Source organism: Elgaria multicarinata, chromosome 23, assembly GCF_023053635.1.
Source record: "Elgaria multicarinata webbii isolate HBS135686 ecotype San Diego chromosome 23, rElgMul1.1.pri, whole genome shotgun sequence".
In the NCBI taxonomy this organism is placed as follows: domain Eukaryota; kingdom Metazoa; phylum Chordata; class Lepidosauria; order Squamata; family Anguidae; genus Elgaria; species Elgaria multicarinata.
This window is the reverse complement of record NC_086193.1, coordinates 13,302,591-13,371,992: the sequence shown is the minus strand read 5'-3', so window position 1 is coordinate 13,371,992 and position 69,402 is coordinate 13,302,591. Positions and strand designations below refer to the sequence as shown.

Sequence of the window (69,402 nt, the reverse complement as noted above, 5' to 3'; positions counted from 1 at the left end):
AGAGCGGGGAGCGGGACTTGATTTTTTTCCTCTTCCCTCCCCATGCCTGTTTCCTTGCATGTCGTGTTTTTTCAAATTGTAAGCCATCAGGCACCAGGCAGAGACGTGTCTTGTTTTACAGATTATACATATGTGTGAGCCTTTTGGGGCTGAGGATGCAAGATATAAAAACAACAAATCAATCAATCAATAATTAAACATGCACACACAGAGAGAGAAGTTGAGTGTGCAATACCGCTGAAATTCAGGGTCCGCCAGAAGATGCGCGGCCCATTCTTCTTGCATGTTTTCCCCAGATGCATGTATTGACCTCTTGGAGAAGTACGCGAGGCTCACGCTCCCTCCTAAGGGTGTTCTGGCACCTTTCCCCCCATTCCCTCCTTCCGTTGACTCGGCTTTCGCCTGCTCTTTGGCGTTCTTTTCCATCCTTCCGAAGGGAGCCTTCGGCACGCGGTCTCCTGCGTCACCAGGGCGCACCCATCTCTTGGACACCTGGATGTCCAGGTTGCCCCCGGGGGGGTCTTGTTTTGACCGAGGAACCCACGTGGCTTCTGGAAAGGCAGGTCCTTCTATGCCCTGTGGCGGAGTGACAACCACGTCTCAAGTTTGCCTGGATGTCTGCTTATTATGCGCCTTGGATCCCCCCGGCACCCTGAGGCCTGGGCGGCTGGAATCTCCCCTCGGCCTCTTTTCTGAAAAACAACGTGTTTTCCTCACCTGCTTTCCTACGTAACTGGGCCGCGGTTAGTGGCCCCGGGCTAGCGAGAGACACTTGTTTATTGGCAGTTTCCTCTCAAGATGGAAATTTTTTACGAGGCTGGGCCATTGCTCAATTGTTGCTGTTTTTCCCCTGAAAAGGAGCCCGGCTGAAAAACAGCATGTCTTGGGCAAAACAATTGGCGAAAGTGGCAAAAACAGCCAAAGCGGAAGGCCCCCGGACTTTTACTATCTTGTTTTTGACTGTCAGTCTATTATTTCGGACAAATGTGTGTTTTCCCCTCGACGCTGGAGGGAAAACACTCATGGTCATGCCACCTTGTTTGGACTGATATTCCGGAGAAAACCGGCCAGACACTTCGAGGGTGAGGTGAGTCATTTTGATCACCCGGATCCGCAAGCCAGCCTAGCTGGCTTCAAATCGAACCCAGGAGGGATCTCCTTTGAAGAACAGGGCAAGGTGACTCCAAACCCTTGGTTCGTGAGACCGCCAAGCCCTTGCGCGTTAGGGCTACAGACTTGCCCAAAGTTGAGCACTTTTAAAACCAGCCACAGGTGTCAAATGCGCGCGCTGAGCTTTGCCCCGTGGAAAGGAATGGGAGGCACGGGTTGATGTGTTGAAATGATCGCCTGACTCTGTTCCCAAATAAAAGTGATGCCAGCTCACAAGCAACCAGACAGATTGGCAGTTAGGAAGTCGACGAAACCAGAAATGAAATGACCGCAGGCAGGGAGGGAAAACAGTGGTAGCGGATAACTGAAGCCTAGGTATATATAAAATAGGAGAATTCAGCCCGTACCTCTTAGCCAAGGCGGCGACAGGGAATGTGCACAGAGAGAGAGGTGGTGACTGTCCTCGCACGCACGGACTCCTACATGTCCCTGATGAACTCAGACCCTTGGGATCGCTTTGCAGAGGTGTGGCATGCACGGCCAGGGGGAGGGGGGAACAGAACCATTTTGGAGTCAGTGGAATTTTGAGAGTGTCGTGGGCGCTCTCACAAAATGGCTGCCCCAGGGAGCTTGTCCATTCGTAAAACAGCTGCCCTGGTGAGTAAGAGCAGTCCCAACGTGGGTGGGACGGAATCACTCGTGGAGAGAATTGGGATATTTCAGCTTCTAGCTGCTGTGGGCCCATGGCACCTTTCCTAGAACCTGGGGCCCTCCACAGCTGATGGCCTACAACTCCTATCATCCCCATTGGCCATGCTGGCTGGGGACAATGGGGTTGAAGGTAGCCCAGCACATCTGGACGCTGCCTCGTTGGGGAAGCAGAGACACACCGTCCACCCCAACTAAAAGGTGTATTTTCTTAATTTATTTCTTCAATTTGTACCCTGCCTTTCTCCTAAAAATGCCATTCAAGGCATCTTACAACAACTGATAAAGACATTAAAACACAATTAAAAACAGTTAAAAACGCAACAACCGGATGTGTGCTGGCAGCCTGGCTGCACCCTGTCCTTCCTGGGCTCAATCAAGTGGAAGAGAAACGTGCGGTTTTAGCGTTTTTGCTTTCATTGGTTTGTTTTTTAAGATTATCTGGTGGGTTTTAGATCACTCACTGATACATCATCACCATTTTGAGCTTGGCGAGCAATGAAACAGGCGTGCTTTTTGGTGCGCGCGCATCTTTGTACGTGCACATTTTTTGGCGCATAACCCCTTCCTTGCTTTCGCCTTCTTTTCAAATTTCGAAAAGTTTCTCCAATACGTTTCCCCTGAGAAAGTTTTAAGATGTTTGACCGGCTCATTTTCACACGGCGAAGGATTTGTGAGGGGTGTGTGTCTTCTTCTTTGCTGAAACCGCCCCCTCTGAAACGGCGCTGAAGTTATTCCTCCGAAGGAACAGCCTTCAACATGAGCCGAATTTCGGCCATGGAAATCCCAGGGGGATGGAAACGCTTCGGAGCAAAAACCTCCCCTAGTGAACAGCAAGGAGGTATGGGTTGTGTTCTCTCTCTCTCTCTCTCTCTCTCTCTCCTGTGAAGATTTATGAATTCTAAACAGGACTCATTTCTGAAACTCTGATCCAGGAAGCCTAGCGATAAATAAAAAAGCAGATTTATTTGTGGTCAAAACAAAATGCACGCAGGCTTCCTCCTCTTCGCAAGAGAGTCTCATGCCCAAGTGGTTCCCAGAATGTGACTCCTAAGCAATCTCTCCCACATCAGGGGCTGAACGGCATCACAACACCCTTTGTCAGGAGTTGTGTTGTTGCTAGAAAGGTCAAAAACACCCAGACGCAACCTCGGGCCAAGCTGTGGTTGTTTATGAGAAATCTTACACCTTCGCCGGGCAATGAAAGAGCTCTCAAAATTCTAGATGTTTGCTCCCCCAGAGGAAAAATACTTCTCTCTCTCCTTCTTGCTCCGTCTTCCAGTTTCTGGAGAAAAACAATTTGAAAAGGTCCACGCGCCAGCTGACTCGGGAAAACACATGATGTGTTGACAGAGTCAACAAGCGCAAATCTCCCACGGTCAAGGCCCAGGCCGATGGCAGGGACCTCGGACGATACCCGAGAGCCCCAGGGTGGACTCCGTAAGGCGGGCCGCTGCCTCCGAAGCACTCTCTCCCCCAGAAAGGCATCCGCCTGTGCCCACCGCCCATTCTGCAAGGCTGCAGCCCTGATGTCGTTAGACCGCATCGACGGAAACACTTCTGGTCCGTTTGTAAACATGGCATTAATTTTCCAAAGAGAAAAGAGATGTCAAATTTAAATGCAGGGAGTGAGACGCAGCGGGGAAGTCTCTGCTTTGCACACACAGTCGGTCCCCGGCTTTATCCGTCACCCCGGGCAACGTGGCCGCTGGTCCTGCTCATTGGGAAGGATGGAATTTGCAGTCCAACACATCTGCAGGGGATGATGGGTCTTGCAGTCCATCACACGGCAGTTTTCTCTCCGCCGCTCCACCTCCTGCCTTGGCCTTGCGCTTGCGCCAAGCGTGCGCCCTTCTGGCATGACCTTGGGCGCGAGGCTGCCTGCGGCCTGGTTCTGCGCTGCACCTGTGTGCGGAAGGGCTCCCCGGCCAAGTTCACCTCCCTCCCCTTGTTTTCCTCGTTTCCTCTAAAAGCCACCGGAGCGGAGGGCAGGGAAGGCCAGGCCCAAACAACAAGGCCTGCTTCCTCCTCCGCGAAATCAGGGGCATGTTTGCTTTAGCGCAGCACTGGGAAACGGGCGGCCGCTGTGCACCGTGCCAGGGAGAGGCCTGAAGAGCAGCGGCCTGCCTGGCCCCGAGGGAGAGGCCTGAAGAGCAGCGGCCTGCCTGGCCCCGAGGGAGAGGCCTGAAGAGCAGCGGCCTGCCTGGCCCCGAGGGAGAGGCCTGAAGAGCAGCGGCCTGCCTGGCCCCGAGGGAGAGGCCTGAAGAGCAGCGGCCTGCCTGGCCCCGAGACGAGGGGACGCCGAGAGACCCCAAACACCGCTTCAGCGGGCTGTGGGCTTTTGCACCGCCAACAGGAGGGCCATGTCTTCCCCCAGCCAGCCTCCCCAGAACCGGGGGCCAACGTGCACGCACGGCTCACCACCTCCTCCTCCTCCTCCACCTGCTTGGCTTGTTTGGCCATCATCCCCCCCCCCCAGCCGTACAGGGGCAGAGCGAGAGGTGCTGGAGACGGTGCCACCACCCGCTATAAAGGGCTGTGGGCCAGAGTCCAAAGGCCCACTGAGACAGGGGAGGGATTCCCAGTGCAGCCGTTGGCATCTGTGGCTGGGTTTTAGGGTGTTTCATTTTAGTGCCTACTATCAGCTTCCTGACGGTTAGAGCAGTACAACAATGGAACCAGTGACCTAGGGAGGTTATGGGCTCTCCCACACCAGAGGCCTTCAAGAAGCAGCTGGACAACCATCTGTCAGGGATGCTTGAAGGTGGATTCCTGCGTTGAGCGGGGGGTTGGACTGGATGGCCTTGTAGGCCCCTTCCAACTCTGCTATTCTATGATTCTATGATTCTGTATGCCAGCTGCGCCCCTTCCGAGAGGTGGAAGACCTAAAGACGGTCGTGCACGCGCTGGTAACCTCAAGGCTTGACTTCTGCAATGTGCTCCACATAGGGCTACCTTTGTGCCTAGTCTGGAAACGTCAACTAGTTCAAAATATGGCAGCCAGGCTGGTCACTGGTACACCTAGGGGGGACCACATCACACCAGTCTTAAAATCTCTTCACTGGCTGCCAATGAGTTTCCGGGCAAAGTGTAAAGTGTTGGTTATCACCTTTAAAGCCCTACATGGTTTGGGCCCAGGCTACCTGCGGGATCGCCTTCTCCCGAACAATCCGCCCCCCACACTCAGCTCCTCTGGGAAGAATCTCCTTCAGCTAGCAAAAACTAGATTAACAACTGTTACCCAGAGGACCTTCTCTTCTGCCGCTCCCAGGCTGTGGAACGGCTTGCCGGAGGAGACTTGTCAACTTGAATGTCTCCTAGCATTCAAGAAAACTATAAAGACTGATCTCTTCCGACAAGCCTATCCAGTGGAATTTTAAGGTGTTTTTAGAATGTTTTTAGGATGTCTTTTAGGACATTTTTAACAATGTATGTTTTAATTGAGTATTATGTATTTTATCGTTTATTGTTGTTCCCTGCCTCGATCAAAGTGGAGAGGCGGTTAAGAAATATTATTATTATTATTATTATTATTATTATTATTATTACTACTACTACTACTACTAAAAATTGATCACCTTTTATGTGGTCAAATTAGCTATAAGGAAGGTCAGGGCAGTGATCGAAACTTAGACCAGCCTTCCCTCAACATCCAGTTCTGCTGTACTGCAAGCCCCATCATCCCCAGCCAACCTAGATGGTTGGACTACAACTCCCATCATTCCTAGCTAACCTAGACATCCCGGACTGCAAGTCCTGTCCTTCTCAACCAGCGTGACGAGTGACAACGTTGGCTGTGCTGATGGGAATTGTATCGCAAACACCTGGATAGCACCAGATTTGTAGGGTCTGGTTTAAAACAAAAGAACTAGCTGCATCAGACCAAACGAGAAGGATCCTGGAATTGTTGTAGATCACAAGCTGAATAGGAGCCAACAGTGCGATGTGGCTGCAAGAAAGGCAAATGCTGCATTAATAGAAGTACATTACTTGCATTGGTCTGCATTAATAGAAGTACAGCTTCCCAACCATGCGAGGTACTGGTTCCTCTCTATTCGGCCCTGGTTAGGCCTCATCTAGAGTATTGCGTCCAGTTCTGGGCTCCACACTTCAAGAAGGACGCAGACAAGCTGGAGCGTGTTCAGAGGAGGGCAACCAGGATGATCAGGGGTCTGGAAACAAAGCCCTATGAGGAGAGACTGAAAGAACTGGGCATGTTTAGCCTGGAGAAGAGAAGACTGAGGGTAGACATGATAGCACTCTTCAAGGACTTGAAAGGTTGTCACACAGAGGAGGGCCAGGATCTTTTCTCGATCCTCCCAGACACGGAATAACGGGTTCAAGTGACAGGAAGCCAGATTCCAGCTGGACATCAGGAAAAACGTCCTGACTGTTAGAGCAGTACGACAATGGAACCACTTACCTTGGGAGGTTGTGGGCTCTCCCACACTAGAGGCCTTCAAGAGGCAGGTGGACAACCATCCATCAGGGATGCTTTAGGGTGGATTCCTGCATTGAGCAGGGGGCTGGACTCAATGGCCTTGTAGGCCCCTTCCAACTCTGCTATTCTATGATTCTATGACACAGCCGCCATTGCAAAGCCATCTGGGGGCAAACGCCGGAAACTCCGCTCCGAAAAAGTTGGGCACTTATCCTGACTTTTTGGCAGCAGAGCCAATGGCACCCCCTGATTGGTCGCCATGGGCAGCCCCGCACCTCTGGAAAAGTAAAAACAACAACAACCCTGGGGGAGGGGGGTATAACAAGTTTAAACCATCAACAGCAAACCCCAGAACCCATTAAAAACCTTTATTGGATGCCACCAGAGGCCTGGGAATAGAAGATCTTAACCTGGTGTCGGAAAGATGACGATGTGGGCCTCGCTGGGCAGATTGTTCCATAATTGGGGGGCCACCACTAAAAAGGCCCCCTCCCTTGTTGCCATCCTCCTCACCCACCCTGGAGGAGGAGAGGAGGCACTCGGTGGAGGGATACAGCGTGTGGCTGAATGGATGGCAACACCTGCTTTTCGAAACATTTGCCTGATGAAGAGATCTACAGATCTCGGAAGCTTGCACAATTGTTGTGACTGTTGAGTTGGCCCAATAAAGATATAACACTACGATGGGTTTTGGAATAAACCTTAGAGAAGAGAATCCGGGCCTGGCAGAGTCTGTCTCATGGAGCGCCAAGCTCAGAACGGTTCCGTTTCTTCGCACATGGCTCATTTATTTTTTTAAAACAACAGCAGACTCCTGTCTTCTGCCGAGGAACTGGCCGCAGTGACCTCGGCGTTCCCAGCCAAGTGGGAGCCCTTTCGCCAGCAGACTCCTTCCCCTGTCTCCCTCCAGCCAGGCTTTTCCAGCGCGAGTCAAAATCAAGGGACCCGGGGAAAACACAAGCAAGTTAAAAGCAATGAAGATAACCCAATAAAGACGGCACGGCACACCTCTGGCGCTTTCTTAATCTGTTTTTGATGGCACACCAAAGCAGTTCTTGCAAAAAGGCCTAATTTTGTTGCTCTTGACGGCGGCACAGATGGAAATAGATCAGGATTTTGGAAAACAAGGCAAGGTTTCCCGAAAATTGGACAGCAGCTTCAGCTGTAAAGTTAACACGATGTATCAGATTAACTGGAGGGGTAATTTGAAAGTACAAGCTCATGGAAAAGAGGCTTCCTTTTGCAATATGGGGGCAGAAACTCTTTCAGATCCTGATTCAGAGAAGATTTCGGAGGCCGGAGGCCAGCGGTGGGCGGAGCCAAAGGCAAACGGAGGTGGAGCCAGAATACCAAAGAATACCACCAAATACTCGGTCCTATTTCCAGCCAGAAAGATGGGAAATTGAAAGCGGGGTGTTATTGGTAGCAATGGAAGATGAAATTTATCTCATCACAGAGAGTCTCCTGTTTCTACTAGAGCGCCTGACAAACAATGGAAGACAAATTGCTGCATTGTGTAGGGTGTTCTGTTCCCGTAAGAGACGGGGCAGCCTGTCAATGAGAGCTCTGTCCTCTGTAAAGTCAGGCACAACGGATAGCTATGTAAAAGGAGGAAAGATGGCTTCCGGCCCAGGAAACTTCCTGACCAAAGAGAACCATAGAATTGTGGAGTTGGAAGGGACCACAAAGATAATCTAGTCCAGCCCTCTGCAATGCGCAGGGAAAACAGTTAATCCATGCATGGAAGACAAACCTCCAGAGATGGAGAACTGTAACTTATATCCATTATTTCGGGTCCTAATTTCTCTGGCCATGGAAAATAATTCTGGACCATCTTCCTTGGGGCATCCTTTAATGTACCTGAGCACTGCTAACACATCTCCCCTCAGTCTTCTTTTCTCCAGACTGAACCTCCTAACTTCCTTCAGCCTGTCCTCCAGGCCTTGTATCATCTTTGTTGCCCTCCTCTGAACCTGTTGACGTCCTTCTGGAAACGAGGTGCCCAGAATTGTGGCCTCACTAGTGCTGAGTAGAGAGGAATTAAAAATGTATCTTCAGGGACGCCAGAGAGATGGGGGGTCAGATGGATGTCCCAGGGCAAGGAGAAGACCTTTTCACAGGTACCCACCAGGCATTCCTTAAGTCAAGGCAGCAGGATGTACAGAAAGGGCCTGCGTGCTGGGAAACGGGCCTGCCTTTACTCAGGATGTTCCCAGGGTCCGACCCACACCTCGGACAGTATGTACAAGTGGACAGCCTGAGCCTCCCACCCTCCTGAGCAAGAACCACCATTTCCATCGGCACATGCACACAATGTACTCAGTTGCAGGTGATTGACGTGAGGAGCCAAAGGCACTTTATGCGGGGATCATGACACCCACCCCCACCCACACACCCTTTCTCTCTCTCTCTCTGGCCACATCTGGATTTCTCAGGGAGCAGCGTGAGCCACCTCCGCAGCTGCCCGGCGATCCACAGCTGTCCACGTTGGAAGCAGAAATGTCGGATGATTGGGAAAAGCTCCCAAGCGCGTTCTGGCTTCCCTGGCAGCCGATTTCATCTGAAGGCCTCCCCACCGCCGCTGCGCCCTGCCTGGGCTTTCTGGGCAGCCCTGTCCCGGCGGCTATAATTAATTTCGTTCTTGGAATGAAAGCAGACACATAAAAATAAGAGGAGAGGCCGGCCTCATGACGGGGCATGTGATGGCCTCACACCCAGCTCCCCTGCCACCAAACCTTCCGTGTGGAGCAGCCGGCAATGTGGGGCTGGGGGGAGAACATGACCCGGGCCCTGCGGAACCCCAACTGACCGGCAGCAGCCAGGAACAAATGACCACACACTCTTTGGCGGGAATTGGCCGGGTTTTCATGTGTGCGTGATTTGGGGAAAGGATCTGACATAGTAACAATGATCCAGTCTGATTCCTGCTGATGCAGAAATGGACAAAACTCTGCCTTTACTAGCGCCAATTTCTCCCACACCCATCTTATTCAATTGGATAGGAAAGAAACTGCTGCCGAAAAGGAAGTCAAAGGAGAAAGTTCAGAGAAATTCTCATGGGCTGGGTCTGGGGTTCTTGTGCATCCCTTATTTATGAGATGGGCGAGGTCTGTGAGACTCTGCTGTCTTTCCTAGTTCAATTGTCTCTCTGGCAGCCGGCAGCCTCCTTGGCTTCCCACACTTCAATGAATTGCTTAGGTACTGTCTTCCAGATGTTCTGTCTCTGGCAGCCTCCTTGGCTTCCCACACTTCAATGAATTGCTTAGGTTCTGACTTCCATAGGTTCTGTCTCTGGCAGCCTCCTTGGCTGCCCACACTTCAATTCATTTTCTATGGTGGCTGCCTCCCCTTGTCTGCCTCCACAATGCCCTGGAATGATGCTAGGTGGGGGATGTAAAATGGGGGCCAGGCTGCCAGTTTAAGAGTTGCAGTTGCCACTTGCAGTAGCAGAGCAACACACACACACACACACACACACACACACACACACACACACCCCACCCCAAAACCCTTAGGCAAGGAGAAAGACGCTGTGCCACACCCCCTGCCAATGGGGAGTTTCTCCCCCTGGAGAAATCCTTTGAACATGTTCCCCACAAACCACCCGGCAATGTCAGTTTCAATTGAGGGAGGTCTACATTTTGTGCGCTCGGATCCGTTTTTCCTCCGTTAGCCTCAGCTGACCCCTGTCTTTTAACCGAGTGAGCAAAATACGCTGAAAGGGCAGGCTCCTGAAAACAGCCCTGGCCCATATCAACAGGAGGGAACGCGTGTTGATCGGCAAACATGACCTTATTTCTGCAAATAGGCCCAGAGGAGGGGCGAAGAAGTTGAATAAGCAGATCGAGGTGAGCTCAGGAGATACGTGTGTGTGTGTGTGTGTGTGTGTGTGTGTGTGTGTGTGTGTGTAAATGTCTCGCCGCGCAGGTTGGACTCCGAAAGTGTTGGTGTTAAAAACAGGCCGGGAGCTGTTATGGGTAAAGTTTGGCGTCGTGTGCCCTGATAACAGGCGAGAAAAACCAAAACAGAGGGATGGTTTATACGTTGGCTGATCCGCTGGTTAGTCACGGGGCCGTTTCAGATTTGCTGGCCGGATAAAGAAAGGTACGGAAGAGAAAAGTCCTTCACAGTCAAAAGGAACGCTCCCGATGCTGTGGCACAGCCGTCTTTAGCCTCTAAACATGCGCAGAGTGTTTCCCCCCCTCGTTGCTCAATCACAACCGTTCTTCATCCCTGCAACAGGAGGGTGGTGCAAACCCTACCAACATTTTGGAAATTAAGAGCGGCGTGTGGACGGTCTCCTCAAAATGACCCCGGGGCTGGATTAAGACCTGCTGAGGCCCTAAGTCCTGTAAAGATTCAGAGGCCCCCATACCATAAAAATAAAGAGGGGAAAAGGTGTATTACATTATAAAAAGGGGAATGAAAGGGCCCAGCGTTTGGGGAGTGCTTGTAATTAAACGGTGTTAGACACCCTTCTCTGAAGATGAGTACAAAAGCACTAATGAGGTAAGTTGACTTGAACTTCTTTTAAACTGGCTCTAGTCTGTGCTTATTGCCTCCAATGCTAAATGCTGCATTGCCACGCTTTCTCTATATAAGGCAACTCTGCTGCGAGTAAGCCGATTACAATGCATCTTCTTTACCTCCAACTTTTAGAGGCCCATCATAATATGAGGCCTGAAGCCATAGCTTAGTTGACTTATTCCTAAATTTGACACTGGATGACCTCCATGACCCACATCTCCAGTTTTTGTGCAGAGCGACATCTTGGCATGAAGCCCTAGGACTAGTAGCAAAATCTCTTCCCGTTGAGGGCACAAACGTAAGAAAGCACAGGTGGCCACATCCGGTGAGGAAAGGCAAGCAATCGCCCACACCGAACGCTAGGGTGACCATAAGGAAAGGAGGACCAGGCTCCTGTATCTTTAACAGTTGTATAGAAAAGGGAATTTCAGCAGGTGTCATTTGGATGCATGCAGCACCCGGTGAAATTCCCTCTTCCTCCTAACAGTTAAAGCTGCAGGAGCTATACTAGAGTGACCAGATACAAAAGAAGGCAGGGCTCCTGCAGCTGTTGGGATGGAGAGGGGATTTCACCAGGTGCTGCGTGCCTTCAAAGGACACCTGCTGAAATTCCCTTTTCAATACAATTGTTCAAGATACAGGAGCCCGGTCCTCCTTTCCACAGGGCCACCCTACCAAAGGCAAAACCCAGAAGGCCGACGGATCCTGCGCAGACATTTGCACTGCCGTCAGCTCATCTCCCGGGACTCCAAATCCATTCCGGCTGGTATTTTTTGCCCTCTGAGTCTTAAAGAAGGCGCAAACAGGACTGGAATGAACGTCGCAAGACGAGGAATCGCCACACCGGAGGACGGAAGAGGAGGCCGATTTGCGCAAACTGTCCACGGGCCAATTTATATGCACGGAGGCAAATTTAGAAATAGGTTTTGGGATTTAAACAGAAGTCTGGCACCTCTGGGCAGAGTGTGGGAGACTCTTCGCAGGTGAGCTGTCAGAAGTTAGTGTGTGGTACCCAGCCTACTCCGGTGCAACACTTTGAGAAGGGTGGAGCAACTTCTGCACAGAAGCAAGGAAGACATGGAACGATCACCGTAGTTGGAAGCACAGCCGTCAGAGGGCTGGATTTGCGCCCGTGATCTAAGTAACGGCTTTGTTCAGACGCGGGTGCAGAAATGTGTTTTCTCCACACACACACACACACACACACACACACACACACACACACACACAAACCCAGCTTCAACAACACGGCTGCCCTATCACCCTCTCTGGCTCCATCTTTTCTGGCCTCCTGGACCCGAACCCTGGGCCGCTCCACGTCTGATGTTTATTTGTGGCTGCATTCCCAGAAGCCAACCCTGGCCGGCTCCCCGGCTTGTTTTCGACTGAGCCACCCTGTCCCAATAACTCTTTCTAACTCTGGGCTGGTCCCCCCCTCCTCTCCCACTGCCTCCTTCTCCACCCTGCACGCGCACTCCTCCTCCTCTCCTCTCCGCGCCCAGAGCTCCCCGCACGGAACAGCTTCCGTCCTTGTGAGAGAGAAAGATGCTTTCATCTGCTACAAGGAAGGCGCGGAGCAGGAAAGGCGAAGAGCGGGGAGGACCTGGCAGGAATTTCCCAGAGATACTAAACAGGGTGAATCTGGCTGTAGAAGCCGGCGGCCAGGCCTCCGCCTTGGTAGCCAGCAGGTCTGCTCTGGCCTGCCGAGCTCCCCAGGGCTGTGCCCCCTCCGCCGTCGGAAGAGCCCAGTGGCCTCTCAACCGGCCGCACTCTGCTTCCCCCGGCCAGAATCCCTCGGCCCGAGCAGCAGCAGAGAACGGAGGTCATCTTTCGCAGGTGCCCGAGGGAGCGCAGGCCAGGGAGAGGGCCGGAGGGAGGCTGCTGGGCCTTCCCAGTCCCCCAACCTCAGCGTCTCTTGGACTGCAACGCCCATCTTGCCCGGCCAGCCAGGACGGAACCGGCACTGTGGTGGCCCCGGAGCTGAGACTCAACAGTGGAGCGTTTATCTCAGTCCAGATTAGAGGAACGGGACTCAGCGCCACTGCTGTGTACCGTGGTGCACCCTGAAGCGTGGGCGCAACGGCCCCACATTTCAAACTGGCACACTTATGCACAAGGCCTCAGTTAGCCACTGCTCCCTATTTGCACACTGGGGCCCGTTTGCAGCTAGCGTGGCCAGGTGTCCTACTTTAGAGAGGAGTGACCTCTATTTGGGGGGCTGGCAGAGGACTGCCCTCAGTTTGAAGGTGTCCTTTATTTGATTGGGCTAAAAATAAAGAATCATAACATAGCAGGGCCAGGTGTCCTACTTTACAGAGGGCTGTCCTCTTTTTTGGAAGGCTGTTCGATCCAAGACCAGTTTAAAGCCAAAGAATCATATGAATAGGGTGGCCAGGTGTCCTATTATACAGAGGAGACTCCTCTTTTTGAAGCTGTCCTCTCTTTGATGGGTTGCTCAGTCCAAATCTGGTTCCGAGTCAAAGAGAGGACACCTTTAAATAGAGGAATGACCTCTGCCAGAGCTCTAAATTAGAGGAATGGATAGTAAGACAGCTGGCCACCCTATTCTTATGATTCGCTCAACTTTAAACCAGACTTGGCCCATTAAGCAGAGGACACCCTCAAATGGAGGACTGCCCTTTTCCAGCCCTACAAAATAGAGGAATCTCCTCCATAAAGTAGGCCACTCGGCCACAGGAATTCCCAGCACCTTCAATGGCCGACAGTCCCAGGAGGAGGAAACTGGCATGGGGCAGACATGTCCAGAGTGGGTGAAGATGTGTCATCAAGGGGAGAGGTTTCTTTTTGACCAGACTCCGGTTTTGCTTCTGGCCCAAATCCCGGGCTTGGGGAAAGGAGGGCCTCCTGCCGCTGGAGGCCTCCGCCCAGCTCTTCCTTCCTGAAGTCAAAGCCAGGTTTCCTTCCCTGCCGCTTGCGCCCGGAGCGGCCCGGCTGGACAGGGTTCACAGGCCCATCGCAGGACGACGGGTGCAAAGGCTCCGCCGTCCCGTCTCCATCCCGCCCTGGCCTCCTGCGCTACGCAGGGCTGCGACTGGGCCTGCTCGGATCACGGCCCCCACCATGCGCACGGGGTGCTTTTCTCCTTGGCCATCAACCGAGCCCGGAAAGGCAAAAGTGAAACAGGGTTTGGGTTCGGGCAGCAGCGATAAGGCCCCGCGGCCTGTCAGCAGGACATAGCCAGCTGCTGACCCGGCACGGCCCCCAGCAGGTCCGGCTGCATTCTTCCGTTCCTTTGCAAAATGGGTGGCTTGCCTCCCACCCACCCCCCAACCCAGCTCCACGCACACGTGGGGTGGGGGGAGGCCGCGGCGTGCGTGAAAGGGCAGCGTGTGCAAAGCAGGTCCCCGGATCAGGGCCAGCGGCACTGAGGTGGTGAAGGGAGGGTGGCCCTATGGAAAGGAGGACGGAGCTCCTGCACCTTGAACAGCAGGTAGTTTCAGCAGGTGTCCTTCGCATGCAGGCAGCACCTGGTGAAATCCCCTCTTCATCACCACAGTTAAAGCTGCATAGGGAAGCAAAGGAATTAATCTAAGCCGATGAGCAATCCGTCCTCCTTTTCCCAGCACTGAGAGTCTCAAACTGCAGCGATTCCAACTTAGAAAAAGGAAAGGCAACACCTACTTCTGGCCAAGGGAATCTCCGTCTACTGTTGGCTCAATTTGGAGCTGAAACTGGTCTGGTCTGGCACAGACGGGCTCCAGCGAGGTCCCAGATATGCAAAGCTATCTTCGACCTCAGCACAAGCAAACAAAACAGCTACTCACCTCCAGCTAGGAATCAAAAATTTGCCAGACCTGCTGTTTTGCACCATCTTTGCAAGCCCCCTCAGAAAGAAAAAACCTTCCAAGTCCCTGCAGCAAATTCAGTGCACCAAGGAATAAGTTTGACTGGCTCATTTCCTACAAGTGCCCGGTTGCTGCTGGTTGCTGCTGGTTCCCCACCCCCACCCCCCTTGCAAAAAAAAAAAAAAATGTTTGTGTGCTCCTAAAGCCTCGGCGATGAAATAAATTCGTTCTTGGGTCATCTTGCTGATGGCTGAAGAAATTATTTTTAGATATGTGTTGTCTGTGGTTATATGTAAACGCATTTCTCTTTGTATTTTGTAGCATGTGCATTTAATGGTTTTTCACTTTTGTAAAACGACCATTGCGAGGCGGTATAAATGAAATATATAACTGGAAATCATCTGTATTGTGGGGTTTTATCTTCAGGTTACATCAGGAAAAATCTCCTGACTGTTAGAGCGGTACGACAATGGAACCTGTAACCTAGGGAGGTGGTGGGCTCTCCCACACTAAGGGCCTTCAAGAGGCAGCTGGACCACCGTCCGTCAGGGATGCTGTAGGGTGGATTCCTGCATTGAGCAGGGGGTTGGACTCCACAGTCTTAGAGGCCCCTTCCAACTCTGCTATTCTGTGATGCTGTGTGTCAGCTCTGGATGGTTAAATTGTTTTCTCTGATCTGGGTTTAATTCATCTCTTTTTACTTTGGCAATCCACGGGAGGTTGCTTTCCCTTCTGTCAGGAAGCAAACAATGGAACTGAACTGAAACAGGTTTCGCTTCTCCCGTCTAAAGGCAGCCTTTTACACACACACAGCGTCTGACATCCTGCAAGGAGGCAGCAACTCAGCCCAGAACAGGCGCCTGCCAGAAATTTCTGGTTTCCACTCTGCAAACTTCCCAGCTTAAGAATGCGGTGGCATCTGCTCAGTTATTTGAGATATGCCTTTCGACCTGTCCTCTTGCGGGTGCAACCTCCGGCACGTTTGCTCAGAGGTCTCACTTTGCCCCCTCAGTTGGGATTTCATAGAATCATAGAATAGCAGAGTTGGAAGGGGCCTACAAAGGCCATCGAGTCCAACCCCCTGCTCAATGCACGAATCCACCCTAAAGCAACCCTGACAGATGGCTGTCCAGCTGCCTCTTGAAGGCCTTTAGTGTGGGAGAGCCCACCACCTCCCTAGGTCACTGGTTCCATTGTTGTACTGCTCTAACAGTCAGGAAGTTTTTCCTGATGTCCAGCCGGAACCTGGCTTCCTGTCACTTGAGCCCGTTATTTCGTGTCCTGCACTCTGGGAGGATCGAGAAGAGATCCTGGCCCTCCTCTGTGTGACAACCTTTCAAGTATTTGAAGAGTGCTCTCCTGCCTCCCCTCCACCTTCTCTTCTCCAGGCTAAACATGCCCAGTTCTTTCAGTCTCTCTTTATAGGGCTTTGTTTCCAGACCCCTGATCATCCTGGTTGCCCTCCTCTGAACACGCTCCAGCTTGTCTGCGTCCTTCTTGAATTGTGGAGCCCGGAACTGGACGTAATACTCAAGATGAGGCCTAACCAGGGCTGAATAGAGAGGAACCAGGACCAACACATCGCACTGTTGGCTCATATTCAGCTTATGATCTACAACAATTCCAAGATCCTTTGTAGTATTTGCTCCCACTCAATCCTTCACCTCATCTGTCCCCATCTGGCACCATCCAAATGTGATGGAATACAACACCCATAACCGCCCAGAGAGCTTCGGCTATTGGGCGGTATAAAAACGTAATAAATAAATAAATAAACACCATAATCCCCAGCAAGCAACCAGCGTGTTCACCTGCCTTTCACTCCAGCCCAGACAATGCTGCTACAGGGCTTTCAAAGTGATGCAGAGTTCCCAGAAAACGAAACCTAATGATGATGATGATGATGCAGTGATGTTGCAGGGGTTTGGTGGAACCAGGACTCAAAGTGCTGGAAGGGCAACTGAAATGGTCCAGGGGCTGGAGCATCTTCCCTGCAGGGACGGTGACAACAGCTGGGATTGTTCAGCTTGGAAAAAAGGAGGCTGAAGGGAGACAGGAGACAGGTGGACAAAATGATGTCAGGTGTGAAGAAGGTGAATATAGGGAGACATTTTTCTCCCTCTCTCAAAATACTAGAATCCCAAAGGTCGTCATCCTGTGAAGCTGAACAGTGGGAGATTCAGGACAAGTAAAAGGAAGGACTTCTTCACGCAGCACAGAATTAAACCCTGGAACTCACTGCCACAGGATGTGGTGATGGCCACCAATTTGGATGGCTTTAAAAGGGGGTTGGATACATTCGAGGAGGAGGAGGTTATCCATGCCTACTAGCCCATCCGAGGCTGTATGCCTGTGTGCACCAGTTGCTGGGGAACATGGGTGAGAGGGTGCTGTTGCACCATGTCTTGCTTGTGGTTTTCTCTGGTCGGCCCCCGTGTGAGCAGAGTGCCGCGACGTTTGTGACGACAGGGCATTCCAGCTTCCCGGGCAGGAGGCAGCCAGTCAAACCTTCTGTACGTGGCAAAAGCATCTCCCTCCGTGGAGGAGAACTGGAGGAAACGGCTGGGCTGGGAAACTCACGCACAACACATGCTTTGTGGTGGAGAGACGCACAACCGGGTTGTCGTCTCCTGCCCGTTGCTCGTCCCGCATGGATCCCTCCTTCCATTTTCCACGCGTATTAAGGAAGCACCGTCGTCCTCCTCGCTTGCTTTACAAACTCTGCCACCCCCATAGCCGCAATGCCTGAGCCAGGCCCTTCCCAAGACCTTGGACCCGGGCTGGCCGGCGTGTCTCCCTGCTGCCCTCTGCTGGCTGCCTGGCAGCATTTCGGCCGCACATCATGCGCTCGAAGCCTAAAGCATAACTAGGGTTTGCCGCTTGCTGGCTGCCTTTTCCCCAGTGTCATTAAGCGAGGCTTTTAAGGGTGCGATCCTAGGCATGGAGCAGACAGAAATAAAGCCCTACAACTCCCAGCCAGCCACACTGGGAGCTGCAGGGCTTTAAAAACAAGCAAACTTCGTTTTATCCCATTGTTGCGCACAGTACAATGAGCTTGTACTCAACAAATGCAGTCACAGCCAACTTTTCAAACCCCAAAATGAATAAAAAGGGGGCTGTGTCCCTATTGCCACACGGGAATCCTGGTTTCCTTGCTGGCTGCATGCCTTAGGTTTGTCTTAGGGTTGATTAAAAATGTTTTATAGAGAGCGATGCTGCCTCTCTGGGCCTGCTATCGGATTATACGCTGTTATGTAGATGGTTTTGCACTTTGTGCGATGGACTTTTAATGGTTTTTTATGCTTTGCAAGCTGCCCTGTGCCTCTGCGGCCGGCTGTGGCATGCAGGGAGTTGGTTGTAGGGCTTTTCCCTCCTGCTTATGGGGTTGCGGCCCCCTTCCAGCAGCTCCTTCTCGCCCTTTCTCAATCCCCCCCCTTATTTTCCATTCTTCCTTCCTCTTTCTTCCCGTTGCTGCCTCTTTCCTTCCATGAGAAACACAATCCTGGCTCGTTCGCTCTCCGCCTCCTGCCCCTTTTGGCCCCTCCGGCCTCCCGTCCCCTCTCTCCCGCGCGCGCGGGCTCCTGGGAACTGGAGTCCTCCCTGGCAGGCCCCGCCCAGACCCGGAAGCGTTGCCATGGCGGGGGCCCCGTTCTGCGGTCTGGTCTCGCTGCTGGAGACTTACCGGGGCAGAGACCGAGTGGTGAGGAGGAGGAAGGGGAAAGCAAGCAGGCCGCCCTCCGGAGGTGTTGGTGGACTACATCTCCCATCAGCCTCAGCCAAGATGGGGATTGTAGTCCAACACATCTGGGCGGCGCCCATCTCCCATCAGCCTCAGCCAAGATGGGAATTGTAGTCCAACACACCTGGGGGGCGGCAGGTTGGGGGAGGCAGGCCTAGTGGCCTCCAGCTGTGTTGGAGAGCAACTCCCATCATCCCCAGCTGCATGGCCGCTGGAGGAAACATCTGGAGGGTTTCAGGGTTTTTTGGGTGGTGGTGGAAGTAGATATCCAGATGTTTTAGGACTCCAGCTCCCAGCATCCCCGACCCCTGGGATTCTGGGAATGGTAGCCTCCAGCATTTGGTCCCAAACAGAACCTACAGCCCCCCTCCAGGTGTTGCTGGATTACAACTCCCATTACCCACAGCCAGCGTAGCCACTGGCCACGAGGAGTGGGCAGCCACCAGAATCCTCCACAGTTGGCCCTGCTGGCTGGGGATAATGGGGCCTGTAATCCAAACACACCTGGAGGGCGGCAGGTTGGGCACGGCTGCTCTTAAAGAGTTCGTCTTCCGAACGCTGAAAGAAAGAGATATGCGTTGGTTACTTTCCATCTTTCTGCGGAGTTCGTACAGAAAAGCAAATTTATATGTTTTATTTCTCATTAAACAAACAAAATGGGCAGAACGCAATAACTTTTTGAATGTATTTTTTTAAATGTCTCCAGGGAAAGACCTTTTCATTCGTTTTAAAAATGCTCTTCGTGCCTTGCAGACCGTCGCACCACTCGCTGGCTTTTCTCTTGGTTTTTATGTTGGCTTTATTCTGTTTTAAGCGTACGTTTTTTATCCTACGTTTTGCCGGGTTCTTACATTTCACGGTTTTACGTTCTGTCCCGAGTTTCGCCTTACGGGGCGTCGTCGGAAGGTATCTGAGCCGCCCATCTCGCTTTGCTTTCCATTCCCAAGGCGCGCACCCTCGCCTATGGCTGCCAGTTGGCCGGAGGGACGTTGGTGGCCCAAAGACACCCCGCCGAGTCCCCGCTGGGCCGCAGCCTTCTGGCCGTCTCGGCCCAGCTGAGCCACTGCCGGACGGTCCTCCGCCTTTTCGATGACCTCTCCATGCTGGCCTACAGCCGCCAGTACGGGCTGGGGGTTAAGGTAAGCCTCCCCAGGTAAGCACACGTGGGACGTGCGGATTTCTGATACAGCGCTAGAGACCGTGGGGCAGCCTTGCAAAATGACAACGTATACGTATGTTGATAGCGGAGCACAAAATGATGCCTAGCGTGGAGAATGCGGACGGGGAGACCTTTTTCTCCCTCTCCCATAATACTAGAGCTGATCGGTGGGACATTCAGGACAGATTAAAAGAAGGGCTCATTCACACGGCACAGTTAAACTCTGGAACTCACTGTCACAAGATGTCATGATGGCCACCCATTTGGATGGCTTTAAAAGGGGGTTGGATACATTCCTGGAGTTGGTGAAGGCTATGAATGGCTTCTGGCCCTGATGTCTATGTGCTACCTCCAGTATCCAAGGTACTAAGCCTGTGTGCACCAGTTGCTGGGGAACATGGGTGGGAGGGTGCTGTTGCACCTGTGTCCTGCTTTGTTGGTCCCTGGTCGACAGCTGGTTGGCCTAGATGGACCCTTGATGTCTGATCCAGCCTCAGGGCTCTTCTTAAGTTCATGGGAGTCGGAGTCCCACGCCTCTGAAGGACGTCAGGTTGCGGGAGGCTGTTTGAGGTGGCACAGAACTGTTCGACGCAAACAGTTCCGCTAAAATTGCTTGGGGGCTGCTTTTGAGTAGCGTCCCCCTCTAAACATCTCCTTCGCACCTGGGGCTTTCTTCCCGCAAGACGTTGAGGATTTAGAAAGCAAACAAGGCTATTTTTAGTCCGGCAGGCACTGGGGAGCACTGGACTAAAGTGTGCATTGCGCGCGTGCGCACAGGCGAGTCACCTTGAAGGCAAGCAGAGAGTGTGTTGACGTCCAAGGGGGGGCACGGGCCGGCCAGCGCCCTTTGACCCTGGCACGAGGGAGCCGCGTGGGGAAGGCACCTTTGTCCCCACTCCGGCTGGGCTGAACGGAGGGATTGGGGCGCAGGGGCCTGGAAGGAAAGAACGGAGGAAGCTGCCGGAATATTTGTCTGTTGGCGAGAGAGAGAAACGGAGAGAGAGGCCCACCCCTGGCCCCATCACCTGCGATCGCTCAAGGAGCCCGCTCAGGCGCCCCGCAATGCCCAGTCCTTTGGCTCCAGTAAACCCCGTATTTATGTGCTTATTTCTTTTTCTTTCCGTCAAAAAGAATGGCGGGGGGGAAAGGTCCCTTAAGGCAGCTCACGATAAAGTCCAGACTAGCCAAATCTGAATTAAAATTTTAAATGATTAAAACGCGACAATAAAAGTAACGGCACCAACCAGTTTTAAAACCCTCTTCAGCGACAGAGGCTGGGATAAAGCGGCCTTTGCCTGCCCGCAGGAGAGCATAGAGGGAGCCAACTTGGCCCTCCTCGGCAGGGAATTCCAGCCTGGGAGCAGCCACCCAGAAGGCCCTGTCGTACGTCGCGCCCAAAGCTCTTATTGCCACCCTGCTCTTCACGTTTTGCTCCAAGCACGGCCCTTGCGTCCCCTCAGGAATCCAGGCCCGAGGTGGGGATGGCGGTCGTCGGGGCACAGGCCGTGTCACACGGGCACCCCGTGGGGAGACCGCAGCTGGGGAGAGGCGGGTCACAGAACAGGGGAGCAAGCAGTCAAGGCCCGGCTTTCTGCGCGTTGCAGGAGGACGACGCGGCGGTCCGCTGGCTCTCCGTCCTCAACAACGTGGCCGACCAGCTCTACTACCCCTGTGAACACGTGGCCTGGGCTGCCGACGCCGACATCATCCGTGCCAACGCAAACCGGTGGTGGGCGCTCAGCACAGCCCTCTGGGGGGTCTCTCTGCTCCTGGGGGTGGCACGGTAAGCAAGAGAAAAGGCAGGCTGCAGCTTCCTGGGCAGCTCAACACCTTTGAATGGCTCGGGGCACTGTTTGAGAATCCTGCCCCTTGGACTGCAAACCCCAACAGCCCCAGCCTGCACTGCCAATGATGGGAATTGCAGTTCGATAGAGGCGGGCTCCACCGATGCAGCCAGAGGGTCCCTGCCGCCCGGCCTCTGCCGAAACCCTTCCAGCGAAGGAGAACGCGCTGCCCCCCACCCCACCCCACCCCACCCCGGCAGCAGGGCCCGTCTTGCTGCCAAACAGCCCTGCCCTGCGGGGAAGGGTCTTTGAACGCGATGCCAAAATCAACTCCTTCCCTGCCACTTGTGAGCAGGCGATTCCGGCCCTCGCTCTTGCTTTTCCACCCCGCCTGCCGTATCCAGGACAGCCCGTCCCACAACACAGGAGGGTCCGGGTGGGAACGCCGGACTTGCTCCTGCAGAACCGACGGGGTCTTTCTCTCTCTCCCCGTTCCAGCTCTCTGAGAATTTTGTCCCAGCTCAGAAGCAAGCTGCGGGATCAGCCCAGGTAGGTCTCCTTCCCCCACAAATATCCCGCCCCCTCCCTCAGCAGAGAGATGCCTGGTGGCAAAGACACACACCGGTCACAGGACCCGCTTCCCGCTTCCAGAAGCCGGCCGAGAGACACACGTGCCCGGTGGGTCTGCGGGCTTCTCAGCAAACGCGAGTGGCTGGTGGGTTGGAGGCATTTTAATCTGCCTTGCAGGTTTCCAGCAGCTCCCAGACCTTTGGGACAAAGGTTTGGGACAAAGCCGGCCCCCTCCAGCTGTGTCGGGTCGCACTGCCCACACTGGCTGGTTAGGATGGGAGTCGTAATCCTCCACGTTGACCAGGACCCTCCTTCCCTGTCTCCCCTCCTAGCAAGGACGCCCTGGAGAAAGCGAGGGCCCAAGCGCAGGCCGAAGCCTTGAGCATCCTCAGCAACCTGGCCGACTTCTGCAACGCCGTCCACTGGATGCCCCCGGGAGTGCTCTGGGCGGGCAAGTTCCCCCCATGGCTCGTGGGCCTGATGGGGACCGTCTCTTCGCTCACCGGCATCTACCTGAGCTACGCAAGGGGCAGCGGTGCGTCCGCCTGAGGGCCAACACGAGCAGCTTCCGCGAGGAAATTAAGACGGCGATCTTCGTGTGGGGGGGCGGGGTCACCTCTGCTGTAGCTGGGGAAGGGGCTGCTGGGGGCATCCCATCTCTTCCCTCTCCCCAAGAAGGAGAGAAAAGGGGGCGCTTCTACTCGTGAGAGTTTGCACGGTTCAGGTGATGGCAGATCCTGGAGTTCTGCTGGGGGGGGCGGCAGGAGCCAAAGAGAGATCTGCCCCCGCTTGCGGGTTTCCCACGCAGGAAAGAATCGGGGCCAGCTGCACGTACAGCTTCTTTATGTGAAACAATCAGAGCCAATAATAAAAATGAAGGGGGGAAAAATCGACAAAGGACTCCTTTCCTCAGCTGATGCAGAAGGCGGAGGGAGCGCTGCCGTTCATTCCTCCACAGCTGGAGGTGGCTTTCGATCGGGGATACCAAATCTCTTTCCGCCCAAAGGCCGAATAACAGCGGTGGCCGGGAAGGGGCGTGGGGCCATCTGGAGAACCCAGGAGGCTGGATCGGGCCCACAGGGAAGGCAGCAGAGGTGGGACTCACGCCCCTTCCCGTGAAGGACCCAGCGGAAGCCCTGCCGTCGCTGGCTGCGGTGCCGCGCTTCCACTCTCCTGTTCTTAGTGGGGGTGTGCTCCTCCGCTCTCTTCACGCCAACGTCCTTCTGTAATGGGGTTGCCGGCTGGCTTGCATTCAACCACCTCGCCTGCCTGACGATCCCCTCTAATTCAGCCCAGTGCCGCTTGCACGGTCTTGGTACCCAATGCCCTCACAGCGCAGAGCCCTAGCAGGGTCCTATTGGCCAGGAACAGTGCCGCCCAGAATTCTTGTTTATAAGGCACCTAAAAGTGCTTTATAACCAACCCTTCCACTCATCTGTGCAAAACTCAATTTGCAGTCTCGAAACAGAAACAAGAGCAGGTCCAAAGTAACAAAGGGATTCCGGTTTAAGTTTCATTTTTGTTGTTTTAATTTGTTGGGGGACCCGGGGGGGGGGGGGCGGGGGGCGGGGAGGAAGGGAGGGGTCTCAGCTGCAGCATCCTGCAGTGGAGGAACAATTGCAATCACCGCTTAAAAAATTAACCACGGTAGCCATGCCATTTGGTGAGCCAGGATCCCGGTTTGATCGCCACAGTAGTGCACAAATTTGACGAGAGGAAAACATATTATCCAACACATAAAACCCACCGAACTTTACAGATAAAATTGAAAAGAGAGGGCGGGGCGGGGGGCGATGCTACACAGACTAGCTGCTGCGGCACGTTCAGCAAGGAAGGATCTATGTACAGGGTTTGCGGCCGGAAACGTTGCGGGATGCTTCTTCCACTTCAGAACCAATCGGCACAGCCGCAAAGCGCAAGACAGGCCCTTTTTAAAAAAAAGTCGGACGCCACGGGAGGCAACCTGCAATGGGCGGACAAGAGAGTTCGCTACGGGCCCCTCCGCAGGGAAACTTCCTTGCCCCACAAGAGACAGAAAGGGAAGGAAAACATCCTTAAAAAGACCACCCCCCTCCACCCCTTCACATATTCCTAAAGTGCTCCGATTCTTTTTCCGTACCAATATATAGACAAGACGCACGTATAAAAACACTGATAAGCATGGCACAAGTGGTTTGTCGGGACACAGAGCCCGCCAGTATTGCGAAGACAACGGAGGAGGAGAACGGCGAGGGGGAAACGGGGGTGTGGCAGCGCCGACGGAGGGTATGAAGATGCAAACTCCTGCTCCTTCCTCGCTGCCCACTGTGACGCCCTCCAGGTGGGTTGGCTTGCAGGTCTTCTCCTTCCCAGGTTTAAGGCTAAGCCAACCCGTCTGGAGGGCGTCAGGCTGCAAGAGGCTGGCTTAACTGCAACCTAGATTCCGCAAGGCGTCTCTGGGAAGATTCCTGTCCATCGACACAGAGGATCCGCTGCAGAGGCAACTTTTGCCGCTACCTCTCGGTGCCCGGACCCTCTTGGGCGTCCAAATGGCTGCAGCAGAAACGGTTACAAGCCAGAGCGAGGTGGCGGCAGGGGGGCTCGTCTTCTCCCCCCATGACCGACAGCAGCACTCGTGGTCGCCAGGACACAACGGCGGAATGTCCAGAGAGTGACCCTCGGGAAAGAAGGCAAGCCGGGCACTTGGCCTTGTCGTTTGGCGGGCCAAAACTTCATTCCAAAGCAACGCGCTGGAAAGGGGTTTTAACGACGCAGCAGCCGCTGGTGTTTCCTTAAAGAGAAGCGTCCTCTGATGAGAAGAGGATTGTGGGAAACCAGCCTCACTCACGCTCCCCCCACCCCCCACCCCCGTCTCGTGGTACGGCCTCTTCGGAAAGATCCCTTTAGCGTAGCAAAGCAGGAGACGACGACGACGACGACGACTCCCGACCCAGCAGACCCCGGGCAAGGGATGTAGCGAGCGGGAGGAAGATCCCTTGGAAATGGCGGAGGCGGGCGGGGGGGAGGCGGGCTCCCAATTTGGTTGAGACTGCAGACTCCCCCGAGAAGCCTGGCACGACCCCGAGCAGCAGGACTGTTGTGAGACACAGGCAACGGTGTGACGAGGGAACCAGCCCACTTCCCAGGACAAGTCTGCTAGTGGTTCGGTTTCACGGTTCTTCGTTCCCTCCCTTTGGGGAACATTTCAGCACCCGGGGGGCGCTCCGTGCCGTCGGGCCAGCCGCTGCCTTGGCAGGCGTCGGCCACTACGGGCGGCAGAGTCTTTGGCAGGAGCGAAAGTCCACGCCCCCCCCCCCCAAAAGGTGCCCTGGGGATCTCAAGCATCCTCGTGCGTCCCCTTCGCCACGTTCGAGGGCGAGAGAGGCACAGAGTGCTGCTAAGGCCTCCCCTCCACCCACGTCACAGAAGTGGCTTCAGAGCAAAGGCAAAGGCAGACAACGCCCAGCGCCTTATGGAGAACGCCCCCCCCCCGCCCCCAAACGCCCTCCTCCATTTCAAACAGCTCTCTGGGGGTAGTCTGTCCGGCTCCGGGCTCCGAACGAGCAACCGGGCCGAGGCGCAGAATCCGGACGCTCCTCGGAGCCTTCTTGGGTGCTGGTCAGAAGAAGATCACGTCCTCCTTGCTACCGTCATCCAGGGCAGGCGAAAGGGCGTGCACGCTATTGGGCTTGAAGAGGTTGGCGGAGGCAGGCGGAGGCGCGTCGGCGTGGCTGCTCTCGGCCGCGCCAGGCGGTTCTGCCAGGAGAGGAGGAGAGGAGAAGGTTGCGCTGGGGGAGCGGGGAAGGGGGGCACGTGGCCGGGTCAGCTGCCCTGGCTGAGCCTCGCCAGCCAACTTACCTAATGGGAAGGCGACGTTCTGGCTGTGCGGAAAGACGGGGCTGGCGGAGAGCCGGCTCCGGGGAAAAGGCTCCTCCTTGCCAGCCGGCTTGGTGGGCAGGAGATGCCGCATGTCGAGCGATGCTAGGAGCAGAGGGCAAATGCAGGCACGGGAGTCAGTTCAGGGGGAAGAAGAAGAAGAAGAAGAGAAGAACGCAGGAACGCAGGAGCGACGTCTTCCCGGATCTGGCTGCCGCCAGAGGTGTGGGACTCCACTCCTGGGAGTTCAGTCCCACACCTCCGCTGGGGGCCAGCTCCGGCAATGCTGCAGCCCCAGACATAGCGGCCGCAGCCACAGGGTCCTTTCCCAGGGCTCCCCGCCTCCCTGCGCTCACCCGTGCTGTCCGCCCGGTGGGAGGGGGCCCTGCCGGCTCTGCCCCCTTTCTCCTTGCTGCCCTTGGTGAAGGCAGCCAGCTTCGTGGGGATCTGCTGCTGCACGGCCGCCGGCTTCTGCAGCTGGTTGGTGGCGCTCAGCAGGTGGATGGGCACCTCGCCCTTCAGCGCCAGCAGGGGGCGGCCCCCGTCCAGCGCCCCGCTGTCCCGCCGGGCCAGCTCCGCCCGCTCCAGGTAGTCCGCGCCGGAGATGCTGGCGCGCCCGCTGGCCTTGGGGGGCGTCGGAGTCGTCGTCCCCACTTCCAGCCCTTCGCCGTTGAAGCTCACGGAGTGGCTCAGGCCGTGCGCCTGGGGGGAGAGAGAGGAAGGTCTCAGCCCCCCACACCACGGAAATTCAAAGCCGAGGTCCGGGGTTGGGAAAACGCAGGGAATTTTCAGCCCCTTTATTTGGAATCACGAGGAGCGGCAGCTTTATTTTACCAGTGTTGGCTCTATGGGGCTGGATGGATCTCCATACAGGGCCTCCACGGCACCCGATCCTCAGCCCGGCGAAATCAGGGCCGTCTAGCTCGGCCTCGGTCGGGGTGCAGGGCCTCAGCCTGGGGGCCAAACCCAGCTCCCCACGTCCTTCCTCTGGCCCCACCGCCTTCCCTACGTTCCCACGCAACGCCCTCCGGTCTCAAGAAAGAGCAACACGCGCCTGGGCGCCCCGCCGCCGCCCCCTCCCCCTCCGGAGGGCCCCCCGGATTCAGCCGCCGCCCCTCTCGCCCGGCCCACCTCGGGGGAGAAGGGCCCCGGCCCGGCGGGCGGCTGCGTCTTGGCCCTGCGCAGCTGCTCCAGGCGCTCGCGCTCCTTCTCCACGGCCCGCTGGGCCTCGCGCAGCCGCTCCAGGTCGTGCTGGTAGGCCTGGCGCTGCTGCTCCAGCTCCTCCCGCTCCTGGGCCAGGCGCTCCCGCAGCCGCAGGGCCGCCGCCTCCCGCTCCCGCAGCCGGCCCTCGGCCGCCTCCCGCTCCTGCCGCTGGCGCTCCTGCTCCCGCTCCCAGCGCCGCTGCTCGCTCTGCAGCTGCCCCTGCAGCTTCTGCACGCCGGCCAGCTCCTCCCGCTGCTTCTCGAAGTTGCGCTGCCGCTCCTGCTCCAGCAGCAGGCTGCCCCGCGTCGACTGCAGCCGGAACTGCTTCTCCCGGTCCGCCAGCGTGCTCCGCTGCAGCTCCAGGTAGCTGTCCTGCTGGGCCATCACCGCCTGTGGGGGGACAGGGAGAGGAGGAGGAGGAGGAGGAGGAGGTCCCCCCCACCCGAAGGCGGCGCCGACGGACCCCTTGCAGCCTCCGGAACCGCTCCGCAGCCGCTTTCGGAGGGGCACGCAGGCCAAAAGCGGCGAGAACCGCTCTGGGATACGGGCCGCGGCCAACGCCGTGGCGCAAGCACGACGCGCAGCCTGATTTGCGTCGGCGGAACGGCCGCGTCGGAGGCTGCCCATATCCCTGCTTCTCGCCTGAAACGAAAGGCCCTCTAAATGCTCTTCGTGAGTCATGGAGATTGTAGCCGGACGCTCGCTTCCTGCCAGTAGCAAAGCTTTTGGAGGGGGCCTTTTGACCTTTCAGAAGGTCAAAAGGGGGAAGCTGAGCAAAAGCCGGGAAACCAGCAAAGGGTGGGGTGGGGTGGGGCTTCGGGAGAACTCCCGAGGGCCGGATCGGGACCCCAGGAGGTAGAGAGACTCCAGACTGGGGCGAAGGGCCCAGGGTTGCCGTTGCGCTGAAACGCCTGGCCCGGCCTCCCCCTTCGGCTGCACGGGGACGTCCCAAAAGCGTGTAGGTGAGTTGGACGTCTGCCCGGCGCGGAATTCCGGAGCCCGCAGACGAGGGCATCACGCTCCCCCCGCCCCCCAAACACGGCCCTGTTGCCGCCACCTCAGGGCTGCAGAAGAAGCCCTTGTACACGCGGACCCCCAGTCCCGACGGAACTGGGCCCGAGCCTAGACCCCTGCTCTCTGACTCGCCTCCAAAAGCACCCGGAAGTCCGTCCGTGCTTGTCTTGAGAGCCAAATGACCTCGGTGGGGCAAGCGGCTTACCTGGAGACTCAGCAGCAGTTGCGAGAGCGTCTGGATCCTCTGGAGGAGCTGAGGAAAGGCACAGAGGCGAGGGGGGGGGTCAGCTAAGAGCCCCCTTCGTGAACCCCATCAATCACACGGGCCTAGGAAGGAGCCTGGACCCTGGCTCCTTCCTAGGCCCGGATCCAGCAAGCCAGGAGGGCTTGAGTGAGTCCCAGGAGGGGATTTATCCCACCCACCCCGGAATGCCTGCCCACCCTTTCCCCGCTCCCTCTTTGGCTGGAGCAGAAGCCGCTCTGCAAGCGAAAGCCCCTTCCAAAGCCGCCCGTCAGGGAGCACTGGTGAAGGAGCAGCCGAGGAAGCAGGCCGCAGCCCCCATGGTGGGGCAGAGGCCTGTGGCTCCGGGAACTCCGGCCCACGCTTTTGACATGGTCAGGGAGAAACAAGAGGAGCCCGTACCTCTGACTCGGTTCCCAGCAGCGGCTGGAGGCTGCTGGACTGCTCCAGTCTTGGGGTGTCGCCCTACAGAGAAGACGGGGGGGGGGGGGGACGGACACATACCAGACCGTTAGAGTCACGCGTTCGATCCTAGAGGGCTGGCCTCCTTCCTCATCATTGCCACCCTCCTTCTCCTCCTCCTCCTCAGAGTAACGGTAGTAACAATTATAACAGCAACAACCACAATAACAGATTTCACCCTTCCTCCAAAGCAAGATGCACCCTTGAGCCCCGGTCACTACCCTCACAACAACCCTGTAAGGGGGTTGCGAGAGGCTGAGACAGAGAGAAAGGGCCCAGGGTCACCCAGCCAGCTTCACAGCTGAGGGGAGATTTGAACCCAACTCTCCCCACCACTCTAATCGCCCTTTGCACAATTTGGTTCCCAGCAAATTGGAGAGCCGAGCATCACAGCACCATTTTGTGGCCGGGAGGGGGAAGAAGAGCAGAGCGAGGGGGAGGAAAGGCTGAGGTGGATCTTATATGGAAGCACAGAACCTCAGCTTTCTTCTTTTAAAGAAACGGAAAAAAAAACAAGTCCCTAGTCCTGATGGGGGCTGAGAAAGGCTTGGGCACATTTGGTGGCGCCTCAGGAACAGCTGGGTTATGTAGGTGCACTCCCATTTGTGAGCCGCCCAAAGAGCTTTGGCTATCGGGTGGTATACAAACGTAATTAGCTAATTAATTCATATAGGTTAAAGAATTCGGATTGCTAAGGGGAGGAGAGGCAGCAAGACAGAGGCAGAAGTTCAACACTTTTTGGACAGAGTCAACACTGCCCTGGAAAGAAGCTTCCAAGAGCGGGACCCACTGCCATTCCCCCCACCCCCACCCCCACGCATGATGGCGAGCCATTACAGACACCCCCAGGACAGTGGACTCCACATACTGAGCGCGGCGGTGGCGGCCCGTCGTCCTTGGCAGGAGCAGGCTCCGTGAACGTCGCCTCCGCGTCGGTCGGGAGGCCTCGGTGATCCCGCGGCCACGGCTCCCCACTGCAAACCTTCTTCTTGAAGCTGCCGGCTGGAAAAGAGGAGGCAACCCTAACCCTTGGCACCCAGGCAAGGAAGCCGCCCTCCCCGTCCTGGGGCCCTGCAGGTGGGCAGCTGCCCTGCAGCTGATGTCCTTCCGAAAAGGCCGTCCGGGAGCCACAGCGCTTCAGATTCATGGCTCAGGGGACTACAGCCCGGCCAAATCACACACACAAATTTGCCCACCAGCCCACAAAGGAAGAGCGTTGGACAAATCGACTGGACAAACGGACAAATAAATAAGACGAATGAGTGCCGTGTCCTGGCAGAAAGGCGGTTGCGGGGTGGGTTTGCTTTACAGAAGCAAACCCACAACATCCTGTGCTTCCGGGGCCGCCCCTTCCCAGCTCAGACGGGGCCCCGCGGCTTACTTTTGGGCAGCCCGGCCGTGGCGCTGTCGTATCCCCCGAAGGTCTCCGCTCGCCTCAGCAGGCTGGGCCCAGAGGCGTCCTCGGTGCAAGAGCTGACGTTCCCCCCCAACTGGACAAAGAGCAGGTTCTGGAGACCCTCCACTGGAAGACAGGAGCCGGGTTCAGGAGCTGGGGCGCGAGGGGGAGGCAGAGAGAAAAGAGCGCGGCGCGAACGGATGGGCGGAACGGTCCCACTTCCTCCTCCTCCTCCTCCTCCTCTCCACAACGCCCACCGCCTTGCCTGCCCACCGCCGGCCGGCCGGCGCACCCACCTTCCATCACGGCTCTCTTGAGGATGGCCTCGCCCTGCAGGCTCTCCGGAGACTCCGCGCGGTAGAAGGCCCGGCTGCGGGAGCCAGGCGCCGGGTCCTCGAAGCCGTTCATCTCGGCCATCTCCAGGTAGATCTGCTGTTTCTCGCTGAGGCGCTCCAGGATTTCATCGTCTTTCAGGCTCAGGCGGTCTAGAATCGGAGGGCGGAGGGAACAACAGCTGAACCTCACGGGGCCAGCAAGGAGTTCCTGACCGGCTTCCAGAGGAGGAAGGCAAAAGCCAGCCCAACGCCCTGCAGCTTCCCTTCTCCCTGGGACGAGGAAGCCCCGCATGCCCTACGGAGCCCTGGTGCCCAGGCAAGCTCGGGCCTCGAGGACGGAGCGCCAGACTCCACTCTCCAAGGCAGGAGCCTTCACCTTGGAATTCCTTCAGCTTCACCGCCCTCGCTTCGGCCCGCCTTCTTTCTTCCTCTGCGTCGGGAAGGATCCCACCGTCTTCGTCAGGACAACTGCGGAGAAGCCGAAGACCCAGCGGTCAAGCGCTGGCCAAACTGGGCACCCCCCCATCCCCGCGGGAAACAGAGAGGCCTCTTCGCAGCCGCCCAGTTCCCCTCGCCCTCCCTCGAGGTGGGAAAAGCACCCAGGGGAAGCGAGCAGCGGCAGGATTGGAGGCCGCTCACCTCTCCACCGCCCTGCGGATCTGCGCCATCCAGAAATTCCTCTCCTCCTTGGAGTTGGTATAAATCTCGTACATCTCCGGCCCTTTCATGGAGACGCTGATCAAGAACATGGCCCGCTCCTCGTTGGCCACTTCCCGGACGATCAGCTTTTGCAAAGAGATCACCGGCGGCTTCGAGTCCTGCAAAGCAAAGGTCCGGAACGTCATCGCCGCCTCAATCCCCGGTCCATCCAGGGCAGCCCTGGGGCCTCGGGGGCACGGAGGGGCCTTCAGACAGCTTCGACGAGTGGTCCAGCGTCCCTATGGGGCCAGGGAGAACCTGGCTTCAGCCGCCGACACAATGGTAACCTCCAAGTTAGATTACTGCGGTTGCGCTCTGTGTGGGGCTGCCCTTGAAGACGGTTCGGAAGCTGCAGCTTGTGCGAAAGGCGGCGACCAGAAAGCCCGAACATCTAACACCGATTCTGGCCAGCCTGCACTGGTTGCCTGTAGCTTTCTGAGCCCAAGTCAAGATCGCAAAGGCCTACATAAGAATCCTAATACTCCATGTTTATGCAGCACTTCATGGAGCGTGTACAAAACATTTCATATTCTCTCTCTCTCTCTCTCTCTCTCTCTCACACACACACACACACACACACACACACCGTGTAAGGCAGTAGCAGAAAAACAAAGAGAGGCAAAACCTACCTGAAAAGAGTGAACAGCTACAGAAGAGTTATAACATGGGGGAAAAGATGTATGGATGAACCGGATGAGGAATCGGATGAGAAGGTCCCTGGCCAGGGGGGTGGAGAAACCCCTGCCCCCCAAAAAACACCTTTTCTCTCAGCCTAACCTCCCTCCCTGAGGTTGTTGAGGGAATCCATAAAACATAAAAGATCCCAGAACACGATCAATCAATCAATAAGTAATGCCCATCTTTCATGAAATTGCTTTGATTCAAATCCATTTCAAAAGTCTGTTCGTAATAGGTTAAATTGCCGTTAAGAGACGTTTAGGGAAGAATCCTACAGATGTTCAGAAAGAAAAAAGTCCTCCAACTCCCAGCATTCCTGCCTAAACATGCATAGGATTGTAGGACTTTTTCTCTGCCTAAACATGCATAGGATTGTAGGGCTTTTTCTCTGTCTAAACATGCATAGGATTGTAGGACTTTTTCTCTGCCTAAACATGCATAGGATTGTAGGACTTCTTTCTGTCTAAACATGCATGGGATTGTAGGGCTTCTTTCTGTCTAAACATGCATGGGATTGTAGGACTTTTTCACTGTCTAAACATGCATAGGATTGTAGGACTTTTTCACTGTCTAAACATGCATAGGATTGTAAGACTTTTTCTCGGCCTAAACATGCATAGGGTTGTAGGGCTTCTTTCTGCCTAAACATGCATGGGATTGTAGGGCTTTTTCTCTGCCTGAACTTGCATAGGATTGTAGGGCTTTTTCTCTGCCTGAACATGCATAGGATTGCACCCCTAGAGATTGAGGGAGCTGCAAATTATTTTCCTAAGAAGCTGCTCTACTTCGAACCTTCCCAACCTGGTTCACCTCCCATTCATTAAAGAAAGCCCTACTGTGGGCTCCCCTGGTCACAAACAGCGTGCAGTTTTGCTGATCGGAGCTCAAACGGTTTGCAACCTTTTCAAGGGGGGGGTATTAAGGGGCACGTCCAAAATGAGTGAGAGAAATCTGGGAAAGTGGAAGCCCGACCGCAGGAAAGGGGCCGCCGCATTATGCCTCCGCCCCCATTCCACAGGTGGAAGGACTGAGGCCCAAAGAGGAAGGGGTCAAGGTCTGGCTGCTGGAGTGGGGCAGCTCCGCCACGCCATGACCCAGGCGCTTGGCAACGCCAGGGAGCTCTGAGCCGCCCACAACGCCCTGCCTGTCCCCCCACCCCGTCCCCCGTGAGTAGAGCCCGACACGTACCATGGAGGCAAACATGTACTTCTGGTCTTTCTCTTGCAGCAGCAGAAGCACATCCGTCAGCAAGACAGCCAGGACATCTGCCAAGGTGAACAGAAGGGAAAAGGACCGGGGAAGGGGGGAGAGAGGCATTGAGAGAGAGAGACAGAGAAAGAAAGTAAAATAAAATAAACACACAGTCAAACGGAACTCCAGGGAGACTCTCTTTTGCTGCAGGCCGCCGGGTCTGGTGCGCCCCACTCCACAAACTCACCTCAAGCGGAGTGCCACTTCCCAGGGTCTCTCACTGCCCAGTTTTTTCCTTTGGGGTTAGCAGAGGGGGGGATTTTGTGCCCCTTACACACACACATACGAGCAGCCGTCCATTCTGGGGGCAGGGCTGTACGCTGCACCCGTGATGGGCAGCTCCCAGTACGGCCCAGCGAGGCACCACCCACTGCGCAAGAGGTTCAGGGAAACTCCCCAGATCTGAAGGAGGGGGCTGCTGCCCCCATGTCCCGCTTGGGGGTCCTTGGTCAACAGATGGATGGCCCCTGTGTGAAGAGAGCGCTGGACTGGACGGACCCTGGGTCTGAGCCGGCCTCGGGGCTCTTCTGAGGTTATTACAAAAACCCCAAAGGAAGGGGAGGAATCACAGCCACACAAAGGCTCGGCTGGCCTTGGGACTGGAGAGGTGCGGGGTGGGGCAGGGTTGAAATGGAGCCTGTAAAGGCAGACTGCCTGGCTGGAACCCTGAGCAGGAATCCGTTGCTCCTGGATCAGGCATTTTATTCACAGAATCCGAGGATGGCAGAGTTGGAAGGGGCCTCTAAGGCCATCAAGTCCAGGAATGCAGGAATCCACCTTCAAGCATCCCTGGCAGAGGGCTGCCCAGCTGCCTCTTGAAGGCCTCTAGCGTGGGAGAGCCCACAACCTCCCTCGGCCACGCGTTCCATTCTTTTAACGGTTTTGCTACAAGCCTCACTTTTTCTTATGACTTTCCAATCATGATACAATGCAACAATCTAAAATAAACCCCAGACAGCTGTCCGTTTCTGTTCTCCCCCCCCACACACACACTGCAGACGAAGCAGACGGGCCTTTTATCCAGTGCCACGCTTTGGACGCTTAAATGCGTTTCATTGCTCCTTCGCCAACCGCTGCCAGCAGATTAACGGGGCGCACCAAAGGACACCTCCCCTTCTGTTCAGGGGGGGGGGGAGACCTCTGACCTCACGTAAACACAGCTGCTGGACACAGCACACACACACGGACACACCCAGGCAAGAGGGGGAGAGAAAAGCAGAGTCACTCAGGAGCCACCGCAAAGTCGGCCCTGAAGGAGTTCAGCGTCGGCTAGGTTTAATTTGCTGAGGGAAGGCAGGGGTGGGGGTGGAGGAGACACCTGGGGCGTGAGGGTGAGTCGACTCGCTTCTCAGAAGTGCGAAGACGGGGCGCAGGGGCCTCCGTCCAGCCCCCAGAGGACTCGGGAGCTCAGCCTGAACACCACCCCTGTCTCCGGACTGGGCGGGCTCTCCCAGGGCAGGGAGGGAGAGAGCCCAGAGCAGGGAGGGAGTGGGGGCCGGGGGGGGCGCTCGCTCACCTTTCAGGCGGCCGGAGGCGGCTTTCCAAGACAGCACCGCGTCCAGGAGGAAGCGCCGCTGGAGCACGTCCTCCTTCCGGAAGACCAGGCCGTTCCTGAACTTGCCCGAGGACTTCAGCTCCATCTTGCTGACAATCTCCCGCAGGCGCTGCCCTTTCTCCGTCTCGTTCACCTGGGCGTCCACCGCCGTGATGGCCTCCTTGATCAGCCCCAGCGCCTGCGTCAGGTCGGCGTATTCTTTGGTGCCGGCTGCAACGGGGAGAGGCCGAGGAGCGGCGTTAGGCGAGGAGGAGGAGGAGGAGGAGGAGAAGCGGCCCGCGAGGTTGGGGGAAGCGGATCTCAAAACGACAGGCGGAAAGTCCAACGGAAGGAGAAAGGCCCCCGGAAGGACTCAAGGGAAAGTGGGGGAGGCTGAGAGATCTCAGAGCTGTGGCCACACCACGGGAAAGGCCCTGCCTCCCAGCACGTGTCTCGAGATGGCGCAGAGACCGCTGTAAACGCTCCGGCAGGTTTGGATGCAGGAGGAAAAACAGCTCTTCCAGGCGCCGCAAGAGACCCCTGACTGTTGTCGCCGCCCGTTTCCCTAACGGGACAAACGCTCTTCCCAAGCTCTGGAAGGGAGAAAGGAGCGAGGCCAGGATCTGGCCCGGCTGCCCTGCTTGAGGAAAGGGGGTGCCGAGACGGGAGCCCTTCTCTACTGAGGGGCAGAAGAAAGGGAGGCAAAGCCGGGGGGGGGGGGAGTGTCCCCGCCTCGAGGGGCAAAGCGTCCCACCTTCCGTGTTCTGAATGACACGCTCCACCAGCACAGGGTATTTCATGATGCGCTGCGTCACCAGGAGGGTGCATTCCTGGACGTTCAGCCTCCGCACGATGGAAGAATGGCCGAGTTTCTAGGGAGCACAGGGAGAGGGATCTGTTAGCATTTATATTCCGCTTCAACGGCTAAAAACCCGTCAATCATTTAAAACAGGACAGCCTGGCAACAACATTTGCAAGGAAAACATTAGGGAAACGACGCAATGTAAAAGGCTACATTGGAAAGAGGGTCCTTTTCATCCTTTCTAAAGGCCACGCGGGTCTCTCTGCGGATCAAGGCGCCCTCAAAAGGAGAGCCCTGATGCTGGATCAGACGAGGGATCCGCCAAATCCAGCACTCTGTTCTGTTCACACAGCAGCCGGCCAGCTGTCAACCAGGGAGCCACCAGCAGGACATGGTGCAGCACCACCCTCCCGCCCATGTTCCCCAGAAACTGGTGCACACAGGCTGACTGCCCCAGATACTGGAGGGAGCAGAGCCATCAGGGCTCGTAGCCATGGATCGCCTCCTCCTCCTCCTCCTCCTCCTCCTCCAGGGATTTATCCAACCCCCTTTTACAGCCCTCCAAATCAAGCTCAACGTCCGCTTACCAACCACGGCCAACCAGGGGAAGCCCACAAGGCCAAATCCCAGGGGATTCGCACCTAAGGAAACCCCCGAAAGGGAGGGCGCTGCGTCAGAGGCACGAAGCAGGGCTTCCACCGGCCAGCGGACTTGCAACCCAACACCCAACCCGGGCTCAAGTGACAGGAAGCCAGATTCCGGCTGGATATCAGGAAGAACTTCCTGACTGTTAGAGCAGTACGACAATGGAACCTTTGACCTAGGGAGGTTGTGGGCTCTCCCACACTCGAGGCCTTCAAGAGGCAGGTGGACAACCATCTGTCAGGGATGCTTTAGGGTGGATTCCTGCCTTGAGCAGGGGGTTGGACTAGATGGCCTCGTAGGACCCCTTCCAACTCTGCTATTCTATGATTCTATGATCCAGGTTGCAGGAAGCGGCTCTGAAGCGTGAAAGCTCCTCCGGCATCGACTCCGCAAGTGCTGCACGGCTCTCGGTGCCCCCTCTCTGCACGAGGGCCCGACGGGGCACACAGGCCGGCTGCTTCCCCCGCTCTGCCGTCTCTTCCTTGCCTTTACCTTGATCAAGTTCTGAAACTTCTTGCTCTGCTGCAGCAGCTCCTTGTAGTACCCGACCGCCTCGCTGTGGCTGCTGCAGAAGACGCCGTATTTCTCCTTCAGCCGCTCTCCCGTCTCGCCGGAAAACTAAACCCGGGGAAACGGGGGGAAAGGAAGCGAGACTGAGACGTGGGAGTAGCGCTGCCAGGCCAGCCCGGAAGCAGGTTTTGGGGCAGGCCTTGTAGGCAAAGCCGCCCTTCGGAGCAAGCCCCGGCCCGAAACACGAGGGAGGGAAACCAGAGGAAAAGGGGATGCTGAGCTCCAGGCTGGAAGCAGAATCCCTCACGCCTTGCTGAGTGAACCCTCCTTCTACACCTCGCTGAACCAAGGGGGCTCCCCAAATAGATTCTGTTGTTTTTAACTAGTCCAGTTACGGTATCCAGAGATTTTGCTGAAAACAGGTTAATCCGCCATTTTAAAGACTTCGCTTTTGAAACACCTGTTGCCTATCGTGCTTTTGGGAACTCAGGAATTGATGGGTGGAGAACTTTTAACATCGCTTTGAGGGCAGTTTAGGCATGCTTTAAAAGTTTTTGCTCAGCTAATTCATAGCCTATTTTGGAAATAGGTGAAATTGTATATTGAAGGTTTAGGTGGATATTTTATATATCAAACAAAGCCCTATGAGGCGAGACTGAAAGAACTGGGCAGGTTTAGCCTGGGGAAGAGAAGATTGAGGGGAGACATGAGAGCACTCTTCAAGGACTGAAAGGCTGTCCCACAGAGGAGGGCCAGGATCTCTCTTCGATCCTCCCAGAGTGCAGGACACGGAATAACGGGGCTCAAGTGACAGGAAGCCCAAATCTGGCTGGACATCAGGAAAAACGTCTTGACTGTTAGAGCGGCACGTCAAAACATCAGGAAAAATGTCCTGTTAGAGCAGTACGACAATGGAACCAGTGTCCTAGGGAGGTTGTGGGCTCTGCCACACTGGAGGCCTTCAAGAGGCAGCTGGACAACCATCTGTCAGGGATGCTTTAGGGTGGATTCCTGCATTGAGCAGGGGATTAGACTTGATGGCCTTAGAGGCCCCTTCCAACTCTACTATTCCGTGATTCTATGGGTTTTATATTCTCTAGTTCCCTGGTGTCGAAACGCGTCGGGAACACAACTGGCGCCGCTGCCTCTGCCCTCGCTGCCCCCAAGGCCCAGATCTGGCCCTGCCCCACACGCACCTGCTGCACCAGGAGGTCACCGATGTTGTGGATGACGTAGTTCTGCTCGCTCCCTCCTTCCAAGGCCTCCTTCCGCCGCTCCTTCAGCTGGAAGAGGAAGGCCTCGTGCAGCTCCAGCAGCTCGTCCACGCACGGGAAGAGGCGCTGGATGACGGCGTGGCCAAGCTGCAGCTCCTCCCGCATGGCTCGCGAGTAGACCTTCAGCATGATCTTCAGCGTCCGGACGTGGTGCATCTCCGTCCGCATCAGCTCTGCGATCGGGGCGAGGAGAAGGAGCAATGCTGGACGTCAGGCCTCTCTCCCTGCCCACCCCAGTCACCTGCCCCCGGCCTCACGAGCAGCCTCGCCGCGATTTCCCAACTCAGCGCCCCTGGACAGAGGCGCACTCAGGCGGCCGGAGCGATCCCCGAGAGCCCGACGGCGGGGCCTGGCAGAGAGGAGTCCGACCTGGTCCTTACCATAGATGACGTCTTGCCTCTTGATGACTTCTCTCTGCTGCTGCTTCACGTAAGATTGCTCCACCGCCAGGCTCCAGGACTGGGCTGCAAACTCCCGAGCGTCCGCCTCCAGCTCGTTCTGCAAGGAGGCAAACTGGGTATCTGGCGATGAGAGGATGAGGAGAAGGGCCAGCATGAGTTTGTTCATTCACACACGCACACACGCGCGAGATCTGCTTTGAGCAGCGTTCTCTAACTGGGTGCCCTCCGGAGGTGTTGGACTACAACACCCACCATCCCCAGCCCAACACACCTGGCAGGTCAGGGCCTTCCCAAAAGCCCCTTTACCTTCCACAAAGACAGATTCGGTGGTGGCGGTGGTGGTGGAGGCCAGAGAGCTGACATCCTCGGGGGCCGGTTTGGCTTTGAAGACCCCATCGCCTTCGTCCATCTCTCCTCCCCCCGCGGGTCTAAATGGACCAAAGGGAAACAGCGGAACCAGGTCAGCGCCAGACGCGGCCCCTCTACACGGCGCGTCGGAAGTGCTGGCACCCGCTCGGGGAAGAGGGCGGGAGGTCAGCCGGAACGCGGCTGCGGCACAAGAGTGAGTGAGTGAGAGAGAGAGAGAGACGGGGCGGCATCCGGGAAGGGGCTGAGAAAGCCAAGCGGCACGGCACGGGGCTGCGGTTCGGACGCTGTCACGGCCCCAAGGGAGAGGCAGGAACAGGGCAGCAAAAGCCCAGGTCGTCCCCCCCCCCCCCCACGGCCAGCCCCCTTCCTTCCAAAGGAAAGCAGCTGAAGCTCCCCAGAGTTTGAGGGAGCTAAAACCGGGATTCCTCAACCAGCAGGCAGGATCCCCTCGGGAGGAGCGATCCACACACAAGACTCTCCCAGGAGGCACGAGGTCTGTCTGTGCCCCAAAGGGACGCGACGGAGACCTCTTGGCATCACCCTCCTGAGCGACACGTCTCAGAGGGGAGGAAAGGAGCCACTGGTCCCCTGGGCAGGCTAACCTTGGCACACCCAGCTAGCCATTCACAGGGGCTGAACAGCGAGCAAAACAGGGCGCTGCCCTCGCCCAATGTGGCTACGCCTCCCCTCCCCTCCCCTCGCCGGATCGGTCCCAAGTCCATCCCCTCAGAAGAGCAACGAGGCTGGATCGCACTGAGGGCCCATCGAGTCCAGCGCTCTGTCCACACAGGGGCCAAGCAGCGGTCGACCAGGGACCCACAAAGCAGGACATGGTGCAACAGCACCCTCCCGCCCATCTTCCCCAGCAACTGGGGCACACAGGCTGACTGCCTTGAATACTGGAGGTGGCACAGAGCCATCATAGCCTTCTCCTCCTCCAGGAATTTATCCAGCCCCCTTTTCAAGCCCTCCAAGTCAGTGGCCATCACCACATCTTGTGGCAGTGAATCCAATAGTTTAAGTAAGAACATCAGAAGCCCCCTGCGGCTGGATGAGACCGAGGGTTCGTCCAGTCCAGCGCTGCTCCCAAACAGCCGTCAACCAGGGGGGAAAAAACCCCAAGCAGGGCACGGGGGCCGCAGCCCCCTCCCACCCACGTTCCCACTTCCACTGGGAGCCACGATTCACCTTTTCCCCAGACCATCAGCTTCAGCAGAACGTTGCACCCCCTTGCCTAAAGATGCAGAGGAAAGCAGCCCCCGCCCCACTTGCCTGTCCGCCCCCCCCCCGTACATAAACCTGGTGTGAGGGGGAGGGAGGGAGCCCCACTAGCCAGGCAGCTGCCTTCCCTGTCTCCGACGGACCTGCATTTTGTATGAGAATAGCAGACCCCGGAAGCCCACACCCCCTTCTCCGCAAACCATGGCATTAAAACCAGTGTTTTCCCGGGAACATGGCGAAGGCATCTCCTGGGGGGCGGGCGGGGGGGGAGACCCTGTTCCAGCTTGGACAAAACCTGGAGCCCGTCAGCAGAACCCCACGTTCCCTGCTCTGCAGAGGGACGCGGAAGGACAGGGACGGTCGCGAGGTGTTCTCTACACACACACACGCGTGTGTGTGTCCCTGCCGGATCCGGGCAGCCGGCGCCTACTCACCCGAGCTTCCCGAGGGCCCCAGCAGACGTGGCGGCGGCGCTCAGCTGCAACGGTGGGCTGCCCCTCTGCACGATCGTCATGCCGAGGCTGCGGGGCAGGCCGGGGGCGCCCCCATCTGGGCCCAGCAGGACGCTGCGGGGCGGCTCCCGGAGGGAGGCAGCTAGGGAAGCAAAGAGAGAGTTGGCGCTCAGGACCCGGGGGGCCAGGGGGGCCCCTCCGGCTCTCGGCCCCCGGCCCTCCGGCTGCGGCCGGAGGACGGACAGGATCTTGGAGGTCAGCAGCTCGTTCTCCAGGAAGACGCTCTCGTGCCACTTGCTGGGGAAGGAGCCGCAGAAGAGCAGCTCGGAGCGGGGGGCGGGGAGGGCTGAATCGGGGCCCTGGCCGGCCTGGGAGCTGCCACTCCCCATGCCTGCCCAGCGGCGGTGGCGGCAGCGGCGGCTGCCCATGGGCAGAGTGGCCCGGGCGCGCTTGCCGCTTGCCGCCTTTATACCGCCGGGCGAGGCTTCTAGAAATGTCTGGCGGCGGCGGGAACGCCGTCACTCCAGCCCGCCGCTCTGTATTGGCTGAAGCAGCAGCAGGTCTGGAGGGGAGGCAGCGGGTCCCCACCGAGACCATCTCCTGGAAACGGCAAAGCGCCTCGTTTAGCAGAACGAGACGGAGAGAGACTGAGGCTGACCGAGCAGAGCTGGCGACACGTAATTATTCACACCCTTCCACTCAAGGGAGGGGGGGGGAGAGAGAGAAGAGGGCACCTCGTGTCAAAGCAAGAAGGATCTGAGAGCAGGAGAGAGAGGGGGATTCGCTCAGGGCCACGCTCTCCCCCCTCCTTCCCCAAGGCGCGGGGCGCTACAGCGCAGGCATGGGCGCGGGGGCACTCGGGAGACACCGCCGAGACCCCTGGCGAAGGAGGCAAACGCTGCCCAGGTGAAGGGACTTGGGAAAAGCCCAGGGAAAATGAGCGTAATTAGGGCGACAACGCTTGCATTAAATGACTAAGAACGCTCCTGCCGCTGGGGTCAGGACGGTGGGAACTGCTGAGTAGCAAAGGGGGGGACCCCGGAGGCACTGGGCGCCAGACCACGGCTAGGCCCACCAGAAGTGGCCAAATACGGAGCCAGGCTCCCGCTTGGTCCATCTACCCTAGTGTTGTCTGCACTGACCGGCAGCTGCCACTCTCCAGGGCTTCAGGCGGGGTTCTGTCGTAGCCTTGCCTGGTGGGAATCGAACCCAAGACCCTCCAAGCCAGGGCTCTGCCCCAGAGCGACAGCCCTTCCTGGCCTGTGCAGGCTGGCCAGCGAGGGCTCGGCCCTCGAACTGCAGGCCTCTCCCTAAAAACAAAGGCAGCGTCCCGTCCTCATGGGCCTGCTTTTAAGCAGGAGCGTCGGAAGCCGCCTTCTGCCAACTCGGACCTGGGTCCATTCAGCCCAGCGTTGCCCACACTGACTGGCAGCTGCAGAGTTCCAGGATTTCAGGCAGGAATTCTTTCCCTGGAGATGCTGAGAGGGATCGAACCCGGGTCTTCCTACCTTCACAGCAGGGGCTGTGGGCGCAAGGCAAGAGGGATGCTGCCTGTCGCCTTGGGAAACGCCGCTTTCAATAAATACGTAAAAGGACCCTGCCGCCTGCCGAGAGAGAGAGAGGCCGGAGGCGGCAGGGCAGGGCGGCTTCCCCGGTTGGGCTTCCAGGAACGTTTGGCTGCAGGCAGGCAGGCAGGCAGGCAGGCAAGAGCCTGACCTGCCCAACCTCACCAGGGCCTGCGGCTTCCTCCCACGCTGGGCAACGGGACCCCCGCTCTGGCTGGAGAGGACTGAGCCACAACAGCTGGCGTGGGCTGCTTGTCCAGAAGAACAAGCCGCTCCCGTACGCAGCTGAGCGCGGATCCGCACAGGCCTCCAAGATCGGCAGGCGCTCCGTCGAGGACAGCAGGGACGCCCCGGGGCAAGTTCCGGCCTGCAAAGGCCAGGGGGTGGACGTCCCTCCTGCGCCCGGCGAAACCACGCACGGGAACGCCCACGAGCAGAGCTGCGCAGCCCCTTCCTGGACCGAAACGCTCCTGCTTCCCCCTCCGCTCTCTAAGAACACGCAAGGAGGCCGGCACGCGTTGGCTGGCAAAAAGGGCAAAACTCCTTCGACCAGGAGCGCCGGAAGAGCCGAGGGCCTCCCTACGCCAGCTCCGTGTTCCTGCAGCAGCTGGGGGGAAGCCCACAGCCAGGGCAAGAGCGCCGTTACAGCACCCTCCCGGCCGTGTTCCCCAGCGTACTGCCTCCGGTAGCGGAGGTAGCAGATCGCCCTCAGGACTAGTAGCCATCCACAGCCTCCTCCTCCTCCGGGCACCGTGACAGCAGCCCAAATGGCAGAGGGCAGGGCTGCATCGCCCACTTGCCTCTCCACAGCCGGCCTGGGGCTGTGAGGCCGGATCCAATTGCTCAGCTGGCTCTGGAAATGCAGGGAGGGGCAACGCCAGGCCTCCACCACTGCTGCCGCTCCTCCTGCGCATGAAATTTCTACGCTGCTCTGCGGCCACGGCCGGGACGCTGCTCCCAAGAGGCAGAGGCCTTGCCGGGCAATTCAAAGAGCCGTCCCCTACCGCCTCTTTCAGGGCAGACGTTGCAGCGAAGGAAGAAGAACGCTGGGATGGAAAAGGAGTCCGAAAACGGGGACGAACCATCCACAAACAGAAGACGAGGGCCAAGAAAAACCCGGGGTGGGGGTGCGGAAGAGCTGTTTTGCAGGAGCTCTTCCCAAAAGCAGAGACGGGTGTTTTTCCTTCTTCCTGCCTTCCCCCCAGCCCTCCCCCTCCCTCAGGCTGCCTGAAAACGGGCTGCTAAAAGCAGGGAAGGCCGCGTTCTGAGTTCAATTAGCACAGCCTGCACACCGCTGAGAGCTGCTATCGATCGCCGGCCGCCTCTCGCGGCAGACCAGGCCGCGCACCACAGAGAGGTTTCAACCGCCAAGCAGAGCAGGAGAGTTTTTGTTTTCCACCCCCCTCGCTTCTTTTTTTAGCCGCCCGACGCTCAAGGAGGCGAAGACAGGGCGCGGAGAAGCCATAAAAGGCCGGCCCGCCCATAACCCTCAGCCACCAATACATTGGGGTCCAGCCTCATTTTATCTACCCAACTCTGGCAACCGCAATCAACGCTTAAAAAACCCACTGCCCCATCGTGCCTAGAGACACCTCCAGCTGAGAGCCCTTCCGCTGGGCTCATCACCCGCCGAATTCTACAACCAAGGATTTGATGCCAGGAACTGCTTCTTTCCTCCTCCCTCCACAAGCCCCTTTCCTCTCGTGCCGATTCTTTCAGCGTGAATGCCTGTGGACAGGAACTGCCTAATTTTCTTATCTTTGCCTTGGGAGGTTTCTTGGCTCCAGGGCGGGATAAAAGCACCATAAATAGCGATCAATCACAAGCTGGTCTTGCAGATCAAGATTGTAGGCCTCTCGGGGCAGAGGCCAACTCACGGCTAACATTCTAGGGAGTGGCTCGGCCGCTGTGTGTCGCCAACAGGGCCATCTTAGGCCTGCTTACTTGGATGTAAGCCTCACCGCACTCTGTGGGAATGACGCCCTGGCAGGGACTGCCTAACACTGCCATTCAAGATGAGCCATTTCTACCGTTTAAAGGAAAAGGTGCTCCGCCCCACACGCCAAGGCTGTTTCATCCCCGGGCTGCCAGTCAAGCAGGAGAGGAAAGGGAGATTCCAAGAGATTCTCAGCAGGCGACCCAGAAAGAAAAGGTCCGAATAAGAGAAGGGGTAGACAGGCCAGGATCTCTTCTCAATCCTCCCAGAGTGCAGGACACGGAATAACGGGCTCAAGTGACAGGAAGCCAGATTCAGGCTGGACATCAGGAAAAACGTCCTGACTGTTAGAGCAGTACGACAAAACATCAGGAAAAACACCCTAAACTGTTAGAGCGGTACAACAATGGAACCCATGACTTAGGGAGGTGGTGGGCTCTCCCATGCGAGAGGCCTTCAGGATGCAGCTGGACAGCTGTCTGTCAGGGATGCTTGAAGGTGGATTCCTGCGTTAAGCAGGGGGTTGGACTCGATGGCCTTAGAGGTCCCTTCTAGCTCTACTATTCTAGGCTTCTAGGATCACTAATTCAACCCCGTGCTCAACGCAAGACCTACAACGCAGGACCTTGCAACAGGAAGAGCCGGTGTTTGAGAAGCCAGAACCCTCTTCGGAAAGCCAGAGCGGGCTGCGTTGTGTGAGGATCAGGGCCCTTCTTGACAACGCGGACTCAAGACCCGAGGGCCCCCCCCAAACTTGTTCCAGCTTCTCCCGTAGGGTGGGGCGGGGTTTATGTTTTCGTTTCTCTTCGCCGCCTCCTTAACGAGCTGTGTCCGCGGGCACGGTTCAACCCGAGCGGACAATCCGGATATACATTTTTCCATTTCGCGGCTGCAGCCTCAGCAATCGATGAAAAAGCCAGCGTATTGATTCCCCCTGCGCTGTGCTTTCTATCCCTCTTCACCCCCTCCTCTTTCCTTTCTCCCCCCACCCCCCAAGGTTGCACAGCAAGAAGGCGGCAAAGCAGGATAAAAATATTAAGGTGCACGCAGGGACAGGAGGCCGTTTCAAGAGCTTTCTAGACCATTCCCTAAGGAAGAAGAAAAGAGAGCGTCTCTTCTAGCCGTAATGCCGCCCTCTTTCTGTCTTAAATGCAAAGGTGCCCCTCAAAGCGTTTGGCCATCACAGAAACGGATCTTTCGGACTCACCTGGACCGAAGCTCTGGAGTGAACTAAGGGGGTAGCCGGGAGGCCGGAGGAGCTGTGAATCCTTTTGCTGCAAAAGAAAAGAAACACACACGGTTTGGAGTGGAGCGAGGGCCCAAAACCAAGCCCTGGCGCGCCCGGCCCGGACTCCTCCAGCTCCCTGATACATCCAGGCCTTTACGTCAAGCTCACTCACCCTCCTAACCGACGAGAAAACGTGGGCCCTCAAACATCCACCGAGGGTCCGGAGCCCATGACCTCAGCTGCTCCAAGGAGCCCCCATTCCCCGACCCACAGATCCGTTTGACAGTTTCCCAGCTTTTGTGCTTCTCTCCCCGCTCAATTGCTTTTTCTGAAGGCGTAGCAGCTTTCAGCTAAAATATGCTGCTCTTTTTGGTACTGAGTAGTGCGCCTTTTTGCTTTGCTCATCCCCGGAACGTGGAACCCGAGAACGTCTCCAACCGTTTTCCTAGAAGCCTACAGACTGGCTCACTTCCTCGAGTCACCTGGGATTATTTGCCTGAGTTTAAACTGCACTGATGGTAGCGCCTGCTAACACACACGCTTTTAAAGACAGACGATGCGACTCCCAGGCAGGCGTCTTTGTCAAAGCCCACCCTGGATCAGGGCTTTTCTTTCGTTTTCAAGGAGGAGCCAGATGGAAGGAGCGTTTCGGCCTTACCTTGGCTCTGGTGCTGCTGCATTCAGGTAGGAGGTTCTTACAGTTCTTGTGGACATTTACTGCACAATCTGAGGAGGAAAAGGAGAAAAGAAAACGGGGCTCTTTCCGTTCGCGTGCGGCCAGCTGCTTTGGAAGGCCGCTAGAATGTCCGCTGATCACAAACAGAGACAGGGAAGACCCCAGGGACTTGGGGCACGTGCAAAGTTCAGCCGGCACGCAGGAAGAGGAGGAGGAATTGACGGAGGCACTGACGGAGCCGGCTGTCATGTGCTGCGCTGGCATGAGGACATGGAAGGAGGGGGAAGGTCGCCCGTTCCTTCAATTCTGACTGGGTTACGTTGACGTAGTTATTATGTTATTTTAAACGTGTTTCAATCCTGCTCCTCAGACCAAAAACAGGCCCCCGGAAAAGCTTGCCATCAGTCCATCAACAAGGCAGTCTCTGCCCCACGCAGGCATACAATTGAAAAAGAAGCTTACAGCATACAAGGAAGAAGCGGTGGGGAGGGAAGAGGAAAAATGGCCCCTCTTACCCTATCATCTCCAGGGCGGGGTGGGGGCAGTCCAACTGGAGCAGGTCCCTCACTTCTTTTCCAATTAGCCTGGGGTGGGTGGGTGGCGGACAGCAATCACAGACACACACACACACACACACCTGCCAATTTGAAAGGGAAGGACACACGCCCAGCTTCTCCCTGTGTGTTAAGTCTCAAACTTGCATCCAAAGACCTGGGTGAAACACATCCAGAGAATCCGTTCCGTCTCACTGCCGCCTCGCGTCACCCACCCCCAGCTGTAAGTCAAGGGCGATGCCACTGGCCTACCCGACAGGGCTGTTTTGAAAACCACAGAGGGAACGTATTACTGTAATATGTAACTGCTAAGAAGCCATCAAGGCGGCGTGCGGCCATTTAAAACCATACGAGCTGTAAAACAATAGAAACATGACCATGAGAAATATTAACAGAGGAACGTGGTTTAAAAGGCTCAGTCCACCTTCTCCAACTTGCTGCCCTCCAGAGGGGTTGGACTGCAACTCCCAGCATGGCATGGGAGAGGGGTTGCAGTCCAACCCCTCTGGAGGGCAGCAGGTTGAAGAAGGCGTTCCCAGATGTAAAAGATGGGCCTTCCCACCCTTTCAGAAAGCCAGAGCCGTTTGGGGGCGGCGCAAGAGAAAGCCCACTGCACGTACGGGCCTCTGTGGGTCACGCTGCCTTCAAAAGTGCTTCTCCTAACTACCTACCTTAATACATGGGCAGGTTCACAGCAAGCCACGGCTTGCCACGCCCGCAGCCGCTCAGGGGCTTCAGAGGTTAAATTGAGACGGAAAGCAATTGGCATTTCAACTTTTTAGGATGGGGGGAACCCGTCAAAAGCTGGAAAACTAATTGTGGGCCATCGGCAGCTGGGAGAAAAGGGGAACCTGGGATTAAATTCCTTCCAAGCTCTGCTTCGACTTAGACGGAGCCCACAAAACATGCTCTAGCCGCTTTGCACAGACGGACACACCCCAGAGGGGCGAGAAGGCGAAGCCGGTATCCAGCTCGCTAGCTGACTACGCTCCGCTTTATCCCGCCGGCCGAGCCTTGCCCGTTCTTGCTAGGGCAGCAGCGTGCGGACGTCAGATCCAGGGAGCCGCTGTTACCACGGCACAGCGAAGCAGCTTACATAATTCACACCGTGTGCGGCAGGGCTTTTCACACTCCGGCGAGCCGCACACGGTGTCCTCGCAGCGAACAGGCTGAACTGGACGAGGGAGGGGAAGACAACGAGGACGCGGCTCGGGCGCTCTTCCGCCCCCCCCGCAAGGAAGCGGCCCCCTCCTCGGCGCTGCAGCCACAGCGAGAAGAGTGCGAGGTGCTCGTCTGCCCCGTGGAAAAACAAACCCACCTACAGATGCAGCTGGGTGGTGAGCAGCCCTGGAAATAAACGCACGGACGCCTGGAGCAAGCCGCCTTGAGAAGTTGCAGCTCTAAAGCAGAATGAAATAAAACTCCTACTCGGGCAATTTGGAACCCAGGAGAAAAACACAAGCCCCCGTCCGTGACGCTTGCAGCCTGGTCGCCTGGAGGAGATCTCTGCTCGCTACGGGGGACCAGGCAAGCGGCTATGTCCGAGCCTGGGAACAATGCGGATTATAGCTCCAGGCGCAGGTCCTCCTCCCTGGACAAACCTCGACCGTGCATGGCCCCAGCCATGGTCCTGTCAGGCTGTCAGAAGCAGCTCACAGGGGGCTGGCTGGCTGGCTGGGACCTGCCTCGGTGACGTGGCCTCCCTTGCTTCCTTCAATCTCCTCCACAAAAGCCCCCGGCGGAAAACCGACGTGAATTCGCACCGTTACCCTCTACCTCACCCTCCTCTGCCATCTGCCCTAAGCTGAATGGTAGATTGTAAGGCCTTAGGGGCAGGGACCCACCCTCTGCGACGCTCTATAAAGAACAGGAACCACAGAACGACAGACACCGGGCTGCACCTGAGCCCAACCTGATGCTGAGGAGGGAACGCTGACATGCACGTTACACAGCCTCCCGTTTTTTCCTACCTGCCCTCTGCTTTGCAAAGAGGCCTCAAAGCCTTCCTCTTCCCGCTCCTCTTTCTCCAGATGAAACACGTCCCGACCCAAACCCGCTACCGGAACGGTGCAGCCGCAGCAAGGAAGAGGAGACCAGGGACTCAGAGAAGCCGGCCTGGCCTCACCCTGAAAGGTAGGAGGAGTCCCCCAGGCCTCCCTGTGCAAGAATCCCGCTTAAAGCATCCCTGACGATGGGGCTGCCCAGTCTCTGCTGGAATACCTCCAGGGACGGAGAGCCCCGCCTGACCGCTAAGACGTTTTCCCTGGTACGCAGTCTACCCCTGAACACCAGCTGCTTCTGGGCCCCAAGGCCGACCTCAGAGCTACACAGAGGCACGTGTCCACTAATGAGGCCCACCATGCTCTGTCATTGCAGGTTTTTAAGAAGGCCTTGAACCCTTATTATTTCACCGTGGCCTTCACTTAATAGGGCTGCTGTTATTTGCCCATTTTATTGCAGGCTTTTATTACTGTGTTCATTTCTATTTTTATCACTTCTTAACACTTCTGCTCTGAAAGGCGGCCCAAAAATGTCTCAAGCAAACAGATACCGTTTGCTGCACTTTGGCAAAGCAAAAGGGCAAAGAATGGCAAAGGCACGGAGGAGGAAAAGGGGGCACACGGAACACGCACACACCCCTGTCAAGAGCACGACCAAAATTGAGCCTGGCCGTCCCGAACAGACCCAGCCCCTCTACGGCGATCTCTAGACGCACCTTGCTTTCAAGAGAGGAGGTAACATCACGCCGGGGGAAAGAAAACTCTCAGCCGGAAACTGTCCAGCTTGGCACAGATCCAAAACCAGAGATACTGAATGGGGAAGTTTTCTGAGAAGCTGCTGCTGACTGCACCCTGGTCATAGTTCTTTGGGGTGGGGAGATGAGCGTTTATCTTGCAAACCTCACCCTCCCCGGCCGCTCAAGCGGCAGCAGCTCAGGCCTCCACGCAGCGCACGGCTTTCTCGGAGCACAGCTTTGTCCAGGCTTCCCCTGGGATTCATCTCACTCCGGCTACGTAAACAGTGGGAGGACGTGTTTACGAGAAGGGATTAAGAGGCACGGAACCTTCTCTGCCCAAAAGGCAGGGCGGGGGAAGAGAAGGGCATGCTGAGGCCGGAGGACTCTGTTTCCAGGTGAATCCAAAGGCCCGCCACGGAGGCCAGGGGTGAGGAGGGAGCAGCGCTCAAGGTGCCCGCTGCTTTTCGCTCGCTCTTCCAACGCCACGCAAGTCACCCACAACAAAGCTGGGCTAAACGCCAGCCCTCCTCACCTGCTCTTCTTACGGAAAGCATCAAAGCAGGGCAGAGCGGGGTGGGGGAGGAAACTGAATCGACGCCTGCGCCTGTTTGAAGTCCAAAGACGAAGTGGAACGAGTTGGAAGGGGCCTACAAGGCCATCGAGTCCAACCCCCTGCTCAAGGCAGGAATCCACCCTACAGCATCCCTGACAGATGGTGGTCCAGCTGCCTCTTGAAGGCCTCTAGTGTGGGAGTCACTGCTCTGGTCCAGCCAGCCAGTAACGTCAGCACTGATTGGTAGCAGCAGCAGCTCTGCTGCATTTCTTCCAGGGATCTTTCCTGCACTACCAGGAGTTGCTGCCGGGATCGGACCTGGGACCGTCTGCGTGTGAAGCTGAGCTGTGGGGGGGAAGCTGTGTGTGTGTGTGTGTGTGTGTGTGTCTGCAGTCATTCAAATTAGCTTCCACAGGTCACGCAATGATTGCATTGGGAGCTGCCCCTAGGAATGCTGGGAGCCAGAAACGGAAAAGGTCTTGGACATACATGAGGCTCATCTACACCAAGCAGGAGCGGTATATAAAAGGCAGGAGCCACACGACTCCTTTATAGCGGTACTGAAGTGCGCTGACTACTGCTGGGGCCCATGGACACAGACCGTAGGCCGCTTCCACACCACTTTCATAGTGACGTATCCTGCTTGGTGTAGCTGTGTCAGTGGGCCCCAGCAGTTGTCAGCGCACTTCAGTACCGCTATAAAGCAGTTGTGTGGCTCCTGCCTTTTACATACCACTTTCATAGAGGGACATCTTGCTTGGTACAGATGAGCCCACACACACCCATTCGGGAAATGTAAAATCCAGCTGTTACTCAGACTCATCCCCAGGCTTTCCGTCCAGTGGATCACCAAAAAAAACCAACACTACACAGTATTTATATTAACCAAACTGCAGATGATTTCAGTTGAAAAATCAACTGAAGAAGCCAAATTGGGGAGCTTCACCTCGGAGGGATGAACCCCCAGAACGACAACGGCAGGCGAAGCGTCAGAGAATCTCGGCGAAAGGCGTCTCTCCTGCACTACGCCAAATATGCTGCCCCCCAAAATCCGCCTTTCCTCCCACCAGTATCAGCATTTCTGGGCCAGCGCCTTAAATGCTCTCGCCTGCAAAGCATTCAAAGGGGTGGTGAAGCGCCCAGAGCGCTTCATTGGGCGGTATAAAAATGTAATAAATAAATAAATAAAGGGCCTTCCTTGTTTTGGGCCGTGGAGGACAGAGAAGAAACGAAAATTATTCTCACTAAACACTTAATAGAGCGCGGGAAGTTTTCAAAGTGGTGTACAGATGTTGAATAAGACTCCCCTCGTAAATCGAAACGTCGGTTTGCCAACAGCATAAGCCATCAAAGCTCAAGGGAACGTCCCCGGCAGAAACAGTCTGACACACAGGAATCTGCGTTCCAGGGACCCACCTTTGGACTGAGATCCAGCAGGAGGGCACAGCATCAACCTGTCGCCTCGTAAATAAATCCTACTAAAAGTGGCTAGTCCATAAACAAGTATGCCAGCTCACTTGCCTAACCCCATGCCTGTATCAAACCCTTCGAAGGGTAAAACGCCCAGTGTTTTTGAAGCTTCTCTGGACGGTGGGAGCGGTCGTCCAACAGGACTGGAAGGCGCAAGGCTGGGAAAGGCAGGCCTCTAAAGCCGTCAAGTCCAACCCCCTGCTCAATGCAGGCAGGCAGCACGGGATTCTCTCCATCTCTGGCCCAGGGCGGCCAGAGGAAAGGAAAGGCTCACGTCTCCAGGCCCTTGAATAGCTGCGTGGAAGGCGACGCTGCTCCGGACGGAATTCCCGCGTCTAGACAACTCGGAGAGTAGCAAGAGCCCAGTCCTGGTTGGGAACTTGCTCTGGGCTTAAGATTTCACCAGGGGGAGCTTTGGGGAAGCAAGACAAGGAGACACTCTGCGTGGGAACAGCCTCTCCAACGAACTCAGGAGCAAACGCTTCTCTGTGCAGGAGCCCAAGAGGACGCTTGATTCCAGGGCTCCAGACACAACCCCCCCCTCTCCTCCTCTGGCAAGTGGGGTGCCACAACAGAGCCCACAGAGAGAGAGAGAGCAAGGGAAGGGGTGCAGCCAGGCTCAATGACCCGACTTCTGCACGTGACGCACCCGCCCACCCTCTTTGCTCCACGCAAATGCCACGGCTGGCCTGGACAGCAATGCGCCTTCCCTTCCACCCGCGGCTCCGCTCTCTGTTGGCCAAGGCCGGGCGCCACGCCCCAAGCGCTGCCACGGATGAGCGCTTCTCCTGGAGGGATTCACAGTCCAGGCGGAGGAAGCGAGACCAGCTGTCCCTGCAACACCCCCCCCCCCTCAAGGGGAAAGGGGTGAGAATGGGCACAATCCACCGCACTCTCCCCCATCCCTCCAAGAGCAGAGGGCATCACGCCCCCTGACTTCCTCCTCCCGCCCCCCTCACAAATACCTCCTGGGCATCCAGGCCCAGGGACTCGGTGCTCTGGCTGCTGAATATTCATCATCCCTCTCTCCCCATGCCCTTTTGCTGTGCACGGGCCATTCTCAACGGCTACTAGTCACGACGGCCCGCACCCACTTCTGTGCGGGCCACGAGGGAAGCCCTCCCCACACGCCAGCAATTGCCCCGTGGAACTGACGATCTTTCATTTCCAGACAGGATCCTGCCTACACTGACCGTCTCATAAAAACGAGTCACCTACCAATCAAACAGGAGCATTTGTTTCAGTTATTCGTCCCGTGGAAACGGCTCTGCCTCCCCACAACTAAGAGATTTTGCTTCCTGAAAGTTCTGGGCTTTCGGTTTCTCTGACTAAAGTCACATGTGCAAAGACACAGGCTAGATAAGAGCGCTGTCCTGTGCTCATGTGGTGGTGGAGTTGGGCCAATCAAGGCAGAGGAGTTGGCTTAGACCAGCCTTTCTCAACCTGGGGCGCTCCAGATGTGTTGGACTACAACTCCCATTCTGGGAGATGCAGTCCAACACATCTGGAGTGCCCCAGGTTGAGAACCACTGGCTTAGACAGAAAGAGAATATGGCAGGGTGGGTAAGACCAGCGCTTTAAAACAACAACAACTGGATTTTTAAAAGTTTACACTGGGTTTTCTTTTAGTCCAGTATCAAAACTTGCTTTGACCTGTCAGTCATTGGGCGTTTCGGTTTTGTTTACTACTTTTTGTGAAGGCAAGGCAGGGCCTACAGATGCAGGGACTTCGTTAAAGCTGTCAGGGGTCTTTCATTCCATCGTCTGTTCACTGACGGAATCAGATTTTGGGGGGCATACAAGAATTTCATCCTACTTGCGCAAGTGCGCATTAGTGAGACACACACACCCAGTTAAAAAAAGGGTCTGCAAGTCCACACAACTCAGAAAAAGTCAAGAGAGTTACGGAATCCACAAAAATCTGAACTCATTTGAACCCATTGTGGGGGTTGGTTGGTTCCGGACATTCCTACCTGGGCCAAGACAGAGTGAAGCAGATTGGAGGGAGAGAAAAAGACAAAAATGTCCTGTGTGCAACTTCTCATATTCTTAAGGTTGCATTTCTATGCTCAATTACCTGTGAGTGAGCCCTGCTGAACTCAATGGAAATGTAGTTATGCGGATGGATACGTAGGATTATGTGGCTAACCTGAAACTGTTTTAAAGACCAAAATGGAATCATGCAAACATCTACAGAGTGGGACAAAGAGAGGCAAACCCTGCTTGCAGGAATGAAACTGTGTAAATAATGTTCCAGTGAGTTGCAAATTCACATGGCTTTAGTGGTCAGATTTGGAGAGGGGTCTATATGAAAATTGGATTTAATTCATTGATTTAAATGGACCCTTTCCCCTAGCTGGTTTAAATTATGGTTTAAGTCACCGATTTAAATTGCTTTAATTTAGCTCAACACAGCTGCAGCTCGCTTCTGTGCTGTCTGTCGCACATGAGTTCCAGGCACAGGGGCCCTTCTGAGGCAACTGGTTGGTATCTCACACGTCCCCATTCCATCCTGTCCCAGAAAGGTTTTTGACTTGCCAAAACGTGTCACTCCCTTGTTGCTAGGAAGTGGTAGATGAGGCTGCTTTCCACTCTGCCTCGCAGGATCTGGCCTCAGGATGGGGCTGAGGAGGAGGGCAGGCAGAGAGCGTGAAGTCTCCCAAAACACATGCTCACTATTTGCGCACCCGGAGTCCTGCAGGGTGAAAGGCGGGAGGCCTCTCAGGGTGGCACCGCTGTTGCCGCAGAATATGAAAGTCACTTGGGTGTGTGTGGGTGTGTGCAGTGGGTCACATTTAAGTTAATGAGAGGGATTCTTAGCTGCCTTTCAAAACCGTGGTCTTCCCAGGGCGGGTTATGTGAAGATTCCAGCTGGACATCAGGAAAAACTTCCTGACTGTTAGACCAGTACGACAATGGAATCAGTTGCCTGGTGAGGTTGTGGGCTCTCCCACACTAGAGGCCAAGAGGCAGCTGGACAACCATCTGTCAGGGATGCTTTAGGGTGGATTCCTGCACTGAGCAGGGGGTTGGACTGGATGGCCTTGTAGGCCCCTTCCAACTCTGCTATTCTATGATTCTAAGGGGGTGGGCTACTGCAAATGGGTCTCGTTTGCCAGCCTATGTGAGAGCTCTGCTGGGTCAGGCCAAAGGCCTCTCTACACTGGCCTCCAAGTCCCCACACCAGATGGGAAGCCCAGAAGCTGGACATGAGTGCAAAAGCGCGCGCACACACACACCCTGCCTCAAGCTAGGTTTCGAGAGGCTCAGGGCTGCCTCCGATGTTGGGGGCAGGTCACTGGTCCACCTACCCCCAATATTGCCTCCTACTGCCACAGGCAGAAATTCTCTGGGATTCTTCCCCTGCTCTGCTCCTGGCTGAACCTGCACATTTCGCATGCAAAGCAAGTGCGCCGCGGCTGAACGGGAACCTCTCCACGGAGCGCAGCCTTCCCCGACCTGCTGCCCTCCAGGGGTTTGGGATTGCAACTCCCATCAGTCCTAGCCAGCCCAGCCTATCGTAGAATCATAGAATAGTAGAGTTGGAAGGGGCCTACAAGGCCATGGAGTCCAACCCCCTGCTCAATGCAGGAATCCACCCTAAAGCATCCCTGACAGAGGGTTGTCCAGCTGCCTCTCGGGTGGGAGAGCCCACCACCTCCCTAGGTAACTGATTCCATTGTCGTTCTGCTCTAACAGTCAGGAAGTTTTTCCTGATGTACAGCTGGAATCCCTATAGTCAGGGATGCTGGGAGTTGTAGTCCAGGGACCCCCGGAGACGACGCACGACGTGTGCAGGATCCCCTTGGGAACAGCAAGCTGAGTATCGTCCGGCGGCACACAGGCAACGACTCCACCAAACTCAACCTGAGAACCGGAAGCGGCACGAGAAGCAAACCAGGATTTCAAGTTCCTAGTCCTCATGGGTCTAAAAACAGCCTTCTTCCCCCTCCCCAACCCCCAAACCTGATGCCCTCCGGATATATTGACCGGCAGCTCCCCACCACCCTTGGCCATACTAAAAGGGGATGATGGGAGTTGCAATCCAACACATGTGCATGGGCACAATATATCGCCACGTTAGCATAGGGGAGGTGATGGGGCTTGCAGTCAAACACCTCAGAATGGAGGCAGGCATTAGCCAGCCTGGCTGCAGGATGATGGGACTTGCAGTCCAACGCACCTGGCGTTCGGGGAGAAAGTTGTTTTGGACCCATGAGGACTAGGAACTTGATTTTTTAAAAACAAAATATAGAACAAAGCTCTGTGGAGACAACCCCCCCCCCCAACATCCTTCACCCCCAACCCCTGTCAGGGGGGACAAAGAGGTTGAGGGGGGACGGGGGGGGCGAGGATGACTAACCTTTGACGTCATCAGAGGGCGCCTCGCGCCTCTCCCCGGGCCCGCCCGGCCTGCAGGGCTGCTGTTTTCACCGGCTGCGGGGGAGGCGGCTGCGGCTCTGCTCCTCTTGCCCCGAGCAGGCCTCGCCTTCTCCTCACGGAGAAAACACTTCCTCCTGGGCCCCGCCCCCCGCCCCGCGAGATCGGGCGGCAGCCTCGCGAGACCAGCGAACTCCCGCGAGGGCAAGCGGAGGGCTGCGACATTTCGCGAGATGCCGCAGGCTACGGCCCACTTGGCCATTGGGGTTCTCGCGAGATCTCGGGCGGGGCTTCCCACCCCCGTTCGAAACTCGCGCCCCGAGCAGAACCGCGGCGGGGCTTCTTCTCGCGGGATTTCAAGACCTCGTGAGATGCCTTGTTGCCCCGGTAACCGCGTCCGCCTAGCCTTCCCCCCCTCCCCCCTCCTTCTGAGGGAAAATACTACAGAGCAATATTAAGGAATTATAATACAAAATTAATATAAAACATTAAATATAATGAAATGTATACTCTAATGTTATGAAAAAAATTATAGTGTAATTTAATGAAATTATAAATTAAATTTAATATAATGAAATTTAGTGCCATGTTATGAAATATGAAACATTTATAGTGTAATTTAATGAAATTATAAATTAAATTTAATACAAAACATTTAATATAATGATATTTATAGTGTGATGTTATGAAATATGAAATATTTATAGTGTAATTTAATGTAATTATAAATTAAATTTAATACAAAACATTTAATATAATGATATTTATAGTGTGATGTTATGAGATACGAAAAAATTGTAGTGTAATTTAATGAAATTATGAATTAAATTTAATATAATGAAATTTAGTGTAATGTTATGACATATGGAACATTTATAGTGTAATTTAATTAAATTATAAATTAAATTTAATATAATGAAATTTAGTGTCATGTTATGACATGGAACATTTATAGTGTAATTTAATGAAATTATAAATTAAATTTAATATAAAATATTAAAAGTGAAATATATAGTGTAGTTATGAAAATATAAGTTTAATATACAAATTTATTATAATAAATTGTATAGTGTAATATAAAATTATGAATTTAAGATAAAACAATTACCATAATAAAATCCATACTGTAAAATTATAAAATTACAATATAAATTTAATATAAAACATTTAATATAAAATTTATAGTGTAATGTTATGAAAATATATTCATTTAATATACAAATTTTTTATAATACATTTTATAAATTAAATTTAATATAGGACATTTAATATAATAAAATGTATAGTGTAATGTTGTGAAAATATAAATTAAATATACAAATTTATTGTAATAAATTTTATAGTGTAATATGAAATTATGGATTTAATATAAAACAATTAATATAATTAAACACTTAGTGTAAAATTATAAAATCACAATATAAATTTAATATAAAACATTTAATATAATAAAATTTGTAAATGTTATAAAATTACAATATAAATGTAACTTAAAATTATAATATGAATTCACTAATATGAATTAAGGTAATTTTTATATAAAATTTATAATGAATTTAATAAATTCAGCGTTATAGAAGCCCTGTCCTCTTTTTCAGAGGGGTCACCCTATATTTACTTATTAAGGCACAAGCCTTTTTTTGTTTTGTTTTATTAAACATGCACAGGATTGCACACACGCACACACCTATTTGTTTTGTTTAATTGAACCGTTATGTTCAATTAAAGAAGAGAGACTGAAAGAACTGGGCCTGTTTAGCCTGGAGAAGAGAAGACTGAGGGGAGACATGATAGCACTCTTCAAATACTTAAAAGGTTGTCACACAGAGGAGGGCCAGGATCTCTTCTCAATCCTCCCAGAGTGCAGGACACGGAATAACGGGCTCAAGTTAAAGGAAGCCAGATTCCAGCTGGACATCAGGAAAAATGTCCTGACTGTTAGAGCAGTACAACAAAACATCAGGAAAAAATGTCCTGACCGTTAGAGCAGTACGACAAAACATCAGGAAAAACGTCCTGACTGTTAGAGCAGTACGACAATGGAACCAGTGACCTAGGGAGGTTGTGGGCTCTTCCACCCTAGAGGCCTTCAGGACAACCGTCTGTCAGGGATGCTTTAAGGTGGGTTCCTGCATTGGGCAGGGGGTTGGACTGGATGGCCTTATAGGCCCCTTCCAACTCTACTATTCTATGATTCTATGACTGATTATATTTATATTGCACAGGCCCCAGGAAAGACGGTGACCGCCCTAACCGGCGTGGGCGGCAGCAGCAGCGGTGGCGGCAGCAGCAACAGCAGCAGCCAGAGACAGAGGGATAAAAAGGAAGGCCAAACGCACCCCTGCGCTGAGGACAGGCGCAAAGTGGGAGGCAAAGAGGGAGTTGCAGGCAAGCGTGGATGAGCTTACTCACTCCAGCACTGCAGCCCCGAACGGCTGGGCAGGACCTTGCCACACACAGAGCAGCCGGTGCTATTAGAGAAGGCCCCCGGTACCAGCTCATGCCCATGCAGCACCTCCTGCTTCGTCTGCACCGCCTCCTTGTTCTTACCCTGAAAGAGACCCAAAAAAATGGCACCATGTCAGCCACACCTGGGCGGTCGGCAAAGCAGCGGCAGGTAAGCAACCCCTTTCACCATCATCTTTATTTCTTACCCGCCTCTCCCTTTGCATCGAGGCGGAGAACAACATTAAACACAAAAAATACGGTATCATGCATTGATTTAAAAACATGTAAAAACTAATACACTGTTAAAATAACAGCCGGGCATCTTAAAATTTAGTATAGAGCTCCGTCACTCTTTCTCCATCCCTCCCGTGTGTTGCCGTCTGTGAGTGGCCGCAGCTCTCAGATCAGCGGTAGAGGCCAAGCATGGCCTGCAGTAGGCCCAGAGTTCGATTCCCGGCAGCATCTCCAGGTAGGCCAGGAAAGAACTCTTGTTTGAAACCTTTTGAGAGCCCGCTGCTGCCGATCCGTGTTGGCAATACTGGGCTCGATCGTAAGTCCTGTCAGCAGGTTATGTTTCTGTTTAAACCATACCCTCTATTCAGAACCATGAGGACTTAGAATGTTGTTTTGTGAACCCCCAGAGAGCTTTTTGTGAACCACCCAGAGAGCTTCGGTTACTGGCCGGTATAAAAATGTAATAAATAAATAAATAAATATTGTTAGGGAAAGGGCTGTGGCTGAGTGGCAGGGCAGTTGTTTTGCATGCAGAATGTCCCAGCGTTGATCCCCTGCAGCAGGTAAGGGCTAGGAAGGAATCCTGCCTGAAACCCTGGCGGACTGAACAGAAGAACGGAAGAGGAGCCCTGAGTCTGGATCAGGCTGAGGGCCCATCTAGTCCAGCGCTCTGTTCACAACAACACTGGCTCTGTTTAAATCAGCCCTTTATTCAGATCCATGAGGACTAGATGCTCACTTTGTCTTTAGGGAGAAGGCTCAGGGGGAAAGCACCTGGAGAGGTGAGCCAAGATGCAGCGCGCAGAGCAGCGCTTTCTCACCTTGTCCTTCTGCCATGATCCGGTGACGCGGTTGCGGAGACTGCTCAGCCGGCGCTTGACTTTAGTCCCCCTCTCTGCCTTCTCGCTTTTCCCGCTCTCTTCATTCCTGTGGCAGGAAAGAAAGGAAGAACACGTCTGACCGGAGAGAAATGCATTTATTTCTTTAAAATTATTCCCCGCCCATTTGGTGCACAGAGCTCTCAAGGTGGAAGTCATGCACACAGTATGTTAATCAGGAGAAGATGCAAGTGGATAAAAGCAAGAGAGAGTTAAAAATAACACAGGCCGTGGCTAGATTGTCCCGGGATCATCCCTGTGCATCCAAATGACACACAGGGGATCCCAGGAGCAGGCAGGGACGACCCCTCCATTTGCCTGGGATAATCCGTAGGTCTAGCTAAGGCCACAGTTGCTTAGATGGATTACAGTTTTCTGGGCAAGCTCTAGATGTACATGTACATTGATGGTGCTATATAAATAAATAATAATAATAATATTCTTGCATTAAGAGCTTTAGAGTACAATCCTATGCAGGTTTAGACAGAAAAAAGTCCTACAACTCTTAGGGGAGGAAAGCCTAGGGAAATGCTGGGAATTGTAGGCGTTTTCTCAGTCTAAGCATGCGTAGGATCGCACCCTTAAAGTAAATTAGGCTCCTTTGACTATGGCTCCATGTCCATTTTGTCTCTGGCCCCATCCACCACTGGAATGCAGCCACCCTGACCTCCTCTTCCTTCAACACCCCTGGTGCTGTCTGTAATAACAACAAAAATATAACAGACAAGAATGTTGCACCCAGGAAAAGTTTGATGGTGCAAACCTGCTTATGTGATTTTGCTTGCACAGCCATGAGAACGAGCAATACTTTTGCTTGTTTTAACTCAAAGCTGAGTTTCTCAGGATGCTGAATTCTGATCCCAGTAGCAACATTTTGTGAAGGGCAAAATAAACCCTGCAGTCCTGGTTATTACCGTGTTCTGTATCAACCACTATAATCTGCACAAACACGCAGTTCACTTACGAGTTAGACAGGAATTCAAACCAGGTCAGGTTTTGCTGTGTTTCACTGCTACCTTCAGGGACACACAGGCCCTCCTGAGCTCTGCAAAGGAGGAAAGACACGTGAAAAGAGCAGCACAGAAGAATCGCCCCACGGGCTGACATTTCACTTCTGAAGGTTTCCTTTCCGTTCAGTCTTGAGAAGAAGTCACCAAAGTTTGTAGCGTCTCCATATCTAGGACAAACATTCAGATCTGGGAGAAACCCAAACAATTGCTGGGAGGTTCAGGACAAATAAAAGGAAGGACGTCTTCACACAGCGCAGCGTTAAATTATAGAACTCACTGCCACAAGATGTAGTGATGGCCACCCATTTGGATGGCTTTAAAAGGGGGTTGGATCAATTCCTGGAGGAGGAGGCTATCCATGGCTACTAGCCCCGATGGCTATGTGCCACCTCCAATATCAGAGGCAGTAAGCCTGTGAGCACCAGTTGCCGGGGAACATGGGTGGGAGGGTGCTGTTGCACTTGTGTCCTGCTTTGTGGGTCCCTGGTCAACAGCTGGACGGCCGCTGTGTGAACAGAGTGCCAGACCAGATGGACCCTCGGTCTGCTCCAGCATCAGGGCTCTTCTCCTGTTCTTACATTAATGCCGAATTAACCTTGCCACTTTTCTTTTTTAACAGGCTCCTTATCTTCAACAGCTGCATGGCAGGCAGGTCCATGGCTGTCATCTCCACGCTGGGAACAGATGTACCCAGTGCAGATGGGTGAGGATTTCATTTCAGTTTGTTTTCGATAAGAATGTACTATAATGTGTAAAAATGGCCTGTTTGGGAAGGGAAGGGGGAAAGAGAAACGGACGCATTCATACACCCCTAATTGTCATTAGCCTGGCGAGGAAGGAGTCCAGGCAAGGAAGAAAACTGTAGGTTCCTGTCCTATTAGATAAGTGACCGGCAAGGATGCTCTGTGGCCCGGGCGATTGTGACGGCAGCAGCACTGTTAAAAGGGAAGAGGAGGGTGGACCATTGTCCTGTGCAGCACAGAGCGATTGCGATGTCCTGATCCCAGTCTGGGACTCAGAGCTGAGAAGAATCCGTGCAGCCTTTAATTAGAGTAGCTTCCTTCCACCTCCCTCGTCCCTCTTGCAAAGTCCCTCCGTTGGATTCTCCGAAGTCCTCTAGACCACAATAAAACGGAGGGCAAATAGCAGAAGAAAGCGGTAAGCGATCCCCAAAGACTCACCTATGGTACTGTGTTAGCTCCTTCAGCACCTGTTGAACTATCAGCCTGTTGGGAAAAGGAGTTAAATCAGAGGTGGCGTTTGGATCTCTGCCACACACCACCACCAAGGGAAAAGTGCTGCTTGAAGCAGGAATGAACGTTGCTGGAATGCTCAAAACCGGTGTTTCAGATCCTGAAAGCGAAGTGGCAAACAGGGGCTCTTACTCTGGGGCGATGAGGTCCTTCTCAGTTATCTCCAGCGCAGGCGGCATGATCCCTGAAATGCAAGGGAAAGAGAGTAGCCGTTGGGACAGGATGGGAGCCACTTCCTGTTCCCAGCAGGGGTTTCTTCCCTGTGCAGAAAAGCTGGCTGGCCAGCAGGTAAATCCACGCAGTGGAGTGGTGCAGCTGGGTCATTTCTAGAGCCTGAACATCATGCTCTTATGGGGCTCCCCTTGAGAGAGTCATGGTCCTTCCTCTGGGTGTGAAGCACACACAATTCACATTTCTCTTCGATCCCCCCTGCCATTCCACACTTCACACCTGAGATGCTAAAACCACAAAGACAACACTGTTTATTAACCCTAGTTGTATCCTCTGGAGCACGTGCAGTTTTGCATTTAAACTCACTTCAGCCATAGCGCCGTCATGACAAAAGGAATAAAATGGAGTCTGCTTCTGCTACTCTCCCTGGGTGGTCATGAGGGGCCCTTGACCATGGCCTCTAGCGGCACCACGAGGGCTGACCGCCAACGACAGAAACAGATCGATGCATCTCCCTCCTGTCTTGTAGCCCCCTCAACTTCAGGACAAAAAAAAAAAATGTCCTGGATACGTTAGAGATGATGTGTCGGGGATCTGAGCACCATCCAGCCTTGCTACATTGTGAGGATATCTTTGTTCTGAGCTCATTCTCTAAAATAGAAGTATTGCTGAGATCTACGTACTGATCTTAGGATTAGAAGACTAACCTTTATTTACTTAAAATGTTGATGGTTTCTGTGTTCAGCTTACATATGATCCCCTTCCTTACCTTCTCTCACACACACTTTTCCCAAGTGCACAAAAACTCAGATATAAGGTATCTTAGGGTGCAATCTTGTGAATGTTTAGACAGAAAAAAAGTCCTACAACTCCCAAAATTCCCCAGCTAGCCATAGGGAATGCTCCTAGTGTTGTAGGATTTTTTTTCCTGTCTAAACACGCATAGGATTGTGCCCTTAGGAACATATTTTCCTTTACTTCCCTCCTGTTTTTTCCCCAAAACAAGAGAGTTTTGCAAAAGTACTATGACATTTTAGCTGTAAGATATGGCTCTTCATGAAATTCACCTGTCCCTCCCAAATTCACCTGTCCTTCCCACACTAGAGGCCTTCAAGAGGCAGCTGGACAACCATCTGTCAAGGATGCTTTAAGGTGGATTCCTGCATTAAGCAGGGGGTTGGACTCGATGGCCTTACAGGCCCCTTCCAACTCTACTATTCTATGATTCTATGAAACTACCCCCAATTTTAGTCAAATTGTGTCATCCACACACACCCCTCGTAGCAGCCTTTTAAAAACATTCGATAAGAAGGCCAAAACCTGCTCTGTCCCGCCTGTAATTCAAGGGATGAGGTTTGACCAGAAAGTCAGTACTGCGTAGATTTCGATCCTTCCCAACATTTAATTCTGCCCCCACAAAACATTTCCCCCCCTGCCAGCTTCAACATTTCTAGAAATGTTAGATCCTCTAATCCTGTTAGACCTTAAGAGGCCTTGTTTCTGGATTTCCCAGAAGGACTCATTTCTCCCAGTGCTTCCTCCGCCGTCCTAGTCCTGCTCCGGGCGTAATAATCTCCCTCTTCCGGAAAGCGACCCGTCTCCGGGTCTGGACCCATCCGCCTGACCTGTGCATCAGTACCGCTACAGATTTGGGGGCACAGATCACAGGTTCCCCCATTGCTCCACTTGCATGCACCAGTTCTATGAAAGAAGGATACAACCACCAAAGAGGGCTACCAACCCACAGGGACGGGGAGCGAGACCTCCAAGCTCCGGGACATCCGTGGGGAACGGAAGCTGTCGCAGGGAGAAGGCACGGACTTGGACCTGAGGCGTCTCCCACCTCCGCCAGAATCCTAGAAAGAGGAGAACAGCTTGTCAGCATGGGGCCTGAATTCTCTTACAAGCATAAGAACACCTGTGTGGGTTCAGGCCAAAGGGCCTACCTGCTCCAGCAGTCCTCTGTGGCCAACCACACGCTCCAGAGGGAAGCTCACAAGTAGGACGGTGAGAGCAATATGGATGGATGGATTACATTTACGCCCTACCGTTTTTCCTCTTGCAAAGAAGAGGACCATGGTAGCCACCTCCCATTCCTTGTTAATAGGGTAAAGGCAGTATTTAAATGTAATAATAACAATAATAACAACTTGGGACTAGGAAACCTGAGAGAGAGAGAGAGCCTTCTCCCTTATCAACCTGCCCGATCACTGAGGTCATCAAACCTGTGGCCTGATTGGAGTCCACCAGGGGCAGAGCCTTCAGTGTGGTGGCCCCTTCCCTGTGGAACTCCCTGCCCCTGGAGGTCAGGCAGGGGCCAACACTAGGCTGCTTCTGGTGCCTCCTGAAAACAAATCTCTTTCAAGAAGCCTTCCTCAACTGACTAGCTTCTGTTTTTCTGGTTCCTTTGTTTTTAAATTGAGCAATTTTAATTTGCTTTTTAAATATTTTTTCTTTTACTGTTTATATCTATATTCACCGCTGTGAATATAAAAAGAAAGAAATATTAAAAACCAGCCAAAGCACGTTTGATACTGGGCAGTATAGAAATACAGTCAGTGAATGAATAAATCAGGGGGGGAAATCCCAGTCACTTTGCATCATGAATGTGTATCCATTAACCCTTGTTCATGTGGTTCCTCCAAAAGATGGGGAACAGGTGGTCTCCAGTTGTTGGTGGCCCACAACTCCCATCATCCCCTGCCAGCATAGAGGAATGATGGGATCTTTCCCTGCCTCCTGCTCCCTGATGTAAGTGCATCAAAGCACACAAGCCGTGCAAAACACCTGCCCATTTTTTGGGGACACGGAGAGTGACGGGAGGTCTGGCCAGAGAGACACCTGGGGGTGTCCGTCTCCAATCACGGTACACAAAACTCCACACGGAACCAAGACTCACCCCATGGCCAGCTTCTTGCTCGAGGTCAAGCTCCACGTGCAAGGGCTCGGTCTCCACGTTGACTCCCTTGGAGGCGCTCCACGTTGCCCGGGGCAGAGGAGGCGACAAATCCAGGAGGCTCTTCTCCTTCTCGTCAACCTTCTCTGTGTCGCTCCCCAATTCCGAGGCATCCAGGCTGAACCTGACGGCAGGAGAAACGTCGGATCAAGAACACCACAGACTCTTCTCCATCACAACCCTTTCAGGTTTCTCCTGCACGCCGGCTTTTAAAGCATCCCAATTTAAAAAGAGAGGGGCAGGAATAGGCCCCAAATTTCTGTGTTTTGATCGGCTGCCATTTATTATTTTACTTTTTTGCTATTCCGTTGTTGTTGTTAGATCGTCTATTATTTTTAGGATATGGGGAACCACTTTGAAAATCCGTGGTTTAAAATTACAATTGGTGGACATATCGCGATATTTTAGAATCGTGGCAAGGGGGTTATAGATTAAAGTTAAGAGAAGGGTTGGCAAAAGACGGGTACCCATGTCGATGGTTTGAATATATGCAAATGTCAGAAAGGTTTAAAATGGACGAAAAAAACCCTGTGGCTTTGAAACAACAAAATCAGAATTCGAAAGGGCATTATGGATGAATGACAAACATGTTATTGCTAAAATTTATGAACTTTTATTGAGGTTTGAGATGGAGGAAGAATAAGTGAAAGAATGTTCCAGAATGTTGGACATAGTGTACCAATGGCACAATGGGAAAATATGTGGGTTTAAAATTACGTTAAGTACTAACCTTAAAGAATTTTTTTACAAATTGGCTGCAAAATTGGCTAAAATGTATAAAGGGGTATCAAGATTGTGCTGGAAATGTGAAGAGCAGGAAGGAACATTCTACCATGCATGGTGGACCTGCAAAAAAGCAAAAAATTTCCGGATACAAATCCGTTCTGTAATCCAAAAAGTCCTAAAAATTAATATCCAACTGAAACCAGAATACTTTCTTTTGGGATTTATGGATGAGCAGATGAAAAAGAATCATGGGACTATATTCTTATATATGACGACAGTTGCAAGATTACTATATGCACAAATATGGAAGGGCAAACTAGTGCCCACAACAGAGGAACGGCTACTGAAGAGGTTTGAGCTAGCGGAGACGGCGAAACTCACGGCAATAATGAGAGAAAAAACGACTTTAAGATTTATAACTGAATGGGAACCTTTTGTAAATTTCACGAAGGGCCGAGAGAAAGATGACTTTTATATCTGTGGATTCAACCAATAATGTAGGAAATCTTAAGAGAGAAATTAGAGATTTGGATTTGACAGTGATAGAGTAAGAAAATAATAATAATAACATTGTTACATACTTTTGCTGGGGAGAATATTGGAAGAACATTTTATGTTTGTTTTGTTTTTTGCTCTGTAATGTTTTTTATTTATTGGTGTTTGAAAATAATAAAAACATTAAACCGGGGGGAAAAATTGTGAGTTAGAGAATGCTTAACGGATCTAGTACTCATGACTACGAAAGTGTATGGGCAGCGATTGGCAAGGTCTGGAATGTTTCTAGTACTCGTGACCGTGAGAATGTGTGGACAGGGCCTCCCCGTCCCTACGGACGACCTCCTGGAGCTTTATACTGTTTATTGGGAATTTATAAATGCACCTATGTATCATCTGTAAGCTGCCTCGGGAGGATTTGTATCCAGGAAGGTGGGGCACGTAAAGGATCTCCGAAGGGGCTTACGGCCGGGTTAAGTGACTGTTAGAGCAGTACGACAATGGAACCAGTGACCTAGGGAGGTTGTGGGCTCTCCCACACTAGAGGCCTTCAAGAGGCAGCTGGACAACCCTCTGTCAGGGATGCTTTAGGGTGGATTCCTGCATTGAGCAGAAGGTTGGACTGGATGGCCTCGTAGGACCCTTCCAACTCTACTATTCTGTGATTCTATGATTCTAAGTCTGCTGTAGCCAAACTCAACTGAGGGTCTCGTGGCACCATGTAGGCTCACAGATTTATTCCAGCGGAAGCTTCCGTGGACTAAAGCCTGCCATGGGAAGCAAATCAATAATTCTAATCCATAAAGTGACATTGAACGCAATTGCCACAGGGGATTGTCAAGGGGTAGGACATCAACCTCTCCCCGTCCCCCGCCCAAATTCCTCTTTCATTTTTGCAATTTACCAGATGTTCCCAACCGTTTCCGAATTCTTAAGAGCTCTGAAACGTGGGTGCAAAACGATATTCGGCACAAGTAGTGGACGCGGTTTAGTTTGTGCCGCTTATGGCCCACCTTCCCCAACATGGTGCCCTCTGGACGGGTTGAACTACAACTCCCATCCTTCCCATTGCAGGGGCTGGGAAAGATGTGAAATGGGAGCCCAGGTTTCCTTGGTGGTAACCTCTGGATTCTTGTCACTGCTGCTGTCACTACAAACACAAGAGTCAGGCTGGCATTTTTAATATGTATCTGGTTTGTTTTTGTTTCTTACGAGTACCTTAGGGTGACTTTATTTTTTATTCATTATTGCACTTACATCCTGCCTTTTTTCCTCTTGTGATGAACCCAAGGCAGCTGTTGTAGCCTTCCTCCTGTCTATTTTATTCTCACAACAACAACCCTGCGAGGTAGGTTAGGCTGAGAGTCAGTGACTGGTCCCAAATCACCCAGTGAGTTTCATGGCTGAGTGGGGACTCGAGCACAGATCTCCAGAGCCCCAGTCCAACACTTGATCCACTACACCACCCTGGCTGTCATTTATTTACTCTTCCTGCTTAAAGAGTGGAAACAGCCAGTCTGTCCTCTCCACACCCATGTCAAGATTTTTGGAGGGGACAACAACTCCCAAACCTCATACGCACCCTTTGCCCAGGTCTGTCCCTGCTTGTCTGCAGGGCCTCAGGAGAAGCTGAGCGCCTGCTCCATTTTGACAAAGAACTGGGCTGAGATCCCAGGCGGAGATAATTTCCCCCCTGGGCACCTTATAAGGAGGACGGAGTTATAAATAGCCCCCCTCCTGGCTGAGGCACAAGATCAATATTGCTCATTCAGAGGCAGCGGCAATGATGATGCAAGGGGACGTCTCCCTCACGAGATCATTACGGCTGCGGCCTTAAAAAGGAAGGCACTGTGGTAGTCCCAGAGCCCTTCAAGGAACAAAATTTATTTTTAATTCTTGTTTGTAGACCTGCCAATCGTCCCATTTTCTGGGGCAGGGCAGGAGGGGCAGAATCCGGATTTTAAGAATGCCCTTCCTCTCCCCGCTACGAAAGGAATTCTCCAAATTCTCTCCTCTACTGGTCCGTAGCACGATTACCAAGGCGGTTAGGAAATCAAAGCCAGCGTTGTCATACCTGAGCTTGCTAGAGCAAAGCCAAGCACTTTGCCACACAGCTCCAAAGGGACGCAAACCTTGCTAAGTATGAGCGCTTGGGTCTTGCTGTTGTGTAAGTTCCTGCTTCCTCTGTGTGTCAGTCAAGGCATGTTTTGCTTCATCTGTGCTGCTAGCTAGCTCAAACTTAGCTCTTGCAAGCCTGCCTTGGCTAGAGTTTACGGAACACATCAAAGCTTAGCCCTACTAAAAGCGTGGAACACAGAGTCCTGGTTCGCACGTGAGGCTAACTCATATGAAACCACGAGGAACACCTCATCGGATGACCTCTGTGATATACATGTCAAGGGGCCTTTTTGGATCCGTGGGCACATTTGGGAATTTGAGAAACTGTTGTGGGCACCACCACTAAATGGCCCATCAGTGGATCGCCACTTTGGTGTCTACCTGTCACAGCTGGGCATCTTAGGCTGCGCCTTATTCAGCAGCACAACGTTTCTTTAATGAGGGATTGTCTATAATTCAGCTAATTGCTTGCGGTACAATACAGGTAATTCTTCTTTGAAACATAGGTTTTGGCAATGTCCAGTAGTTGATTTTTTGGGGTGAGGAGGTGATTACGCAGATAAATTTTCTACAGGAACAGTCTCTAATATTCACTAATGCACATGCTCTTTTAAATTATTTACCTGCTTCGTGGAAATTCACAAACGGTCAGCATTAATGGATGCTTTGCACCCTTTTGACAGCTAAAAGACTGATTTTACAATATGGGAAAGATAAATGCTCACCTTCTCTAGTGCAACGAACTGAGGATGTTACAAGGCCTTCAATATCTGAACAGGTGTCCTACATACCCCACCTTCAAATGGATACTTATTTGAATATTTGGTCCACTTTCAGTGAAGCCTATGTATAATCGCTAGAACGTTCTATGCAATTTGGATGTATTCATGGCTATGGGTATTCACATATCCATGTACGTATAATATAAAAAAGTATTTGAGGGTGTCTACGGGCGACCCTCGCATTATTTTGTTCTCATCTTTACAACAACCCTGCCAGGTAGTCCAGGAGTATTTCCCTCCCTCCCATGTATCAGATGGAGAAAGCAGAGAAAAAGAACCCTGCTTTACCTAAGACCTCCTTGTGAGTCAGAGGCAGAGGCAAAATGAAAAACGGCAAAGGTTGCCGTGCAGCTTTAGCCGCTGTGTCATCTGAGCACTCCCAAAATGAGTTTTCGTGAGCCCCCTCCCCAGCCACACTCACCTGCGCTGCGCATCCGTCGGGGACATGGGGCTTTCCCAGCTGTACCGTCTCGAGGTGGACATGGACCTGACCAAACCTCGGAAGGATTCCTCCGCCTCAAGCGGCTGTTCTGGCTCCGCTCCGACAAAGCCCCCCCGCCCCCCAGAACTACAGGAACATGCGCACTCCTTGTCCAGGTAGTGATGCGCCGTCTCGGGGCAGGGGAGTGTGGCCAGCATCTCCCCGGAGCTGTTCTGCGACCGCCATGGCGAGGGCGCCTCCATAGGCCCGGCCAGGCCCAGGTCCTTGTAATATTCCGAGCCTTGGAGCGCGGAGTCTATGGAGATGAGATCCTCCGTGCTGCTGTGGATTGTGCCTGGGCAGCGGTCCTGATCCGGAGAAGGAGAGGCGTCCTCCTGCCGAGGAAGGAAAGCGGGGGAGAGGTTTATGTTCTGATTTATTTGTGATGCTGGTTATACCGCTTGATAAAATAGAACCTCTTAAGTGGTGGCAATTGCATCAGCGAGGTTCTGGGACGGCCTTTCCTCCTCTGTTGGTATAGAACAGCCTTCCCCAGACGCACCTGGAAGGCTAGTGTAGAACTAAAGGCTGCCTTTTCACTCCTCACCTGCTGCCTCTGAGCATC

At 54.1% G+C, this 69,402-nt stretch overlaps 2 protein-coding genes across 3 annotated transcripts; one reads left to right on the top strand and one right to left on the bottom strand.

The window, feature by feature from the left end:
- Positions 1-18,211: 18,211 nt before the first annotated feature.
- Positions 18,212-22,733, top strand: PEX11G (peroxisomal biogenesis factor 11 gamma). Its single transcript, XM_063146956.1, has 5 exons — positions 18,212-18,292; positions 19,279-19,470; positions 21,095-21,273; positions 21,773-21,823; positions 22,177-22,733. The coding sequence occupies exons 1-5, from the start codon at positions 18,227-18,229 to the stop codon at positions 22,391-22,393; spliced, it is 705 nt and encodes a 234-aa protein (XP_063003026.1). The 5' UTR covers positions 18,212-18,226; the 3' UTR covers positions 22,394-22,733.
- Positions 22,734-23,349: 616 nt separating this feature from the next.
- Positions 23,350-44,960, bottom strand: ARHGEF18 (Rho/Rac guanine nucleotide exchange factor 18). Of its 2 annotated transcripts, none has more exons than XM_063147228.1 (19): positions 44,895-44,960; positions 38,451-38,572; positions 38,124-38,264; positions 37,666-37,916; positions 36,452-36,577; positions 35,267-35,384; positions 34,495-34,743; positions 32,916-32,992; positions 30,990-31,168; positions 30,727-30,818; positions 30,312-30,500; positions 30,001-30,141; positions 29,488-29,621; positions 28,560-28,622; positions 28,122-28,169; positions 26,831-27,292; positions 26,056-26,401; positions 25,682-25,804; positions 23,350-25,579 (listed from the first exon to the last, which is right to left on the bottom strand). In XM_063147228.1, the coding sequence occupies exons 2-19, from the start codon at positions 38,551-38,553 to the stop codon at positions 25,443-25,445; spliced, it is 2,979 nt and encodes a 992-aa protein (XP_063003298.1). In that variant the 5' UTR covers positions 38,554-38,572; positions 44,895-44,960; the 3' UTR covers positions 23,350-25,442. The 2 variants fall into 2 exon arrangements, with proteins under 2 accessions (XP_063003298.1, XP_063003296.1); XM_063147226.1 differs by lacking the exon at positions 44,895-44,960 and adding an exon at positions 40,169-40,575.
- Between the last annotated feature and the right edge of the window lie 24,442 nt (positions 44,961-69,402).

Coding starts and splice junctions, on each gene's coding strand:
- PEX11G (XM_063146956.1), top strand. CDS start 18,227: ATGGCGGGGGCCCCGTTCTGCGGTCTGGTCTCGCTGCTGGAGACTTAC. Junction 21,274..21,772: donor CTGCTCCTGGGGGTGGCACG/GTAAGCAAGAGA, acceptor TCCCCGTTCCAG/CTCTCTGAGAATTTTGTCCC. Junction 21,824..22,176: donor AAGCTGCGGGATCAGCCCAG/GTAGGTCTCCTT, acceptor CTCCCCTCCTAG/CAAGGACGCCCTGGAGAAAG.
- ARHGEF18 (XM_063147226.1), bottom strand. CDS start 40,575: ATGGGGAGTGGCAGCTCCCAGGCCGGCCAGGGCCCCGATTCAGCCCTC. Junction 30,819..30,989: donor ATCCGCAGGGCGGTGGAGAG/GTGAGCGGCCTC, acceptor GCTTCTCCGCAG/TTGTCCTGACGAAGACGGTG. Junction 26,402..26,830: donor CGGGGCCCTTCTCCCCCGAG/GTGGGCCGGGCG, acceptor CTCTCCCCCCAG/GCGCACGGCCTGAGCCACTC.